The 72089-nt window shown below is 38.1% G+C and overlaps 2 protein-coding genes across 2 annotated transcripts; both read right to left on the minus strand.

Annotated features, from left to right (window-relative positions):
• Positions 1-15543: 15543 nt before the first annotated feature.
• Positions 15544-55723, minus strand: eng (endoglin). The gene is made up of 14 exons (XM_075456627.1): positions 55633-55723; positions 54562-54721; positions 40735-40868; positions 33636-33749; positions 30279-30459; positions 26830-27001; positions 26632-26734; positions 26206-26407; positions 25862-26028; positions 23922-24155; positions 23216-23276; positions 19019-19129; positions 18877-18924; positions 15544-18799 (listed from the first exon to the last, which is right to left on the minus strand). Exons 2-14 carry the CDS (start codon positions 54617-54619, stop codon positions 18678-18680), a joined length of 1707 nt encoding a protein of 568 aa, XP_075312742.1. The 5' UTR covers positions 54620-54721; positions 55633-55723; the 3' UTR covers positions 15544-18677.
• Positions 55724-64703: 8980 nt separating this feature from the next.
• On the minus strand, positions 64704-70452 carry ak1 (adenylate kinase 1). Its single transcript, XM_075455332.1, has 7 exons — positions 70343-70452; positions 66397-66434; positions 65716-65751; positions 65440-65603; positions 65160-65276; positions 64878-65069; positions 64704-64787 (listed from the first exon to the last, which is right to left on the minus strand). Exons 2-7 carry the CDS (start codon positions 66401-66403, stop codon positions 64719-64721), a joined length of 585 nt encoding a protein of 194 aa, XP_075311447.1. The 5' UTR covers positions 66404-66434; positions 70343-70452; the 3' UTR covers positions 64704-64718.
• Positions 70453-72089: the final 1637 nt, after the last annotated feature.

The raw sequence follows: 72089 nt of genomic DNA on the forward strand, positions 1-72089 counted from the left end.
TGTCTAACGTCATGCTCCTGGAGTATAAGCGCACTGGTGCTGGGGGTTGATGGGTGTTCTGGTGGGGGAGGATTGCTGGTCTGTCTGCTTCAAAACGGGCATAGAAGCGGTTCAGTTCCTCTGCCCGTGAGGCGTCAGTACTAGCGTCTGCCGGGTTTCTGCATCTGTAATTAGTGATATGATTTATTCCTTGCCACATCTTCCTGGGGTCATTTACAGCGAAGTGATCCTCTATCTTTGCTTTATAGTCCGCCTTTGCCTCCCTGATGCCTCTTTTCAGTTCAGCTCTAGCTGCGCTGTACAGGGCCCTGTCCCCCGATTTAAATGCGTTGTTACGGCTTTTTAATAGGGATTTGACTTTGCTGTTCATCCAGGGTTTCTGGTTTGGAAAAACTCTTATTTTTTTCTGGGTGGTAACCTGATCGATGCAGTTTTTAATGTAAGAGTGTACAGTATCAGTGTACTCCTGCAGGTTGTGGCTGGAAAATAAATCCCATATAGTCCGATCAAAACAGTCCTGAAGTTGTGTGAGGGCACCCTCAGGCCAGGTACGAATTATTTTCTGGTGTGGCTTTGTCTGTTTCAGGAGGGGGGTGTAGGTGGGGGTGAGGGACAAACAAAGATGGTCAGGTCCAGCAAGGTGGGGGAGGGGAGTGACTCTGTATGCATGTTTTATGTTTGAATAAACTTTGTCCAAAGTATTTTCCCCTCTGGTTGCACACTTCACGTACTGGACGAATTTAGGGAGCACAGACTTTAAGCACGCTTGGTTGAAGTCACCGGCAACAATACAGACGCCCTCCGGGTGAGCCAGCAGCTGTTTGTTTACAAGGTTTAGCAAGATGCTAAGGGCCGTGCTAACGTTAGCGTCGGGTGGTAAGTAAACAGCTATCACTGTGACTACTGTGAACTCCCTCGGTAGATAAAAAGGTCTGCATGAGACTACAAGAACCTCTAAATCAGGAGAACAGTGAGAGACAATAATCCTGCTGTTACTACACCATTCGCGGTTCGTACACACAAAGGCCCCCAGCTCTGCTTTTACCTGAGTCTCTGTTTCTGTCCTGCCGGTGTAGCGTGCGTCCTGTTAGCTCGACTGCAGCATCTGGGATCAGCGGGTGTAGCCATTTCTCTGTGATGCAAATAACGCTGCAGTTCCGCACAAAGCTGTTTGTCGCCATCTGTAGCTCCAGTTCGTCCATTTTATGAGTTAAAGATCTTGCGTTCGAGAGGAAGAGGCTCGGTAATGCAGGTCTATGAGGTTGTTTACGTAGCCTAGCAGCAGAGCCTGACCGGCATCCTCGCTTTTGTTTCCTATCACACCACCGTCTTTTCTGCTTGCTGGCCACGCTGGTTATCCATGGGGAGCCTGGCGGTCTCACTATCTCCTCCGGAATGTTATATTCCTGATGAAAGTCGCTGGTAACAGTCAGATTGTACCTCAGACCGATATCTATGAGGTTTTGATGACTCAGGTTATGGGTTGCCTTGCAAAACTCTAGAAATACTAGCACAAAAACACACAAAACTAAGCACCAATTTGGAGAGCAGAAAGCCGCTGCACCCTTGCGCGCCGCCATCATAGGAGATGAGATGGGAGATTCACCAAATATATGAAAGAAGATCTATACAGATTATTCTAGAACTGAACTATTTGGCCTGTGAGGAAAACAGTATATCTGGTGCAATCCCAGCACCTCTCATCACCCAAAGAACAACATCTCAACAGTGAAAAATGGTGGGCACAGCATCCTGATGCAGGGACGTTTTTTCATCAGTAGGGACTGGGAAACTGGTCAGAATAGAGTGAATTACAGGTGATGCGAAATACAAACCTATTACTGAGAAAAACCTGTGTCAGTCTTCCAGAAATTTGAGACTGAAACTAGGTTTCACTTTCCACCCAGTCGATGACCCTAGGCATACTGCTAAAAAAAGATTTGAGTGGTTTAAGAGGAAATGTGTTGAGATGACCAAGTTAAAGCTGAAGCCTCAATTAAACTCAAAATCATTGGTATGACTTAAAGATGGCCGTACACCAGCGCAATCCATCAAGCTTGAAGGAGCTGGAGCAGTTTTGTATTGAATGGTCAAAAGTCCCAGTGGTTGGATGTGACAAGGCCTAGAAATACCCTATGACACTTGGAGTTGTAATTACTACAAAAGGTGGCCTTACAAAGTATTGACTTTTGTGGGATGAATACATATGCATACACCACTCTTTTACTTTTTTATTTTGTAGAATTTTGAATTTTTTCTTTGTTTTTCTTCATATTACTTCAGCAATTTGAACTGTTTGTTGATGATTTTTGTAAATACAAAGCCCCCCCAAAAAATTTTGTAAAACACAAAGGCATTAAATCATTTTGCAAGCCACTTTATATGGCATACTGTATCGTCAAAAAATATACTTTGACCACGTTCAGTATTTTTTCAGTGCTGCACAGTTCATGTATGTTTAGGTTTACTGGTATCCATTCGGCTCATTCAGGTGTGACAGGCTGCGTCAGTGATTCAGACTAGTCTCTTCCAACCACGATTTCTCTTTACAAATCCATATTTTCTTGCAGATCTGCCGCAGTTGACATCATGTAAATTCTGTTATCTGCCCAATTTCAAAAATGCCTCACGCCAATATGTATGACTGTGCATTCGCCAGAAAAGGCTGTGTTCACTACTATCGACACATTTATAATTCATCATTAGAAGAGTACAAGGACACACAGATGGCATCAAAATCCTGGTGAGAAATCATTCCAAATTTTACTCAAATCCTGTGCCACATCTGTCCACTGAGCTTTGGATAGGAGGGGTATAAACTCCAGCTGAAGGCTATTCCATAGTGCTTTGCACACCTTAGGAGTAATCACTGACATGGTGCTATTACCCAATCTGTAACCAGCCACAATAATTTGAAGCAAATATCCTGCAGCTAAGAAGTGAAAAATCAAAGCCAACATTTCAGAAGCATCCATGGGGGGCCTGTGTGTTTTTCTGTGTTTGATGTGAGTAGCAGTGACCCTCACAATAATGCAGTAGTAATCTGTCTATGTAAATTTACCTCAGTAGAATGAACAGATTCTTGTTTCTGCATTCAAATTTTAAGATAGACTAGCATCATAAACCCCACAACATATTAAGAAAAACTAAAAATAATCATTCAATACAATATTAATTTATAAGCTACAGTGGAAATTAAACAAGAGACAACTGAGACAGAAAGACGCTCATAAAGTAAAATGCTCATATAACTTGACAAATCAGAAATGTTTAGCGTTACAAGCCCCACCCCAACCCAGCCCCGATTTCTACACAGATCATTGAATGAACAAGGACCTCCAAAAAAGATCATAGTGGCTAGAAGAGGTTCCAGTATGTGTGTATGTGAAAAAAAAAATTTTTTTTTTGATTTGATTTGAATCCACAACATGGATCATAAGATATACACTGCCAGGCCACACACTCTAATATTTTGTTGGACAATCTTTAGTTTTGATTACAGTACAAGTTTGTACTTGTACACTTTTTAACAAATCTTATGCAATGTTCCAACATTTTCGTCCAGAGTTGAATAAATGTTTTGCAATGATAATGTATTGACGATGGGAGAGGTGGACCATTGCGTAAACTCATCTTCAACACTTCCCTAAGATTCTTGGTGGAGTATAGATCTGGACTCTGTAGTGGGAAACCACTCTTTCACAATTCGAACCCAAAGAATCCTGGCAAGGGTTGCACAGCGGTGTGGTGGTTAGCTCCGTCACTTGGAATAGCATCAGTTATGGTTAAATAAAATTATGCCAGTTTAAACATATTAATCTCTGGTTTACTTTTCCAATGGAAAGTTTATTTGTAAAGTTCTTTTTCTTCTTTTTCCTTTTCCAGGCAGTGTATATTGTGGCTGTAGTTCAACATTATTCACAAAGGCATTAAAAAAAGTACTTGCACACTGACAGTTCAAATTCTACAGGCAAGAGACTACTCAAATGTGCACTATTCAAGCCATTACTGAGGCAGTATATCCCACAATATATGTCAAATGAAATATCCGTATATGTTCCCTTTTGCATTGTTTTGTTTTGATTATATGTGGATAAAGCCATGTTTGGACAATAGTGTGCGACTTTAAGAGCAGTCAAGAGTTGACCAATTATGAAAGTGTGACATGATGGATGTTTGGGGGCAGTGTTGTGGAAAACATGATTCCACCTCACACCTAATGGACTGGCAAGCTTTACCCCGGACTGCCAGAAATTCCAAAATAAGGGCCCAGACATTTGGCCAGGCTGACAACACTGCTTACATCAAATGAGGATTTTGTTTTCAATCTCCACTGGCACTGTAAGATAAAACATCCTAGCACATTGTATTATAAGCCTGTAACATGCTGCGATATTATCTTGATTGAGAAAATATTCTAATTGTAGGTGTGTATTTTCTAATTTGTATTACCCTTTAAGAAATCACAAAAGACCCTTAAAGAAGCAGCATTTCATGGTTTATCTCCATAAGCCTTACACACGTAGACATAACCATATGGACAGAGTAATTCTCATTGAAAGACAATGGAGGAAAGCACAGTGCTGCTTTTAACCTTTTCCTGAAGCTCTCCAACCCTGGGCATTTAGGAATCACAAACACGAAAGAGAGGGGTGGGCAAACAGGAAGGCTGCCCTGACCTCACTAGTAATGGGATGACTTTGATATTCCCTGAGCACACGACACAAGGTACTTGGATTAAAAGCCTTTTATTCACCATGACCTTTCCTTCGCTGTCTTTCCTCAGAGAAATCTTCCCTGCTTCTACTGCCATCACAGTGACAGGCCATCCCCACCAAAACAAAAGGCCAACTGGTAGGGTGACACAAAGTCAATATGGGAGACTTGTTGGTATAGGAACACATTAGAGTTTAACCTCTGTGTTATTGTTGTTTGTGTATTTAACTAACAAGGGACAGAATGCATTAAAGGTGCTTATCAATCACGGATTATATGTGAAATCTAATTAATATAAAGTTTTTAATTAACATTCATCACCTCTCAGTTTTGTTTTGTTAAAAGAGGCTTTTACTATTATATGATTGACAAGACTCAGACTGACACGAACCTGATTGGGGTCCGGTCTCCATTTTTATTTCAAACTTTGGTCATTATCACCTTCACTCTGACATGAGCACTAGCACTCAATATGTCATGTCTGTAAGTGCACATGCTACTGATGGATTCCTTAATCATGGGTTTTGACACTTTTTATTGCTTCCACAACTATCACAAAGTTTTAACAGCCTATCTATGTCAGAAGTGTTTGGAAGTATAGTTGTTCAATGCTGCAGGAAAAAAAACAATAATTGCAAAAAAAAAAAAAATGCTGGAGGTGAAGGTGTGAGAGTAATCAGTGTTATTGAAATGTGGAACTGTTTCTAAATAAAGTGTGGTGTCCGTACATTTTGAACATGTAATGATATCAGTCAATTCAATAGTGTGGCTCAAGGCATTTCAAGCTTTTGGAAAATGATCGCGCTCTGCTCAGAGGTAAATGCTTAATCAGACTTTGGGCGCAAAGACAATACCTCCCTTCTTAAAAAAATATATGATTCAATGTTTGAATAGCTTTGGTTTTACTCACAATAGTTACAAACTGCTTTTACTGTTGCTCAGCAATCACACTACAGGGAGCTTTATGTACCATATTCATGCACGTAATGAGGACTGACAAAAGGGAATTAGAATCTGAAAGTGGTGTTTCGGAAATGTGTATAGAGCAGAATTCTTTTTCATTTCACCTCATTGTTCATTCCTCAGGATAAATAACATCTTAGTACAGCGATATTTGAAAATGTGTCTCTCTAGAAAGTTTAGATTTGACAGATCATGATTCTTCTGGTTTCTCTTCAGCGCTTGGAAACCCCACTACAAGGGGTCACTTTCATTTTATAAAGTAGTTTGCTTTTCACTGGCATTAAAATTTATTCCAAACAACATTCCATTTACCAAGCTGTAATACATATGGAGAAGAGCCTCAGCGGGATGCAAATGCTAAAAATGATTCTGCAAAAACAAACACACAATTCACCCCCACAAACAGACAAAATTATATTTTGTCTCCCTAAAACACACACACTGATTCACTTTAGCTGTCCTTGGTGTAAAGAAGAAATATGGAATATGATCATAATAATTTGATTTGAATGGACATTAACATGTATGTTGTTCCCCTAAATTCATTACTGTCTTGGTTTTGGCTGGCGGCTCTATTTGTCATCATCCAATTGGTCCATGCCACCCGCTAGTAACTTTATCTCTCAGTCCAGCTTTCCATCCACCATGGCCAAGTCCTCTCTCCCTTCACCAAAAAAAAAACTGTCCTCTTTGCACAAGGCCCTCTCATTCATTCTAATTAAGCCAACTGAAACTAAATAGCAGACGCTTTGTTTACAAGGGGTTAGCTGTGCTCAGCATTCTGTGCACGATGGTCCTTGCCTTTGCAGCCAGTCAGGGGTTTATCTAAAGCTACACTTACTGCTTTCACTAATTTACATTTGTGTTTCCTTGCCACTTATTTCCATATCTGCCACTGTGGGGCTACGTTGCCTTCACAGTAAATGTATCTATCACATTTAAGCTACAGGCTGTTCCGGCAGCATAAAAAGATGGGCATGCACTCAGTTTTCAAAAACTTAATGAATGCCGCATGAGCTCTTTAAAGGAAAAGAAGATTGGTAAGTGAAGTCAAATGCAAAAGTTAGCTCCTGTATAAATTGTCAAACAGAATTACTTTAGAAAAAAAACTAAATAAAAAAACACTCCCAAACACATCCCAAAATTCTCCAACCTCATATGGCTGATAATGAGTCAAACACTCAACAGTCATACAGTGTCTTCTGTGCAAATTTCTTAATAGAATTATGGGTTACAAAACATCAAAGATAGATGAGAAAGAATATAAACATTAATTCTCATCATTCAAGAATAAAAACACTACAGATGGTCTTTATCTTTGTGGTTGAATTATGCTTATGCTCATGACTCTCAACATCGTTTTAATAAGACAAGATCAATTAAACGATGTAACAAAATGTTTTGATGTCCAAAAGTTGATTTAGCAACAATTCTGTTTGGCAATTAGATGAATCGTCTTAGTGAAGGAGGCTGTGAAAGGATGGAAAGGAATGGCATATGCAAGGAAAGCTAGAGGTTGGAAAAGAGAGATGAGAGCCTGTCGTGAGGCTTTGCCTCTCAAAGGCAAGGGGAGAAAAGGATGAGCTTAAGAAAAGACTCAAAACAATCTCAAGCTATATGCTGACTTACCACTGGTCAAGGTCTCAAAGATTTAGGCAGGGTGAAGATTGAGATTATGAAGATTGAATTTGGCTGAATGTTAAAGGACTGAGCTCCAGACAACCAGCAGCCAAAATAATGAAGAAGAGGAAGAAATACCATGCAAGGATGCAGTCTTAGCAGCACCTGACCTACATGAATGCTGTCTAGATTCTGACCGCTCTTGATTAAAATTATTAATGATATTTTGTTCAGGTTTGTCGAAAATTATTTGAATGATTAACTAATGAACCATTGAATTGGGGATGTATGATAAGATCAGGATTGAAGATTGAGGAGGATTAAGGAGTTCGATTCACATCTCACTTATAAACAGAGGGGTATACACTAATATTGCATCGAATTAGGCACAAAAAAGATATACATTGTGTTTAGAACTGTAGCTGACGAGATGAAGAATTTGACACCTGAGCTACCATTCACTTGAATACCTGAGTCAGGATTGGGAATGTGGAGCTTTAAAATAATAATTGATGCAACAAAAAAAAAAAAAAATTAAAGCACAAAGATCTTTGCATGTTACTAATAATAGATGCCTTAGTCTACACGAAAGTATAGCAGGGGACAGCTCTGACCCAAATTACGTTACAGTACAAAACATAAGAGAGAGCAGAATGAGAAGGTTAAGAAAGCTAAGATGGACAGCTTGCCACATACTGATAGTAACCCCTCCAAAATTTGTAATGACACAGAGGAGAATCAAATGACACGACAATATGTGATGATTAATCATTAATTGACTTAATGAACATTTTAGTAAAGAATTCTTCCATCCAAAGGCTGCTTATGGAGCAGCCTTTGGATTTAAACATGCTGGCAGGAATAGTCAACCTGATGCACCAAGTACATTTGTAGGACAATCATGACCTCTGGAAACTGACCAGAAAAGGGCTGGCACTTACAAAAATACTAGTTGGTGACTGAACCACCAAGCTATAACCAACAAGACACAATGTGCCAGTCATTGAATTGTATACACCACAGAAGATGACAGGATGGGATGCTGGATTCACAGAATTTCTTTCTTTCTTTCTTGTTTGTTTGTTTCTTTTCTTTTTCCTCAGTTAATTTGATCTACCAGCATCTATTGGAACTTACTAGCTGCAGCTTTGAGTCAGTTACAAACTGCAGATGCCAGGATGGCATATATCGTATATACACAGAACATATCCTTCTGACGTGGCAATAATTGTCCCAGTCTTGATCCTGGAAGCAAATGCTGATTTTTTTTTTTTTTTTTTTGACTGACAGTCAGCATTCGGATAAAGAAGCAATCAAGGAGAAATAATTGGACTTTTGCTTTGGCAACCTGGGTCTGACGGGACTCTTGTGTGAGGTCTATGTTGTTTGCCATCAAACCTTTATTCATCTATTCATTTATTTGTTAATTTCTTAACAATTAGTTGCAAACTTAGGTTTAGGCACAAAACATTGAAAGTGAGATCTATGCCACTTTGCATATTGTTAAAAAAGATAATAATGACTCTATGATACCCTAATTATAACCTAGAGAACCTACTTAACAAACATAATCACCCCTGCTAATCACTTTTCTATTTCGACAGAGATAGAAGGTTGATGCCTCCAAGGGTTAGTTGGAGACATATTTTATCTTGACATTTCTCTTGATGAAACTGGGCATAGAGAAACATCAGCCCAAATCCCCTTGGGCTGTCTTTATTCCTCTCATGTGGATCATTGTGATTCTTTGTATGTTCTGTGAAGACCAGTGTTGCATAACTAAGAAGATTTTCGATGATAAATGACGTGTTTGAACTGCAAGTCGTCCTTGTTTTTCCTGTGCTATAAGTGTCGCTGAACGCCCTACGATACTTTAAGGTTTTACATCAGTGAATACATTGCTGCTTGCTGGAAACTCCACATTTGGAGTTTGAAAGGGTTTGGGAGTGATGCTGACAACCTAACTGTCAAATGGGACTTTCAAGATCAAGTCTTGACCACTAGAGTGTTCAATTAGCTTTATGAATTGTTGTTTTTGCATTTAGTTTTGCTCACAATGCCGTTGTCACAAACACTTCTTAGTTAAGATTAGGTATTAAAAATGAGATGGTTAATGGTTTGCATTAAAATGTACCTTGTAATAATAAATCACATCAAAGAATCATTTTCCTGGGTTACCGGCTACCGAGTCCTACCCCCTTAGCAAAGCACACATCCTTTTGAAATAGTTTGCATTACTTAGAAAGTCGTGCTGGAAACCACACACAAAGCACATCTTTTTTTTTAATGTTTTTTTATTGCTGAATTTGTTTGCATCATCACAAATTCATGGTATTCTGTCACAGTGACTATGTATTTGTGACTATGTGACCATTTTTTTTTTCATGCTAATGAGTCTCTGCAAAGCAATAAGGAGCAGGAGGATTTCTAGATTTTTTTTCCTCTGTCTACAGGACTTACACAGAACTACGGAGAACAGGTATACCAACCTTATTTTATTTCATGTGGCATAGAAAGATTTATCAGCTTAAAGGGTTTGAAGTGAGGCCTCACTTCATCTTAGTTTTGGATTAAGATTTTGCTACTTTTGTGAATCACCCTTTGGTTTTCTACAATCATACACTGCAACTTTAACAATTGTTTGTTTGGTTTGTTTTCTTTTCTAGTTTTCTTTATTTAATCTCCTTGATCCACTACATTTTGGAGCATTTTCTTTCAGGCAGCCACTACCTTTATGTATCCCACACATACAGAGTGACAACCAAATGTGTAAAGAAATGAAATAATAATGCTGTTGTATATAGTTGCTATAACTTTTTTTGGCTGTTTTATGATAATTCACCCTGTTCACACCCATGTACATATATTGATATTACTGTATTTGAATTTTGACTTTGTAACTTTTTATGTTCATGATATTGTTGGGTCTGAGCCACCTCCATCATTCCTCCACCCAACACCATCCAATGCGCAGTCAATGAGATAAACTAGAGAGTTTCGGTGGGGCCAGACCAAGTTTAGTTACATGAATGTCCAAATAACAAATAGAAAGGCCCCGGCAGTACACTTCACACAGGTCTTAGCAAGCTCAGGCCATTTTCAGTCTAAGTGGTAATCATGAAAAGTGCTTTCGAATAGATCGGCATTAGAAGTTAAAGAAGCACACAAACGGGATAAGAAAAACTGTAATCTGTTGTGGCAGTAAGCAAAGAGCCAAAGCAGAAGAGAAACAGAACCCAATACCTGTAACGCCCTTAGCTGTAGCCAATTACACATCACCTGGAACACCAGGCAAGAGGAGAAAATATCCAGCATCTTCTGCCTGACTCCAATAGTCAACTGTCATAGAAAAGACACTGTACAGGGAAATAAAGCCATTGAAAATAAGGTTGGGTTTTAGGTTTTTCTAGAAAACCTTAAGGAACAATATAGCATTTTCAGCAAAAAAAATCTCAAGTGTATACAAGTGCAACCTTTCCTCAGAATATACCTATTATTTATTGTTCTATTTCTAGAAAGGTAAAGTACAGGTTTCACTTAAAATTGACAAGAGATTAGGTAACCGGTGAGTTGTTGCCCAATTTGAATGATAATGACAACTTCTTTTCCCCTCGAAAAAAAAAATTCTCTGCAAGTTGTGAGACCAAACGATTTCCAGTCCAGCCACAATATTGACCCAATCAATACACTTAACAGTCAGGGCTGTGCTGTGTCTCATGAGGGTTTCTGTCAGACTTAGCTCCACAGCAGTTTGAAAACACATAGCTCGAAGCATTACTTCCAGGTATCTGATTTGAAAAAGTATTGAGTCGGCACATCCCTGGCAACCAAGCAATTGTGGCACCATTTGCAACTGTTTTTGATTGGAGTCAAAACATTTCTCTCCAACCCTGCCATTTGGAGTATTAATGAAGAAAAAACCCATCAACTCCAAGGCAATCTAACAAAATATGTATGAACCTACCTGGTTTGCATCCATTTTGCACTACAATGTTCACCCAGTTTATTTAATTACATAATGACAAGGTAATGGAACGGAATATATATATATGTGTGTGTGTGTGTGTGCAAGTGTGTGTGTGTAAACGATTAGTTGATCCCATAAATCCTATAATACCCCTTGTCCTCTGGGTTATTATCTTTACAGTGACTATTCAATTAGCAAAAAAATCCTGTTCTGTAAATTTCATCGATAATATTTATTTTTTTTATTTATTTGTTTGTTTGTTATTTTATTCATTCATTATTTCATTTATTTAAATGACATAACCAATAGTTATCTGCATGTAAAATAGGGGGTTGTGGAGCAAAAAAGCAAACAGAAAAGAAGAAAATTCTGTGCTGTATTGCCTCTGAGGTGTTTCAGCCAAACATCAGCTTCAGAGGTGTCTGCATTTTAAAGGAAAGGGATTTGCTGTGGGCGCACTGCCCTGCTTATAAGTTAGAGGATTATCCAGGACCAGGCTGTGGACAGTCGGGTAGGTGTGGGCAAATATGTGAATGCTTGCGAGTGAATGTCTTAGTGTAGATGAGAGATGAGCACGGAGGCAAAACCTGTGCACAGCCTTGAAGTGTGTAAACAATCTTGTGCACCGCAGCACCTCAGGGTGTGAAAGTCTGAGGCAGAGACTGTTTTACCAGGTATCCTCAGTTATGCTTAGATGAAGCTTCCTGAGCTCAATATGCCCGTAAGGCTTTATCGGCTACATGTCAGATTGAGTCACAAATTTTTTAACCAGAAATTGAACATAAGTACATCATAATATGAAATTCAAACATGTGTTTTAATACAGGTAAGCATAGAGTATTCAGTTCCTCCATAATACATTAAGTTATTACTCCTTTACTGATTTAAGTATTTCTTGAATTTGCATGTTTCTTAAATGTATTATTTGCGTAAGCAATACAATCTCTGCACTGAAAATGGAAAAAATTATTGCACCATCTGGTGGTGGCCAGTGGAAATCCATTCATCCATGTAATTAATAGGACTGGGAAAGTTCCCTGCAGCTACTCATTTTGCAATGCAAAACGCAAATGCAACACTATAAAGAAAGTTAGACTTGAATAGTTTTTTTTTTCAATTTCATCAAATTAGTCATCATGTCTTCACAAATGACAATTTGTTGAGAACTGAGGCAGTTCCTCGGGGCCATACAATTAAACACATGATCTTAATATCACCCCATCAGTTTAATTAGTAAACTTAGAAAATGTTAAGGCATCTTTTGCAAGTATTTCATCCTACTGTTTGATTTTTATAATTTGATAGTGCTTTTTTTTGTGTGTGTACTGTGTAAGTACTGTGCAAACTCTTTTTTAAAAGTGCTCTATAATCATAGTATGTCCCTTGTTAAATATCCAAGTGATATTCAATACAGAAATTTGCTAGATAATACAAATCTATTTGTTCATTGTTCTCGAAGACGCAACATAAATCCAAACAAGTGGGTGGAAAATTCTAATTTGTTAGATTTTAAATTCCAGTATAAGATGAAAGATGATAATAATCATATCAATGTTTTCATTAGTTTTGATCAGCATTAAAAACATAAACATTGTGTTTTCATTACCTCAGAATTTTTGTACAAATTCTTAATCATCCAGGTCATGGGAATCATAAGTGCTTAAACAAAAGGCAACTGAACTCCTCCTTGGTTTTTGAAGATGTTTCATCTCTCACCTGAAAGATATCTTCAGTTTTAACTGACCGATGGGGAATTTAAGACTTTTAAGTCATTGTTGGAACATTCTGATATTGAGGGGTGAATGTTCCATTAAGAACCAGCAATTTATGTTCAAAGATTCCATGGATTGTCATCCGCCCTATGATTCTACAGTGATCTGGAAGACAAGCCAAATATTTGTGCACGCCCTTTGTGTTTACAGCCACTGAAATTTCTCTTGCACGTTGGAATGGAACGGTAAGATGTCAGGTACTCAATTTGTTGTAATTGCTAGATGTCACTACATCCTACAGATGGTACTTTTAACAACTCATAGTTCTTTAAAAGGATCTTTTATTTCTTTCTATTTTCTGAGCAGGGATGTTTGAAGTACTTATGATCAGTCAGTGTCTTACCATAAGTAGACATTGGTCAGCGCACTCTCAGTTTGGAGAAATAGGTCTCCTGATGGATGAGCTAAACTAAAATCTGCCCAGATGAGGGCCATGAGAATAGCTAAAACTAGGAAAACTTTAAAAAAAAATGTCCTTGCACTTGCAAATGAAATATTGCGGATTTGTACACTACATCATTCTTGCACAGGATAGTAATACAGATTGTAATTGTGTGAAGGGGTTTGTGTTGCAACCAGGATCATGGACAGCTTTTGATTGAGAAGGCATACAGACTAAATACAGAACCTTCTGATGCAGAAATGAGATGTTTTAAATTAATTATATAGCTCTTATTTGAACTGCTGTGAAATTTGTGGGGTTGTTTTCAATTGCTTCACCCACTTCAGGTAACCTATAAGTACCACAAGCATGATGTAATTGAAACCAAACCAAACTAAATCAATTGAAATGGAATTACAAAATAGATGGCAAAATATAAAGATATTATTCTATTTTATTTTCAGCTGTTTAGCAAATCCATGTGACTATTTTAGGGAATGTTAGCAATGAAAAAACTACAGAATGCAGAGACACACAATGGCTACAGTAAGCCATTTTCCCAAGGTTTTGAGGAATGTGCTCACAGAGGAGAGGATGTTTATATTTTCTGTATCTTGCTTATTGATCAGATTTTACACTTCCTGCTATTAGGTAAAACCAAGACCATCAGGAATGACCGTTTACATTTAACAAATTAATTTTGATGAATGAACAAGAAAGATCTTTTCTTTTCCTTTTTTTTTTGATAGTCTCTTGGCAAACACTATTATGTCTCTGCTGCACTTGAGCCTTGTAACATACAACATGCATAACTGGGAACTAACTCCTTGGCAACAGTATTTTTTCTCCCTTTTTCCAGAAATACATCTTTTGAGCTTACAACCCATCACAACACTGATGTATGTTTCTTTATTTACATATGAACACAAATACTTCATGATTCTGTCAAGAGAAAAGGAAAATATTTCTCTCTTACCCACACACGCACCTTGATTTTACAGAAAAGAGCTATGACTACTGGTTGTGCCCTGAGGCAATTGTTTTATGCTTTATGCATAGCCTAGATAACACTTTTCACAGAGCATTGTTTTGCAGACAAGAACAGATTTTTTTCCTGACATGCAAACAAACCAGCACATGCAGGCATGCACACAGACACACACAACACAAAATATGTGCAATGCAAGGCCAAATACTTCCATGCTCATAGATGGAGATGAGGGCACTCCAAAAACAAGTATTGTGTGCCTTGGCTCCAGTCCTGAAAACACTGAATACATTTGTGAAAGGAATACTTGAAACCTGAGGGAAGGCCCCATATAAAGAAAATACCATTATTTCCATTATTTTCCTAGACAATAAAGGTTATGCATGGCTCATCATAACATCATTAGAGAATGATGTTTTCAAGTCTTTATGCTCATTGTTTTTCAGGTCAGTCTTAAGTCAAACTGTCCTGAGTCAGAAGAGAAAAGATTACCTTCCAGGTTTTAATCGTGTTTGTGGGAGTAGATGCAACACAGCTAACAACGTGCTTATGAGACATCATGGGGATTTAGTGTGTTCATTCTATGACAAATTGTGAGAGTCCTCTTTGATTAGGATTTAGTCAAACCATGCCACTATTTTTGGTTTGAAGAGTAATTGAAGTATGTGATCTTTCTAATATTGCAATGTCTCTACCTTATATCAGCACCAATGTAGATGTCTATCAAAGACTAAAATGCCTATAGGAGACTTTGACTTCAACACAAGCAAGACCAATGCCACAGTATCATACAAAATGTGTGAGATGAATACACATTTTCTTTTGGCTGTGTCTTATTGAACAATATATCTGTTAAACTTTGAGGGAAATACAGCTCAAATGCATCATATCCTTCACTGTTCCTCCGGTTTCAGTGATGTTATGAATATGTGTCGGAGTGTGGAGCACTGTTTGTCTGGCTCTTTATTCCATGTCACTGCTCTGCACAGTGTGCTGCTCTATCACTCTCTGATATTGCCTTTCCAGAGAAATCCGTGGTAAACTCCAGGGAGTTTGCAGTTTCAAACACTACAGTGCATAATGCTCTAGGTATATGCTATGAGGGTATGAGAAACACATCAAAGAATACAAAGAATGTCTGTCAAAATCATTTTATTAAATGTTTTTAGAAAAAAGGACACAAATCTGTTAGACAACATAGAATATGGCCTCAGTAGAGTGCTGTCTAAACAAACAGGTACATTTTAAATGGTAAAAGGCTGCCCACTGTAGCACAAAAATAACACTGCTTCCTATACTGCAGGCTTAACAAGGGAATTAATTGACAGCCTGTCTGAGTTCAGTGTTCAAACAGGCACAGGGCCTGCTTATAACATGCTGAACACAGAATGCTGGGCATACAGAATAAGAACATACCTACCAAATCTGAAACTTGAATAAAAAAAAACTTCTTATTATACGTTGCTGCATTTTCACAATTTTAAGGGTGGATGTATTTTTCTAAGAGAGTGCAAATCCTGGAATTCAGAATGGACTTCCCAATCACACCCACTGAAGATAATACAATAAACGCAACACAATGTAATAATATCAGTTCTCACAGATATGCTGTGTTTTTGGACTAAAGGGGAATTTTAAGGCAAAAGTCAACAAGGTTAAACCAATATATGAAATCTCCTGTCTTTAACATGTACTGTCTGTGATGACAGTGGAATCAAAACTCAAGACTATACACTATACAAAACAAATCCTGTGCCTTGATCAGGAATTGCCCCGGTGCTTCAAATACATTATGAACAAATTAGGTTATGAAATACTTCAAAGTAAGAATATCATAAAACACTTTAAAAAAAAAAGACATATAGACATTACATACAAGGTAACATCATCATATTGCACAGATACTCAAGTGGTAATTTGTACTGGCCCTCTTTGTTTTGTCTTGACAAAAATGCACAAAGAAAATCAGGCATGCACTGAAAAAAACTGTACACGCACATACATATTGAAAGATGGGGAATTTGCTACATATCTCATATACAATGAAGAGACATTTCACAAAAATGCAGATGATTTGGCTTATATTTGAAGGTAAATAAATTAGGCTATCTTAACAATCCAAATCTGAAAGTGAATAACTAATTGAACTGTGTATATAATTATATATATATATCTATATATCAGTAAAGTAGTTGGTCACATATTGAAGAAAAGTTTTAACATCACAGTGTTGGTGCTTGTGTCTTATGTGTTGTAGTTACAAACAGTCTTTTTCTGTTGCTTACTTACAGCACAAACATGATGGATGATGGGAATAATCTTATTCTTAAGAAAAAGATAAATAGATAAAACCAAGTGGCAAAAAAAATACATACATATACATATACACTGTCCAAGCTGATTGAAAGAAAGCTCAATAAGGAGATATTACATCTGGACAAAAGGACGGCACTTTATTGATGTACAAAGAATTAGAATATATTTCTGGTGATAAGACTCGGATGGAGCATCATGGCGGAGCATGATGGAGGAAAATTGAAGGGAATTTTAGGATAGGGATGCCCTGATTAGCTTAAAGAGTAGAAAACAAGACGACCACTGGACCACTGTGGTGACAAAAGAATTAATAGTGAAGAGAATCTGACAGCGTGGCAAATAGGAAGGTATAACAGAGAGAAAGCCCAAACGCCAAGGTGTAAGAGCAGATGAGAGCAGACAGATTTTTCTTACTGAACTATGACTTGCTTTTCTAGAGAAAAAAATTTGAATGTTGTGGTGATACATAACATCCATTAATGATGAAGAAATTCATGCCCACTCATCTATAATTATAAAGTAAAGTGGACCATTAGGGCCTGGTAACATTCTGGATGAAAATACATGAGGAAGTAAATATGAGGAAGCAGGACTTAGTGTCAAACATTGATCTTTAAATGTATGTAGCATACAAACTATATACTATACAATGTCTCGTCTGCCTGGTCTACCAGGTGATGATTAATCCTGCCTGAAAACATGAACATGCAATATATATTATGGTTGTTTTGTAAGTTTTCACAGGTCAGAATGGTTTACAGCAGATTGGTAAGTAATGGTGAGGACTTTAGATTGTCTCTGGTGAGAATGGATATCGTGCAGAGGAAAAGTACTGGAATTCAACCTTGAGACTGGTTATTTTGGGAGAAAGTCCACCCTGTGGACTGTATAAGTGTCTCTTATCTCTATGAATAAGTGTGATATCTTAAAAATTGTTTGGAACATCATTACTGGCACATTACTCAGCTGTGAATAAGGCAATACATCTCTGCAAGTGGCATTATACAATACAAAAGCTCATTTTAATAATTAATTTCTTCCATTTTTAGATTGTTTTTTTTGCGTTATACAGTATATTCATATAATAACCCCCCAAAAAACACTTGGCAAAAACAATAATATGACAGCACTAATACACCTACTGAAGAGCATGAAAATGGCACCATAACTTCATTTTGTGAGCTACCAATGACCCACAGGGTCACTCGAGAGTTAACATTTAAGTGGCAAATATTTAAAGACAATTAAAAAGGAACAAATAATCAATTCACCATTGAAATCTGGTTTTAAGTTCCAACTTAGCCCCAGACTTCTAATAATAAGAGGTAGCTGTAAGCATTAACCTTGAACTCCAATTAATACAAATACCCCTGGAAGTAAGCACTTCATTGACTGGTCAGAAATCTAAATATGAACATCTCTTTAGTCCCCATGATGTTCTTGATGAATTCATTTAACTGACCTAGCCAACAGCCCTTTTTTCAAAGTCTGTCTTTTGATCGGTTTGTCTCCTGTTTAACTGTTATTGTGCTGCCATCACACGCGCACAATTCACTGAAAGGAATGCGGTGAATTTCCTGTTAGCTCTTGCGGGATATGGTTTGTTTTTCCTGTTGCTGGAAGCCAATTCTTGTTTTTTTTTCTCTTGGCCTCTTTGACTTCCTGACAAAGAGTTTGACTTCACAGAGGCTGCAAAGGTGAGCATCGGAGGCTAAAGATTAGACTTTTGTTGCCCATCATCCAACCTTCCCCACCCACAGCTACAAACTCCCAGATCACATCCATTTCAGACGTGGTATGTCAAAGACATTTGTACTTTTAAAACAAGAATTTTAAGGGGCAAGTGGTTGAGAAATGCTTGTTGAGCATTAAGATAGAAAAACAAAGCACAAAACTCAAATAGATGACTTTGAAGGACCTTTGTTGGACCAGCTGGTAGAATGTACTTCAAACTCATGCCATGCTGCTGGTCGGTGTACTTTGGGTGCTTCCAATGCTAGCATTGGCGCTGCTGTTCTCAGAGGGAGATGGATTGGTAGAAACAGGTTGTCGCTTTGCTCTTGAGCAGGGACATCCTAAAGAAAAAAGATACAAACCAATAAGAACCTGACACCGAATAAAGAAAAATGAGAAGGAAAATTTAATTACCCACCAGGAAGACTGGCTGCAGTTGAGCTCATGTCCAGGCTAGATGGGTACCCTGCATAAAACAGAATGCGATATGTTTAAATCCAGACGATAATCAGGATAGATCTATATACAAGCAAAAATAATGTCCTTAGCCATACATTTACCTGTCTTAATGTTGATAAACCATAATGCTCCAATAAGTAATACTCCAATAAGGAACCCTCCAAAAGCAATTCCCAGAACACCAGATAGGTGAAAGTCAAAGCACGGTGTAGCTAAAATGCAAAAATAAAAGAACAATGCGTATAATTTATAGTGAAACAACAGCAACAAGTTTCATCCTAACACAGTGAAATTAATCTGCAGAAGATTGAAATATTGACATGTGATGTACGTTACATATTAGAATGAGCAGAAGAATGATGGTATAGCTTTCCAAGAGGATATAAACTATATCTTAGTTCAGTATAAGTCAGAGAAGAGGGATTTCTATTCTGAATTCATCTGAATTCAATATTTAAGGGAGGTGAGTCAGTTTCTTATATACAAACAAATAAAGGCCTGTTAATGATTCCCGATTTGAAATAAGAGCACTCAACTATGAAATCATTCATTGATTTCGATTTTAGCGCAATAGTGTAAAAATATACGAAAAAAACTAAAAACTAATTTTTATTGACCAATAAACTTAACTGTTTCATATGTTATTTGTATTGCAGACAAATCTAATTCAGCACACAAGAATTCTTTGACTTCCAGATAAATCTTCTTCACTTAAGATGCCAGACTGTAGCTGCTTTTCCTCCAACCCCATTTGTCCAACAATTAGATTTTTTCGAAACACAAAAGACCATCATTCTTTAAATGTCTGTACATTAAAAGCAGTTTGTGCAGGAAATCATGATCATTAGCCTGCAATTTTTGAGCTCAATAAAAATGTAATCCCAATCAACCCAGCAGTGTTCAAGAATGCAGAACAACCTAATTGAAAACGCTCCATTTATGTTTGCAAGTCTATTTCCTTAAATTATCTTAGATTTTTGTCAGGTGAATATCCAAACAAGCTTAATGCAAATACCTGTATTGTTTCTACGTCCAATTGTTTAGCAGGGGGGTGGATTTTTTTATGCTTTGGGTTTGTGTTGCAGTCAGTGGGATGAGGAATATGTGTTCCACAAGGTAATAACCCTAAAAATACCTTAACCCTTAAATGTCCTCCTCTACTGTTTGATAGAGCACATTTTTCACTGACTTTGCTGTATATTATAAGAAAATAAATTAATTTAAAGTAAGCCTGCCTGAATATTCCCTACCACTCCATCTTAAGTATGTAATGCTCAAAGTGAAAATATATTTGTAAGTCGCTTTGGATAAAAGCGTCTGCTAAATGAATAAACATAAACTGTCCATTCTCCAAACCCACTTCATCTTATTCAGAGTCGTGGGGCTGGAGCCTGTTCTATCAGCCATACGCAGGGCCAACACAGAAACAAACAATTGCTTCTACATCTACAGTCCATTTAAAATCACCAATCAACCTAACATGCAGGTTTTTGGTCTTTGAGATGAAGAATCCATATAGGCACGGTGAGGACATACAAACTTCACATAGCAAGGCCCCAGCGGGGATTTGAACGGGGAACCTTCTTTCTTTGAGGCAAGCATTTACAATCAGGTCATATCTCAACCATAAAAAAAGCACTGAATCCTATTATTCTTGCCACAATGATCTGAAAACATGCAAAATAACACTTTCCTACTCCTTTTTTCTGAGTGCAGACATTAAGGGATTAAAATCAATAGACATTACCTCATGAGGCTTAATATTTGGCTGAGGTCCTCACAGTCCCCTATCCTAGATAGAAAAAAAAATCTGTGGACAGACCTCCAAAGAACAGTGCATGCAAGACCGTCCGAGATTCTCACAGAACTAAAAGCCTTTTCCAGGAAGAATATAAATTAATTAAATATTCATATAATTAAATATTTTTTTATGAATATTACATAAAACTCTGAGCAAATGGTTAGAAAACTTTCTTTAAAAGCAGCTCTGTCTGAAAACATACAAATACTCAAACTCGCTGAACGCTCTGGCATTCTGTATTGTGGAGCAAGCACATTGTGCTGGCTTTGCAAGGCCAAGTTTTGCTCCATTCTGTGTGATCTGGCAAAGCAGGTAATGGATTTCTTTGACGCAGACATAATTCGAGGAACACTGTGGAATAGATCTTTTACAGTCTTCCCCTTTACTCGGATGTTACCTTTAGCTTCTGTGATACTTGGTTTTACAAATGAACAATTGAACTGTCAGATTTTTTTTTCCCACTTAGGAATCTACTCAATCTTTTTAAATTCTTGAAAAATTTTCCACCAAAAGGTTTCTAATGTGGTATGCTTTGTGTCTGGGTCAAATTGCCTGTCAAAAATTGTTTACTGACTTAGATTTCCCCAAAAAGATGAATGCAGTGTGGTCCTGCTGAGCTACAAAACATATGCGCACAACTTTGTTCAAAACCGTGAAAGCTGTCCCCAACAAAACGAAGTCAGTCAGAGCATATTGGGAATATTTCCATTCTCTCCTCCCTTTTCTGCCTGTAGAGATCCTTCCTCAAGCTTTCAGAATATTTGCAAGAAAGTAATCATCACCTGTGCGTGAGTTTCTCTCACCTGCCCCTGCTGCCTCCTGCCTCCTGGTGGAACAAGCTAAAGGATTGTACGCAGATTCATAAAATATAGCCCTACTCCCCCAAATTACAAGGGGCAGAAAACACTGATGTTTAGTAGAGACTTACCATTACTCTCCACATTGTATTCATTTGAATAATAGTATTGTATATGGTAATTCTAGATGCTATGAGAAGTTTCTAATATTAAATCACAAAATATTCCATTCAATATTTCAGTCCAATATTGTATATTGTCCATAGGTTTTATTTAAATTTTGAAATGAAACAGATTAAGACTACATCAGACACAGCCATGTTATTTGACTTAATAATAAAGAAATATCACCTGAAATAAGTCAACCAGAGCACCGAAACAGTGACATCTTGTGGGCATTCGTGCTGACTGCATTCCAGGCACCAAAAACTAGTTTGTTGATCTAACAGCGAGAAACATTCCTAAAGCCCGAATGGGACAGAAACATCCCAGTAACGTGCGCAGGCTTTCTCTAGAGACTTGTTCTCGCCAATCCGTTACTGTGTTGGTTTGCATAAGTGTGGCTTTGACAGCAAAGCTGAGTAAACAGGAGCAGGAAACAGAAGCTCCAATGCAGGTGGAGAGGACAAGAGAGACACCAGGCCTGTGACGTGACTCCCTACGCTCTGTATGAAAACTGCCAAACAGGAAGGAATATTGAATGGAGCGCTCAGTGCTGCCCAATAAAGGCTTGCAACAACATGTAGTCTGCTAGTCCTCCTTATATATATGTATATGTATATTATATACTAACCTTTGTGTCTCTGTTACTGGGAATTGAATTGAATCCTGTAAACAGGACTACCAACCGGTTAGTTACAGTAAAGGAGTCAGGAGAACATGGATGGGTATTTGAGTCGGCCTAAAGTACACCGCAACATTCATATTCCAGCCTTTGTCTTTCTTTTCTACAAAGAAAAGGAACACAAAGGAAGCTTAGGAAGCTTAGATCACAAACCCATCCATTGTCAGTTTTACAAAGCAACATTATGCATCTTCCCTGTTATACATCTGCTTCCTTGTGTCTCTTTACTCTGACGGTTTATCATCTAAAATTGCCTACGCATCAATTATCATGTGTGGAAACTACTCTTTCTTTTAGTAAAGACATCTTTCCTTATTTGACTCAAATATGTTGATTAGTATCACAATAGCACCAACCCCATCGGTAACTGTGTTTGGACAGCAGCATAGTCTGAGCTCTTGGAAACACAAAGGACTTCACCCCCCCACTCCTTCCCCTGAGGGCCATTATGTCTGATTGTGGCCACAAGGTCAGCGCACAGACCTTCCTAAAGAATTAGGCCCTGCCCTGCAACCGCTTATGGGCTTCACTGCATATCCTGAGTTTACTGCTATGACAACCGCCTGGGCAGCATTCGGTGTGCGCTGTAAGCAATAATAGGAATGGAAATTATAGCAGCAAGCAAATACTCTTTCACAAAACACTAGACTAGCAATTAAGTCCTGAAGGCATTAAAGTTATTTTAAAACTTTTAGTGATGTGACTGAAAGACCACAGAGTTTATTGTTAGAAATTTAATTACAAATCATTCATCTTCACTCAAAGAGTTTGTCGAAAACACATTTTAAATCATTCTAAACTCAGAGTCATTTTGAAAATGAACTGATTCATGTATTGGAGTTCAAACTAAACTTACTTGATGGTGGCAGACATGGCAGATCCAGCTTCCTCCTCACCTTCCCTCCATCTACACATTGCTAAAGTAAAAGATCAAAGAGAACATTTTATCAATACAACCAAAGGGTCATAACCACCCTTCTCCCCCTAACAAAAATTACACAACAGTAGTTATTCTAGCTATTTCAAAGTGGTTAATACACTATACGATGCTGCAGTACTTTATGATGAAGAAACCTGAAATGTAATTTCAAAGTTACTCAAAAGCTGTCTCATGGGCCACTCCGTAAAAGTATATTCATCAATTGACATTATAACGGGTCTGGGACTGATTTATAAGTTTTGCATTTGCATTTAAAAGAGGCTGCTGTGAACCAAAAAACATGCTGTCGATGGAGTGAAACAAAACCATCCTTAGGCTACAAAACAAAACAAATCCATTGCAGAGACAGCAGGAACTTTAGGAGTGGCCCAGTCAGTAGTCTGGTACATGATGAGAGAACTAATCCCCAAACCCTTTATCCAATTAACATATAAATGCCTTCAAATTGAAGCTGAAAGTCTGCAGTTTAAACCCATATTCAATGTAAAATCTTGAATGATTTTTTAAATATACATTTGCTACAATAACATAAAAAATGTCCCTGTTGAAATGTATCTAGGCATTATGGTATTGGAACTGCAAAATTAAACCAAATTGAAAAAAAATGCTCTGTTAATTCTACCTCACGACTGTAGCAAAGTTCGACATGACATTCCAGGTCCCATGTGGTGGATGTCAGCTCTTGGAGCTGATCTAAGGAAAAGCTGAGACGAGAGCTGTTGGGACAGGAGTTTAAGGTGCAAGTCTCTGGAATGAAGGGAAGCTCTTTCACTACATGGCATGAATCCTTGGAGAGCACCCTGCAGTTGGTCACCTTGATAGTCAGGGCAATACTCCCTAAAAAGTGCCCTGAAATCTAAAGGAAACAGAGAAGAAATTAAGCAAACAACAATTGAAACGAAAAAAGCAGAATAGTCTGTTAAATGGGCTTCAGTTGATTAAGGTTAGCTATTACAAGTGTTGGAAGAAAAAAAAACTGTAAAACATTTTTACCAGTAGAATATATTAAACAGAAAGCCTTTTGACTGCTGTAGGACAAGAATATTGAGACAGTATTTCAATATAAAATCCTTAAATATTTTATCTGCTGCCATTTACAATGTGCAAGTAGTTATGGAAGACTTTTTAAATCTAATCTATTGTGAACGGCCTACTTGATGGGAGTAGCTGGAGAGATGAGATAAGATGGTTTGGTTATCATCTTTTTGGCTTGCCTCATCACAGTATGTTAACAGGTAGACTGCAGGGACCAATGCTGTTATTATCCTCTATTATCCACTTATTATCTTCCATGTGGTCTGAATGACTCTGAGTACTCTGACTTCGGCTAGACAGAGAGGTTAGCAAACAAAGCTGTGATGCTGCATCTTATTAGGTACTTAGATAGCGTCTGATAAAACATTTCAGCAAAGAAGTGACAGCATTGTCCAAATATGACATCATTTTTTGTGAATTTTCAATTAAAACACCAACTCTGACCAAGGATTTCCATGGACATATGATCCTCCAGTCGTCCCCTCTTTTAAAACTCCTTTTTTTAGAATAGTAACATACAGTATTTCATTCACAAACTGTTTCTTATCTAATTCTGAAGACATAGCTAATTACATTCAGCTCTGGAGTGTACTCTGCTAATTGTACAGGAGACAGTACTGAGACTGAGCAAGTGCATCCGTGTGGAAAAAGAAAAAGGAGAAATCGCAATAAGATGGCAAAAACTTGGACGTAAATATGGTGATGTTGTTCACACAGCCAGCACTGGTTCAGTCAGACACTTGTACAAATGTGTGTTTTTTTGCTGTTTTTTTAAATACAACTGATTCATAATTTGTGAAATGGTAGCAATGAGATGACTTTGATACATAATACTAACACCTAAAAGTATAGCTTTTTGTCATACTTTCTTCATACATTCATGCCATTTATGTGTTTACATTGAAATTATACCTATGCATATGTGAGCGTTGCATGGCATGCAGCATGGCACGTGGGGAACTGCTTTAAAATATTAAAGTCTTGTATTTAAAGTCTTCCAAAATATCTTCGCAGACATTAAGGTTTAATTATAAGATGAACTTGCTTTAGAGTTGTATTTCTGTATGGAATATATACTGCATGTATATGAGTTTGATTTTAACTGTAAAAAATTGAATAGAACAAAATATCAAATACAAAGGCAGGGTTATCTAAACTAAGAACTGGAATATTTTTGATGGTCACCCAAGCACATTCAGACTGAATCAATTTTAACTGACAAGGACTTTTTTTTTCTAAAGCCTGCACGTGTTGTGTAACACTGGCTATTTAGCTCAGTACGCACCAAAGACATCCAGCCATTGGCCAGGGTATGTCTGAAAATGTTTCAGTTTGACACTATTTCCTAACCCTGATATCTACTGCAAGGTCGGTGGTTATATAGACTTGTTTGCTGTGTGAATTGGTGAATAGTGTAAAGCAAAAGCAGTCGAACGAGACCGATCAGAGCACTTGTTAAATGTGAACAAATTTCAATTTGATTCAGATTTCAATTAAATGCAAACACAATTGTAAACAGATTCTTACCTCTGCATAGATTCTCTTGTCACGCTGCACTTTGGTGTTGGCGTCCAGGGGTGAACTGTAGTCTGGTGAGGTGTATAGCTGCATCAGCAGAGGCATCTGATGAGAGGATTCAGTTGTCATGGGAATGACTGGTTTTGGTACTGTTTCCGTAACTGAAGGAAAAGTCTCTAAAATCAATTAAAAATAATAATGTTAATGGCTGATATCACTTTTGCCGATATCCCAGAACATTCATAGCTTTATGTACCATGCATTATGTGTGGGTTGAGGGATTTTTTGCAGTCCTCAATGTATTTATTTTAGTTTTATTTGTTTAAGTTAAAAAAAGGAAGATGTGTACTTACCTCCAAAGTTATACAGTGTTCCAAGAACCAGGTAAATATCTGAGTCCTTTGGTTTGATTTCAGTGTAGCTGGTGAATGTATGCGCTTTAAAATGTTCTAAAGCCATCCTTTGTACCACCTCTGCTTTATCACCTTTCAGTGGACCTTTATATGTAGGTGGGATTCTTTGTCGAAAGAAAGTTAGCATCATGTCATTGTTGGACTGCAGACAAAAGAATAAATAAATAAATTAGTTGTCATGTAGAGCGAGTATTTGATAATAAGCATCATTCTACAAACATAGGAAAGCTTGTTTTGTGCAAAAAAGAATAATGACCAAATTGTTTTATTGAGCTAGAGATGTCACTTTGACAGCAATGTGATGACAATAAGCAAAGTTCTGTTAGGCATATTTATTGGACTACTGGAGTTTACATATATACATACACCAAATTTTCCAGATAGGGTATTGAGGAGGGTCCACGTGGTGCCCTGAGGGCCTCTAAGGAACACAGTGGTGTCATTTCTGTCGATGAGCAGGGATACATTGCTGGATATAAAGAATAATAAAGAGAAAGTTTGTCAACAAAAAGAGCAAAAAAATGAAAACACAAAATGCTATTTCTTATAAAAATCCATTTTTACCAATTGCCGAAATTCTCTGGGATGTTGATGATGTGAAGCTCAGGTTTAACGGGGTTCTGTTGCTGCGGGGTGCAAGATTTTAACAAGGAATCTCCTTCAATCTTAAAAAAGCTCTTCTTCAACAAATCTTCATTTTCAAGTGAACATTTTGAAATGTTCATTGAATTGGTTCCTGTAAAACATACATTTTTCCATCAGTCACCATTCATTTTAAGTCGTACAATGAGCCTATTTCACTGGCTCATTTCCAAATTGTGAAAATTGTGCAATAAGTCACATCTATTTAACGTTGATATCTCAGTGAGACTGATGCTGAGAGAAACTGTTTTGCTGCTAACAGAGCAGATATTTCAGTGTACAATGTTTTGTTGGCCAACACTGCAGAGCTAAGCTGACACAATAAATGATCGGTCACACAAAACCATCTGGGAAGTCTTCACGGAAAACTATTTGGAAAGAGACCGACAGTTACCAAAAAAAATACTTGGCAGGTGATCGAATGAACAGTCTGTCACTGTCTATCACCAGCTTCACAAAGTAAATAGGATGCCATAGCCCGGACTAAACTGTAAAGAAAAGTGTGGCAGAAACATTAATAACCTCTTTCTTAATGTGAAAGGTGCTTGAAAAGTGAAAACACCGTGCATTTCCCTCAGTGCCTTATGATATCATACCAAAAAAGCCAAGCAAAGAGACCTTACTGAAAAACACAACAGCATATGGAATCTCAACTCGTCAGTGTAGTAGTGCAGGGTAGTCATTCTAATTAATGCAAGTCGTTTCCTGCTTGTATCTGGGTAACCATAATTTAAAAATAACTTATCGAATATTGTCTTTTGCACAATTAAAAGATTTAAATTAGTTTGAAATCTCACTGCTCAGCAAACCTCCAGCTAAACAACACACTGTTGTGTGCCAGTGCAAACATTAGACACAGACTGAAAATCATCAGTAGTTTGAATGGTCTTTTAAATAGGACAGCCACGACATTTTACTGAGAGACAGGACTGTTCAGTATTTATCTATCACATTCTGACTTGGGGAAGGACATAAAATTGCAACAAATCAAACTAAAAAAGAAACAACCAAGAAAGGGAAAATAGTAAAACAATGGGACGGTGGACATGAAATCATCCATCACAATCACTTTTTTTCAGCATTACCACTGTTAATTTCTTTTAAAGCCTATGCCAAAGCTCTGGTTTGGCTCATGCTGCACTGAACATCTCACTGCTTTTCCTGATAGCTGTAACATCTCATGATATCCTTAATGTCCACATTTTACTCAGCCATGACTGTTCTCTTTAAATCATAATGACTTTGTGCCTTCATCCTCAGCATCAGTGGCCAATTGTCCATGGCTTCCCTTTCCAAATGTTCTCTCATATGCTATGACATCTCATTAACAGGAAAGTTCTGAATACATATATATACATATAAGTGTCTGTGTGTACATGTGTGTGTGTGTAATTTTTGTTTTTGTTTTTGTCTGTTTGTGCTCTATAAACATCTAGATTGTTTTTGGAGATATTGGGTATAGTAAATATTTTTCTTTGTTTGGCGCAATTGATAGTGCTCAAAATGCAAAAAAAAAAGAAAAATGTTTAGAACGTTGACAAATTTTGTTGTCTGTCAGTTGCATGACTGCACAGAGGAAGGTGTATACATTCATGACCGCCAGGCTTGTGCTCATGAGAGCATTGCAGAGTGTAAACAATAATGGTTTCCTCTTTGGCTAAATTCTAACTTTAGCTTTAAACTTATTTCCATGAGCTATCTCTGTCTGTCAGGCTATGAGGAAGACGAGCTGCTTTCCTCTCTGTCAACAGAAATCCATGGAAGACTCGTTCAATCCAAAAATGACTCACATGCTCAACTCCCACTTTCTTTTCACTCGTTTTGTACTTGTTCTCTGTCCTTTTGACTAAATATAAATCTAAGACCCTGAAAACCATCTCGCTAAAACCTTACTCACCAGAACTAAAGGACAAAGAGAATTGCAACAGATGGATGCAGTAAGAGCTGAGACAGTTACCAGACGGGACTGCCACACCTGCAACCAGACCTGAGCAAGTGGAAGCTGGTGTCGATTTTGCTAAAAATGCTGCCGAAATGAGACTTCATAATGGCACGTGTAAATGTTTTTGACTTTTGAGGTAATGTATACATTTTAATAAGTGTTTCCATAGACATAATGAATCACAGAGACTGCCCTGACGTCATCAATTCCTGAGTTCTTAACATTTGTTTCCGTGTTAGAAAAGATTTTTAAGAAAGAAGACAAAGACCTGCAGAACCAAATGGCCAAATATCTACTGAGCAAATGGTTTTACTGTTACATTAGTTAGCTATTTTACACTTCAATTTATGTTAGAGAAACCACTTAATTCTATCTTTGTTGAATGAAGATAAGTTAGTTCACATTTTAGTGAACTTCCCATTTTGAGTGCTTCATGTTACAAGCATTCAGGCTTCTCTCTGTGCAGCGATGATATTGTCATTTTTGTTCATTTGAAAATAGCTCCTAGATCAATTTTTTTAAAGGACAAGGTTTATGGATTTTCCTGAGTGACTGGGTCATGATTTCTGGAAAATTTGAGATAGTGCTGACATAGCAGCCTCAGAAGCAAAGTGCCTTGAAGTCCCATTATATTCAGGTGAGAAGCAGCCAATATATACAATTTACTGCAGCTCACAAAAAATAGAAAAGAAAAAATCATGACAGAACAACAAACAAATTATAGACAAACGTTTAACTTTTGGGCGAACTTTCTCTTCAACAGTGGACATGTTGAACTGAGTGAACAACCTAAAATTATACTGGCTTGTCAGGGTAAATGTATTAGGTTTTTAGTGCTCTGACGTGTGATCCTTAAATGCACAGATGCATACAAGAAATCAAAGCAGTGATGATGTTCAGCGACAGGAATATTGTCAATGAAAATGTAATTGTAAGAAAAAATTTTATTTGGTTTGCTGATGGCTAAATAATTGTGCAGTAGTTTGTCAGTGGGTTCATCAAAAAAGGATTACATAGGCACTTCAGATAAGAGAAGGTTAGCAGTCATGAATGTTATCACGAGTGCTCTGGAAACAGCACTGCAGCCATCCTTGATTACCACACTGCAGACTCTCAGTTATGTAAGCCTGAGCTGCATGATGTGCCGATGGTAATTACATTGTTCTTTTCAGCAGCAAACATACTGTTTCAGACCAAACAGAGATGCAGATAGCATATCGGAGATAAAAAGCATTGTGTTTTAGGCAGACAAAAACTTCTTTACGGTTCTGCTGTGTCGTCTGTTGGTATTATTTGATACTGTCTACCATGCATCTTTATTTCATATGAACGATATCTGAACCAAAGATTAGAATCAATGTTATCTGCCAAATAGAAACAAGTATTAAGTCTATGGAAATAGATTCCAGGTTACACATATATGTCTCACCTTGAATTCCTGTCAGTGAGATTTTCCTCGGATTTCGAATTGTTGTGAATGAAGTCACACCACCAAATTTCTCTTCCGCCCACTTGACCAGCTTCTCATTTTGACTGGGGAAGTCCTCCTTGTGGATGTAATTTTGGTTTTCATCATTATTCGTTACAGTAATTGAGGAGTTAATGTTAATCTGAAAAGTAAAGCACAAACAAATCGCTTTGATTAAGCACAACTCCAAGAAACAACAGCGTCTGAATCAGGTAGTAAAAGGCCTGAGTATGTATTTTCCACATTACTGAAATAACACAGAGTTGTCTCTGCTTCGTAAATTTTTTGCTTTTACCTGGTATCTGTTTAAAAATTGCATTTTCTCCTCAATGTGTCTGCCCATCTATCTCAGTCTCCCCTACTACATTTTTTTTAACTCTCCACCCAACTCTCTCTCTATTCTCTGAGCAGGGCTCTGTTAAAAAGAACTGTTTATTATGGTTAAGTATCCATGAGCCCAGTTGCACAACCCTGTTGGAGCCAAGGTCTTTCCTTTGCTTCCTGAGTGGGGCCAGGAAATGGGACCTTTTTTAGCTTTGTGCGTCACCGCAGTCGACTGGAATCTGGCTCCATACAAGGTATAAATATATACATCCATCCCATCGACTAGACACTGCTTTTTCCTTGTCTGGGCCAATGACAAATAGTGGAGTTTACGTTCAGGCTGGCATGAATAAGAAGGAGAGGACATTATAGGAACAGAGAAAGATGGCTGTCTACATTAAGCTTCGACACAGATAGACATACTATGTAAAATTGTGCTCAACAAAAAAAACAGTTAAAGAAAGAGAGTAAGTGCTCCAGTTTCATCTTACACTCAGCCTCGGATTATGTTTTTTTTTTCTTATCGAGGCAATATAAGGCAGAAATTCATTCTTCTCTCCTAGTAAGAAAATGCATTTTCTTTGTAAGTACTACACCAATCTTATCTAATATTGTAAACACTTCTTAATTCTCCTGAAAAAAGAGGGCAACTTTTCAATAATTGTTGTGAACATTCTTTTTGTGCTTGCTTTTAATTATGCAATATATTTGCTAAGTGATACACCTAGATATTTGTACAAAAGGGAAACACGTGCTACAAATGTTTACATCATATTGCATATCACTGAAATAACGTGAAAATGAAAAAGTTTATTTATTTATTTTATTTTTTTTAAAGACCCTGTATTTTCTTTAAATAATCCTGTTAGTAGTAATAAAGTGTCAGGGATGTCTGAATAACAGAAATGCGTCTTCCGGCCTTGTCAATGCGAATTTGTGTGCATGCCTTTTGCGTCACAAAGCAGAAAAAATGGTGAAAGCCAAGCACGCCTGAGGGAGTCATCGGTCCTTTGCATGAATATTTGATTGACATGGAATCAGAAATAGTGTGAAGGGGAGCTACGAACATAAAAGAAGGAAAGGCAGTCGCAACAGAAATACGTGGACAGGGAAGGCCTCAAAAAAAAGATGGGAAGAAAAAGGTAAATAACAATGGCAATAATTCCATCAAGTACAGTTGGAATTAACTCTTAGAATTGGTAAATCAGTTTGATATTCTGCAGGCTAAAAATAATGTTAAAGGAATCGACTTTAGGAAGAAAAGAGCACGTCTGCCTGCTAGGGATAACAGAAAGGTCTGATTTCTCATATATTTCCCATCAGTCACTGCTGGTGTATAACTCCAGCACCAGGTCCAGATACTAGCCACCATCAATTATCTGAACATATTCTGTAACAGTGGATTTACTGAATATATAGATATGTAAGTGTAAGCACATTTCACACGGGGTGCAAAATGTGTATAAACCAACCAGCAAGCTGCCACATAACATACAGAATAATATGAATACTTGCAAGACTTAATGGACACAAATGTTGCTGTTTCTTTAAACCAACCTCGTGTACTCATGTCAGCCTTGGGAAGCTGACAAGAGCTGTGACACTGAGCCAAGCTGTCAAGCTGGTGACGTACTTTCTCAGATGCTGAACAGATGTTGATTCTCTTGCACTGCAATCTCCAGCAAAGCACTATTATCCCCCAGTGATACAGCTCATCCCACAAAAACATCCTGCAGTCACAGGCAATGTTGTCCTGGCTCTCGACAGGACATGATACAGGATGTGGTACCACACTGCTGTCAGCATATCAGTAATTGTTAACACGCCTGCAAACATGTCATCACACTGATTGGTCGACCGGGATTTTATTTCACTTGTTTATTTTTTCGTGTTTGGGCTTGTTCACTACATAGGCAAATTATTTACAATACTGAGGGTCATTTCTCCCGCTTATCACAATGTCTTGCCTTATTAAAAACATACGGTTTTTAATGAGGCAAATAAGTCAGAATCTCTGACGGGACTGTCAGAACTCTATCAGGAGATAAGACATCCATGGGGATTCCTCCATTCCAAAGTTTCATATCTCTGTTTATTGTCCTAAAAGAACTGAAGATGTTTTAGTTTTAGTTTAATGTTGGTTTAACCATCCAAGAGGACAAGTGGCCTTATCCACAGATTAAAGTGTGTTAAACTGACCCTTGTTTCATTGTAAACATAATGTTTCATCAGCTACATTTGGAAATAACAGACCAATGTTAAGAAATGTCATGTATTCAAATATCTTGATTATCAGTATCGTTTCAATTATTCTTCTAAAATTAGCCGCTTCTAAACTTGAAACGTTTTCTTAGCAGTATACTGCTTCTATTTAAACACACAGTTGATTAAATGTTTTGTGGCCTTCCTGGGTCCAATTCACATATATCATCTGTGAACAGTGCATAAAAGTCAGAATCTCCAGTTTCATTGGAACATTAATTTTACAGCCAATACCATCAGCCCCCCTCGTTATTGGCCACTCTGAAGCATCTCTTGCCATTTTTATAGTGCGGATAGTAAAAAAAAAAAACACTAAAACAAAAACTGCCCCTTACAAAGAGACCTTGAGGGATATCCAGTTAGACAACATGGTCTTCTGTCTCTCCAAACTGGCCCAAAGAGCTGCACAGCTGTGTCATTTTGATAGTGCTGAATTTAAAACAGCTGGCACTAGACATGAGCACTGGAGAAAAACTGAACTGCATAACTGAAAAACCAAAAACTTAACATTTATCATGGTGAGTTAGAACATGTTTAATTGGCTCTTGTAACAATAGCAAGTAGAGGAATGTAGTTAAGAAATATGCAAAGTAATAAATGAGCTTATGGGTTAGCATTTAATTTCTATTAATAAGAAGTACTTTGTACGCAGATCCTCTTTTATGCATTAAGAGAACTAAGTGGTGTAGCACTGCATTAAAGCTAATATAGAAATACAGAGACACTACTCACATAAACTTTTACTTCCTTGCTGACATTGCAAAAGGCATAATTCCTTTCTGAAGATGTGAGGATAAGGATCATTGGCTTTGCATTGGTCATCTCCAGACCAAACAGCTTCCCAACCTAGGAGGGAGAAAAATGACACATTTAAACTCTGCTCGGTCATAGATATACAGTATTTATAAGTTCAAACTGTGCATTTGCATATTTACAGTCTGACTATTACAGTGCATATTCAACTTTGCTTGAGTCTAAAAGTGGAGCTGCAGACAAAGAAAGTCTGGAGATGGTGTCCTCATCCTGGTGAAACATTGGGGCTGATTAGGAAGAAAAAACTATCAAGCGTTATTGATATTCACTCACACTATAAGCCCACTTGGGAGACGCTGGGCTGTCTCTAATGGGTTTTTGGTAACATGGCGTTTGTGTTGTATTCTAAAAAGCATTCAAATCAAAATGCAGAAAAGTGTCTGAAACATTTAAGTACGCTTATTTTCAATCAGTTTAATCAAAGAGAAAAAAGCATAGAGAAGAAAAGTGAACGCACAAAAGCTATCATATTTCTGTCTAAGGCAAGCAGCACTAAAACGTTATACTTTACTGACATTCAAACTTGACAGTTGAGATTATTCATCGAAAACTACATGAACATGTGATGTAGGAATTTTATTCACTGTGGCATCAAGTATGAAACCCCATTTATCACAAATAAACATAGAATTATGAAAAACAATAGTCATTTTTTATATTTTTCCACAGAATCAAAGTCCTCCTTTCTGTGTGGGTGTAAAGTTGCTCTCTGATTTGCAAACCTCCAAATCTGTTATTAAAATGCCAGACCTCAAGTTGACAGTGCTAGGATATTCTGCTAGCAGCACCAAGTTTAAAAATAGTTCTGTAGTTTAATTCAGTAAAAGTTTGATTCCCTTTCTTTCCCATAGCAAAAATCAGTCAATGTGACAATGACTCCTTTTTTTTTTTTGGTAAGGAAATGTCAGCACAAGCAATTGTTCAAAAAAAGCAGTGCCAGTCATTTGAGGAGGGCTGTCTTTGCCGACTGCCTATGCATTGACAAAGTCATGAGTAATGACTAATGTAAAGTAATGAGGTAAAGCAGCTTTGCTTCATTATTATACCTCTGTGCAGTTCAAGTGGAAAAATGTCAATTACTGACCTACTGTACGACAAGCTGCAAATTCAAGTTGGATTTGTTTGTAGGGGATATGGGGGAAAAAAGCCTTTTTTCTTATGGGTCTGAAATCACTATCAACTCAGAAAAACACAATCATGGCACTTTGGGGCCCCCTAGGTTTGAAAATATGTCATTCTCAAAATTCTTCAGATGTGCAAAAGATTACTATGTTACACGCTCAGAGTAGAATTATATAGCTTCCCCATTTTTATTTCCACCCAACTTCTGATCATGCCGCATCCCCACCTCCAAGGGAAATTCTAACTCTTTTGCTACTGCTTTTTGATTTTCTATTGACAGCGAATTCTCACGAGATGTTACCTCCAGAAACAAATCAGCTAATAATGTTTTATCAGTACTTTGTCAAATGTTTCATAACCCAAATAGCAATATGACTTTCGTACTAGCATTTCTTAATTTTTTCCTCGTCATATTTTGGAAATTCCAGCCTTCCTTCTGTCATTGAATGTACCTGCTGTGGCACAACACCACCCATTCATTTAAAAAAAGCAAATACTTAGGACAGTTAAGGGTTTATGAAGCCAATATGCATCAGAGGAACTACAGCATGGTTTTTATCTGGTGCAATAACCAATTAAAAATGAACTGGTCATTAAGTTACTCTATCTGTGGCCCAATTTTTAGCAGCCAAAGTTTTTTTAAAACGTGACTCACAATGTGATTGTGCTTAAAAGAGGGATCAGTACCTGCTGCCTGCAGTCTGTTTCTGAATTTTGATGGTAAAACTGTCAGTCAAGTAATTTCCTGTCAGTTTGCCGTGTGTGCTAGTGTGGTATACATGGCAAGCTCATGTATGCTCTCGTACAGTAATAACATATGTCATATTTTACTTAGTGAAACTGCCTGAACTTAGCTATGTTGGGAGGAGGAGGCTGTGCAGATCTCTAATGAGGCACACCCCTATGGAGCTCAGTAGATCAGACCCTAAAACCAGAAACTACCACCATTACCGCCTCTATGAGATGCAGCATGAGGAGAAACCTGTAGTATTTGTATCAATATTCTATGTATTTCTTATAAATTTTAAAGTGTTGTCTCACATTATACTAATCTTATCGTACCATACAATATATAAAGCCATTAACGCAATTTATCATTTAATGTAACTTCTCATCAACTACTTTGTAACACAGTACTGATTTTATTTGCCAATCAAAAACACATTCGCTCCATGAATCCATTTTAATTACTATGCTCCACGTGTGTGTGGGTTGAAGCTGGAACCCCCGAGTTTTATGGATGCAAATGGTTGTGAGTGGCGGTGTAATGACTCTCAGTTTAGAGATGTTTATTTACAATCTAACTTAACAGCAATAAATCCTAGCACTAATTACTCCTTCTTTTTTAATAGCTCAAAGACTATTGGTTTTCGGAAAAAATAATAGTCATGGATTTGCAGTCAGTAGCCTACTGAAACTCGAGGAGGGGGGATAAATAAAAAACTCTTTAGTGTGAGGATTTTCTGAGAAGAAAGTTTCATAAATATGCATTCCGGCTTTCATCGATTTTGCATGCTTTTTAAAGCCAAATGCTTTATTTTGTGCTGGCATGTTCATTGAAGGTGAACTGTATTCAGACCAGGCCTGTTGGGGAGTAAATGAGCATGCTGAGGACACAGTGTGAATCCCTAATATTCCATTCATTTACTTACAACCTGGTATTGCCAGAGTGGGTTGTGAGCTTAAGCCTGAGTTATGGAGATTTTCAAACTCGTACAGAACAAATTAGGTCTAAGGAGACTGTAGACAAATTGCTAGCGAGTCGAGAACAGATGCATCTGAAGGAGATGTTTGTATGCTGAGTGGAACAGACAGAGGGATGCGTCATCACACACAGATGCAAAATAGACACACTCTAACGGTGCCTTGTGCATTGAGGGTCTTTTATAATGACCTCATGTCATAAATGTGTCCAGTTCCTACTTTGAAATAGAGTGACTAAAGAGGGCACTGCAAGTCCAGCTGTGAAGATGTTGATCTTCGTGACTGAATGGACAAGTAGTCTGATCAAATGTGAAAATGATGTGTATTCACTGTTACTTTTTTCTCTAAGCATGAAAAGAACTTGCAATAAGGATCAGAAGGAAATACGATGCAGAGAGCTGATACATACTCTAAATGCTCTGCTCTGTCCATCATCATTATATGGCACTCATATTTGGTGCATTTTTTATTTATTTATTTTTTTTTTTACAGAAAGATGGACCCAATCCTACATTAATTAATCTGGGTATCTTCAAATGTTGTGGAAACCAGAAACAGAATAATTCAATGGGGGAAAGAGAAGGATGTGAAATTATATCACAGATAGTAAAAAAAAGAGAAAAAGGGTGTTGAAAAATGATGTGTTGACGGATCAGAGTTTTATGCATGTTGCCTTAGGCATTAGAGATGAACAATAAATATTACATACTGATGTATATATTTCTCATGTGCCTCTACCTATGTATATATAATCTGTTGATACTGTGTGAATGTAGCAAGGGGAGTCACAGGTAATAACATTTTGATAAGAGGCTTGCTTTCCAACTTTAGAGCAGATTATTTATTATAAAAAAGAAGATGGATAAATTGCCCTGAGGACTGACAAAGTTGTTAAAAAAAGAATCTCTACCAAGGTCTTGATTTTCATTACCACAGCAACCGCACAGAAATACCTCTAAAGATTTAATGGTGTTACATCTACAAAACAAATGAATGAATGGCATTTCCTGAGACACCTCAGCGGCATTTTCCTTAAATACTCCTTTCTAATCAGCCTCATTGTTTCACTGTCTATTTTTCTGACTTTCATTCTTTTATGCTTGAACTCTGACCCTGATCACTCACCTTTGCTTCTTTTGTTCCTGCGCTTTCAAGATACAATTGTTTTCCTTTTCAGACTTTTTTTTTCTGAATCATTTTTTTTTTGAAGGGCCTTTGCTGATGCAGTTTCCAGTTATTCTTTTGACTCACTCCCTTAAGTTGAATTGGCTCCGTTGGTCTAGTCTCGGCCTTGTGCCAAGACCCTGACTATATACCCAAGCCAGAGTGTGACATCAATGGGTCTTGCACAAGCAGCCCCTCCCAATGATTTCTCCTGGCCTGTGCAGCCCCTTGATGCTCTAGCTATAATTCTCTGTGTGGTCAAACTGTGAGAGTCAAACATGCCTGGCAGGCTGTAAATCAGTATGAAAATAAAGGGATGGGTTAGAAGGTGATAAGAAAGTTTAAAGGACAAAGAAAGGGATACGCAAGAGCAAATCTCCCTCCTGACTGGACTGTTTATACCCCCTCCTTTGTATTTACAATATTTTTCTAAAGAACAGATAAGGGGTCTGTGCAAGGACTTCATATATGCGCTTTCTTTTTTTCTTGTTTGATGTAACAAAATATCCACTCCAAATCTCACAAGAGAAAACAATATGCTAACTCTGCACTATGTTAATCCCAATTTATAATGAAATCCTTCAAACCTTTCACTGAGTTCAAATATTGTAAAAGTGAAGTTTCAGCAATGAAATTGTCATTTTCTCCCACAGAACATAATGTGTCTGCCGTTTTTCTTCCCTCCAGAACTTATAAAATGAATGAGAGGATAAATTCTTTCCTAATATGATTTAAATCTGTTTAGTCATCAAACTGCATTTTCCACCGATTCACAGTCTATTAAATAAGACTAAAGACTTGGCGCACGAGTTCAGCCACATTTGTGCCAGTAATCCACTCTCTGAGGCAAAAGCAATCTGCTTGCACAATATGGGCAGTCTTACTTCAAACAAAAGTAAGTTGGGAAATACACTTCTTACAGAATGGGTTATCAACAAGCTACATTAGTGTGTTTGTGTAGCATAGAAATTGAAGAAGATACATTTAAGCATCCCAATATGCTTTACAAAAAATATATGACAGATAAGTCTGGCTTTCCTAGAAGATGCTGGAAGAAATTTCACTGGAAGCTCATTTTCATTTAAAGAAAGAAAAAATGGTGGATGGGTGGGCAGGTGCTGTATTGTAGCATCCAATGTCACATCCAGACTGAACACGTTTGCTTCCCTCCTAATCATCACCATCAAGTGAGGAAGACATATCAGCGTAGCGAAAAAAAAAAAAAACAGATAGGAAATGAAAAAAACCAGCTGCTACACAAAAGTTTTGTGGAAGTAGTACACATAGAAGAAACAGAAGATGCAAACAGGGACAACAAGCTGATAAAGTAATGACTAATGTGAGCTGACCGAAAGTGTTGGGCAGTGAAGAATGGTGTTTAACACAACAATCACAGCATATAGATAAAAAGTTTTCTCAAGCTAGTTTTTGTGTCATTCCCAAGAGAAAAGTTCAGAAATCAAAATGACCTAATATACTATCTGCACTTACGCTGTGTGTTTAGCCGAAAAAGAAATGCTTAAAAAACAGACAAATTTGGAGAACTGTCTGTTATAGAGGCCTGAAACAACTGACATGCTGATAAATCCTCGTAGTATCATGTCCGGTGTCTGTTAAATGTCTTTGCAAGTTATCTGGCTGACAAAGCTGGAGATGAAGTGTCTGTGTGTTTATGTTTCATGGTGTGGGAGAATGGTTTGGAGGGCTTATTTCACCATCAGTGTGAAAGTGTGCATACTGTAAGTCTAACTTGAATAGAGTAAAAATATCTTGATAACATCATATTTTATATAAATTCCACCTTAATTACTCACTGGAAGACAACATAGTACGTTCTAAAAAATGCTACTAAAGCTCTTGTATACTAATAAGGGGGGAACCAGATAGTGAGCCAGATCAGACCTATCAGATTATTGTTTGTAAAAGTTACTGAAAAAAAGATGGTTGAACATTTTCCACAAAATCTACTCCCTCCAAGTAGACCAGTTCTACCAAAATGTGAGTACGCTCATTCCTCAAAGTCATTTGTCAGAGTTAGCAAATACAACTGATCTATTTTAACACAAATTCCTATGAAAACCTGTATTATGGCCAGACAATTATCAAATTGCCATTGTTGAGAGCCTGTACTTAGGGAGTACCACAAGGCATTGCACTGGGACCTGTAGTTTGTACATCAATGATTTCCTATCTGTGCCATGGAGTCTGTGATGTATGCAGATGACACAGCAGTATACACTCATACTAAAAGCACCTTACAAGGTTCCAAAATATCTATAAAAAAAGTATATTAATATGTATAAAAATGGTAGTAAAAAGTAGGTGGTGTTTCAATTCTAACTCAAAGTCATAGACTTAAAACATCATTATGTTAAGAAATTGCTAATACTTACTGTACAATTTATGTATCCAAGGTATATCTGAATAAAGCAACCATGATATCATCAGTTTAGTATGTATAAAAAGATTAACCTTTGCATATCAATTTTTTAGATATCACATATTTGTCGCAGTATCAAGCAACTCTCAGTACCATATAAAGGTATAAAATCCGAGGTGAACATGTGCGCTCTGCTTCTGTCTTTACAGCATGACTGGACTTGACATACTATCCTGTCAACTAAAACGTATGATGAATGAACATAAAGTATGTAATAATCATGTCACAAAATGGCAGTTAGGGATTTAAATGATAAGCAAGGTACACCTGACAGATAGTAGAAGCACTTATTTTTTTTATTTTTTTTACTTTTCAACTTTAAAAATTCAAATCAATCAAGAAAAATAATGTGTTTCAAAAAGCCCTGAATTTTTAGAACAGCCAATTTTTACCTGATTTCTGAGGTGCTTTCAGCTGGCTGAATTCTAATGCTATTACACTAATTAAGTAAGTTTTATGTGAGAATATATTCCTTATTTTGATAATGGAATAATCTCTACATTGTCTCCCAGTCAAGAAGATGGTTCGCTTGTTCATTTTTGCAGTTAATTGCTCATCATCTCAATTGTACAACTTGGACATGCTTACCGAGTCCAGATTAAGGATGTGGACTTCTGCCTTGTCTTCTCTGACAAAATTGGTCCAACAGCCAATTGCCATCTCCCTCGTGTACATCAATGAGTTGTCCTTAGCATCCTTTGGATCACAAGTCTGGCTTGTGGCTGAAAGAAATCAAGTGCAAATGGTTAAGCAATGTCAGCAGAATGGTCACGTTATAAAGAATATTCTCTTGACTTCAGCATTATTACAAAATTTCCTGTGTTCTCCAGTCTAATATGACAAATGCCAAGTAACGCAAGATTTAATCATATCTGTAAAAATCTGCATATGGTGACATAAACAACCAGCAAATGAAAACCTGGATGTGTAAAAGCCAGAAAGCCGTCATTTAAGTGACCCTGCAATATTACAGATCCTTTGTCGGCAGAGGGCAACATTTGTTATTAATCATATTGAAAGCTTCCCCTCAATTCAGAGTATTAATGTTAAATGTGAGGGTAGAACTATATTGTTTAAAAGCAGACCCGCCGCTGCACGTTTATCAGACGTGTCAGGACACTGGGCTGCAGTCATCCATCAAACCTGCTCACTTGGCTCTCTGCTATGAGGCTGCTGTTTAACCTAGGGATCCATGTCTCTGGAGGCTGAATTAATCAAGCCGAGGCTGTGCGGTCATGGGTGAAGTTGGTTAGAAATGCCTGCTGTTTGACCTGGGTGATGTGAGTGTGGATGTGTGTCTATGTTCTATTGTGTTAGATTTGAGTGAGTCTCCAAAATCCCAGAGGCAAAATATTCACCTGTGAAGTTCCTCTTTTCTTAAGAATAATTGTAAAAAAACAGAGTATAGTGTAATAAGACTGAAAAAAGTTGTTGTCTTTTTTTCCCACTCAGAGGTCACTTTAAAGAAACTGACTGGAGCATTAAGGTAGGTATGGGGTATCAGAGCCTAAACAGCCAAGCTTGAGATTATTTCTTACCTGGATTTCGACCTCACAATAAAGCCCACCTTGACCTAGCTTTGCAATGCTAAGAGGTTTCATGCTATCAGTCTGAACTGTCATCCACCTCAAAATTACATAAGCATATCAGGAGTAAGATGAGTATCAGCAATAAATTCCTGATGCAGGCCTAAATCAGCCCAAAATCTGCTGGTGTTGAAGTGTGATACCATAACTGAAACGGCTAATTTAGTACGCAAATGCTGCATGACACACCGCTCCACTGACTTTTATGATGTATTTGATCTGTTTACCCAAAGGCCGCCATCCATCAGAGAGAGGAGATGTGGTGTAAAGCAGAGGAAAGGGTTAATGGGACATTTCAAAGATTGGAACGCTAACCGGATGCCCCATATTTAGAAGCAGCACTATTGAAAGGCCTTGGTTAAGGCTATGTCATAAGTACTGCTGGGGGAGAGTGGACGTAGATGAAGATAAAATAGAATAGAAAAAGAAGAATGCAGTGAACAGCAAAACAGAGGGAGCCAGAATTTGTTACATAAGGAGCACTTACATTCTATTTTTTTTTCATTATTTTTCCCCCACTATGAAACTATCCAAGTATTTTGGACTTTGAGTAAATTATTTGTTCGCAACATCTGTGACTCACAGTATAACCTGTGGAAACAAGCTTTTAATATGAGCCGTTACATCATCTTTGTTTGTCACACTTTATTCTCTTAAATGCTACTTATTAGTTAATTAATTAATACTAATTAATATTTCAGAAGGTATGTATCTTTTGTATGTGCCTTGTTAAGCCTATTTTTCCTATTCCAAGGGAGAAAAACTTCTCATGTTTGTGGTCAAACTAATGACATATTTCCCACTAATTAGTAGACTGATGGGGGGGTGGGTTATTTGTGGAACTATGCTCCACCATTTATAACGGCAGATTTCTTTTCAATCAAGATGGAGAATCATCCATGCTGCTTTGCCCTTTCTTTCCCCATTTTTGCCTCAGAGGTCAAGGCTGGCTTCCTGTTATTCTGGCCTCCAGTTCGTTGTCCGTTGCTAAATATCCACATCCATTAAGTTATTTCTCTCCTGTTCTATTGTGACAGAGTCAACGGTCCATGACTGTCACGCAAGAGGTCTTGGCATAAATCACACTGGATGTAGATGCATGTGTCATGAGTCTCCTTTAATGAGTCACCATAGGATATGAAGAACATTCATTTTGCCCCTTTGACCCCGGAAATGCCAATGACTCCACTAAGTAGTTTGCTGGTAAATGAGGTATAGAAGAGTCATTCTATCCTCTGTCATCTTTATCTACTCATATCAGTCCCCTCCATTTCCCATTCCATGAGAAGATGCATTTATGGATGTCAGGGATTTCCATTTAAACATTAAGTATTGGGGGTCGATGTGAGTAAAAAAGCATTTGGGAGGACAGAAAATGGGCTCAATTCATGGGAATAAAAACTGGATCTAAGGATTGCTTTAACTCTTTAGGCAACTACATTTTCACTAGTTGCTATAATAACTGCAGACTAAATTAAAATGCTTGCAGCAAACTGATTGAAATCTTATTAGAAGAAGACAAGGGGTCTTGGTATGCAGCCAAAATCAATACAAATCAATTAGATGATTGTAAAATACAGCTTTTAGTGAAACCCGATTTTTGCAAGAAAGAATGACACTTATCTGAGGAACTGTGAACCAATAAATCAAATGAGAGGGGAAACAAATTCCCATCTGGTTCCCTAATGTTACCAGGATTTGTCCTTTTTTGCTTTTGTAACCTCCAATGCATTCCAGAAGAAGATAGAAGGTTGATTCACCAAATGACAGACATCCGTTTCCCTCATGTCTTCAATTGTGCATAAGACCATTAAGCTACCACCGCAACTGTGGCCATTTTAAGACATCTCAGGATCAACTCATATTAACTTTGTTTTGTTTGTTTCTGTCTGTAAGCCTACTCTGTTATCTTTGGTTCAAAGTGCTGCATTTGATGTTGTCATACTTACTTAGTCAAATGAATGGCATGGATGGACATAGAAAAAAAGCCTCACAAAGCAGAGCTCAAAAGACTTCCAAAAAACATTCCATTAGAGATTTCAGCCTGTGATTTATGTGACATTTTATCATTTTTGTAATATTTATGTTCATTTCTATATTCTTTAGGCTACCAGTCATACCAACTGCACCCCATTAACAGCTTTTCCATTAAGGAATCAAAGTGTTATCACCATTGTTTTCAGATGTAAATACACTTCATGAGAATGGAATTCATGATGCCAATCTGAACCTCTTAAGTGAAGTTTCACAGTCTGGGAGAGACCCACATATTTATGAAGATAGTAGTGCAGATTAACTGAGGGCTAGCAGACCTGCTTCTGGTATACTTTGGGGTGATTAATCCTTAAAGGGAAAGTTTGTTTTTTTTAAACCTGGACCTTATTTCTTGCATAAAATAGAAAGTGTGTGTAGAAAGCCCCCGATAGCCCCCAATAACAACAACACGGCAGCTCTGAACTAACAGTGCAATAGTACGCGTTCATTCATTCATTCGTCTTAAAGTATTGGTGACATAAAGACAGATAATGCCTTATTTAGAGGCTGTATTGTCAATGCCCTGTTCACTCCCGTTATATGGATATACGAGGATCTTGAGTGATCTAAATAGCATCCGATGGACGCCGACATTCACCAAATCGTTATCCGTGAGTAGATGAACGTATTTTATGACAGAAATAAGGTACAGGTTTGAATAAACCGAACTTCCCCTTTAAAAAGAAAAAAAAGTTGTCCTGCTAAAATCCATAACTTAAACTAATTTACCATAAAAAAGTTTGGGAGAACCACCCCACCAAACAGACTTTGTGAATGCACAAGAAATGTAGATTAATTGGAATTTTGTTGCAATTAATGCTTCAGGATGTGTGTTTTTTTTTTATAATTTATACACCAATGGCAGTTTTATAAGCCTAGTAGAAATTTTCCCACAGGCTTTATTTCATGCTAACAACCCACGAAAACACTCTTGGCATAAATGGGCAACAGTCAACAGATGCAAGAAACAAGCCTCTTGTGGTTTGGAGCTAACTGAACAAAGGAAAACGTTTTTGTTGCTCTATTCCATTTACATACTAGCAGACCTACGTTTCAAGACTTTGTGTTTAAGCAATTTTCAAATTATGATATTTGATTTAATATGGTCATCCCAATCAATATTTTCCCATCCCTCTTCATTCCATCATCAGCCAGTCTATTCTATGGTACAGCCTAAGATAGTGCGAAAGCTCTCACGCTTACTGAAAATGTACATCATGGCTCCTAACTGTCCACCAGCTCAAGAAAACAAATGAAAAAGGGGAAGAAAATGCAGAAGTGTCTCCACAAAATAGCTCAGTTACATTTTTATGTACTTTTTGTTTTGAACACATTCAAGTGTGTCAGCATCTTAACGATAAGCAGGCTTCTGCTGAATTTTTAATTGACTGAACTATAGTAAACTGCTGTGATAGGGATTGTAACCTGAAAACAGTCAGAAACCTGTCTTCATACAAATACACCAAGTCACTTCATGGAAAAATGGCATTTTGTTACTCTTTAACACTGATTCTTTTTTGGCAAAGAATCTTTTTTCTTTGGCCACCACAGCTATATCTGATTTGTAAATGTATTATATTTTAGGTAAAGGCTTGTTGTCTGTAAAATTACAATTTCACAAGGGTCAGTCTGCTTGAATGTAACACTGTTGTCGGCCATGCTGAGCATCGACTGTCAAACGCAAGCCGCTGAATTTAAACTTTCTATCACCCTTTAACCAAATGTCAATTTAGATTCAATGGATCGACTTCTTGCAACTCAATGACTAGCTCAGTGAGCTTTTACTCATCTCGGGAGAAGTAAGTGGGCAGGTTTCATTTTATGCCCTGTTTTTCATGTCCCCCTCTAATTGTAAGTCAAAGTTGAAAATAGAATCAGCCACTTGTCAAGAGTTCAGATGGAAAATGATGGAAAACTTGAGACAATTGCATCTGGATGGCAGCTTTTCAAAGTGAGAGAGGGGGAAGAAAAAAAGAAGGGGAAACCCTGGCAGCAAACAACGTCAAGACCAACTGTCTCCCATGGTCCCTTGGGATAGAGTAAACTGTTTGTGTCCAGGGTCGGGCGACAGAGTCATGATTGGGAAGGCGGAGGGAGGGTCACAGTCCTATCGGAGTTAGCCGGAGAGGGAAAGGGGAGCTTCAAGGCATGCTAAAGTTTCTCTCTTGACTCCACGTACACACACACATACACACACACCTATTGTCCCGGCGTTTCCGCGACTGTAGATTGAGGCCTGACCATCCACAGGAAGGTAAACAAACTCTTATCAGTGCTCTGCAGGGGCCTGCACTGTCCCCTGGCCTCTCACCCCTGCATACTACACATTACACACTCCATGCAACACACAGGCTTCCTGACCATCTCACCTCCATCTTCTCAGACCTGAAATGCTATCAAAAACTTGAAAAAAATGCAGATTAGTCTTGTCAGATTAATAGCTTAAACATTTTGTCTGTGGGCCAAGTCTTGCTTCCAGTGTTTGCTGGAAAGGAACTGAGGATGTGATAGCTGGTCTGGAGACAGCCTGTCTTCACACTAGCTATGTTTACACCTCTGGGAGCCATTCGTCCGTCGTCTCATCGTTGTCGGCGGCCAGAGGAACAGCAACTCCAACAGCTGCATTGTTCACCGGCCGACGTTATGCCTTGTCTGCTGCTAGTATTTAGTCATTCCAAATTCTTTGTTTCCCTCTGCCAAAAAAAGGTACAGCCTACATATACATATGTGTGTGTATATATATATATATATATATATGCGATTTTCTCATGTTATCTATAATATTTTATGCACCACCAGTTACTACTTTATTCACTTATGTGGTTACATTTTCCACCAGTATACTGAGGGAACAGTAACAAAACACAATTTATCATCTGAGAGTTAATTGGTAGATAGACAGACTAATTTAGCCAGTTCCGTGTAAACCGTGCTCAACCAAAGCAGACTGAGGCCTTCAGAGATTCAGCGCACAGTGGCTGCTCCCAATCATTTAAGATTGATGTAGCTTTTGCAAAACATATGCTTCATGTAGAGCCAACAGAGATTAGCTTGTTTTTCATGACTGATTTTTGCCAGTAAATATTAATGCTTTCCGACATGAATGCAGCATAGTAATGAAGGCTGTCGTATTTTCTAAACATATTTATGGAAAGTGAAGGTTCCATCTGAGGCTAAAAAACCTCCAATGAGTACCACACAGTTTATTCTGGCACTAAGAACAGAAAGGTTTTGTATTATCTTACAGAGAGATCGATGGGACAGCTTCAACTTTATGATTCCGTTTTTATTGTTTAACTAATAGACATGTCTGTACAAGAGGGAGAGCTTTTCGACGACTGTGAATTTATTCCTTACAGCATCTGTGATAAGATGATGAAGTATCCAGACTTCGATTGTGGGATATGTTGTAGTTATAGGGTTTGAGCTGAGATTAAAATGATGTGTCAAGGCTCTTTCTTTGGTTCCAATATTCTGCTTACTGATATATCGCAGGAATGCCAGCAAATGAAAAATCCAGAGTCTAAATCCACTGAATATGTTCCCGTCACACTAGTCTTACACACACAAACACAGACATCAGAGACATTTCAGCTCTGTAAATACAGACTGACCAGTGTTGCATTTGAATCAACAGGAAAACTACCCACCTAACACAACTCTGCCATTATACAACACGGCTGCACTTTCTGCCGCCCTGACCATACGCAAATTCAGTCTGTCTATCAGTGGCAGGTGAAGCATGAAATTGTGAAGCCAAAGCAGCTAGGAGCATATGGGACCCTGCTTCTTGTAATAAAATGTTTAAAAAATGCTGACTTATGTTGAATTTGGAAATAAATACACATGAAATTTTGCTTTCAGGGTCCCCAATCAAAAAGGTTCTCTCTTACAAGGTAATAGATGGGAAAGGGTCCATTGTTACTACACCATCATCTTTTCCTAAAGCTAGCCAAGTAGTTTAAGGGCTTAAACCAAAATAGTAAGTCAACGAGGACTAAAAACAAAAGACTGTCCTGGTCCCAAATATGACCCCAGATATAATTTGCTTATTTAATTTAACCCTCTGGGGTCTGAGCCATAATGACATCATGCGATCTGATCACACCAGCGTAATCATAGACCTCAGAGGGTTAAAAACCTTTATTGTAACTGCAAGCATGACCCTCCCCCAATAATTTATTTAGGTAATATTCCCCCCACCTGCTGTTTGTGGGGGTGGTGGAACTTTTAATGGTAGGAATTGTCAAGATTTAGACCGGGACCTACTAGGTTGGAGCCACTTGTCCAATACAAGCTGTTTCTTCCACAGATTTTGTTTATCCTTTGACTAAAAGGATATTAAAGAAAATATAAAGAAAATTCTGAAGGCAAACTGCTTCAACCAGGGACTTCAACTTATGAAGAACAGCACTGACTGATAATATGTAGGGAGAATCTTTACTGGCTGCTGGATGACCATCTACCCTCACGCTTCGACAACACTTTTTCTAATAGCTCAGAGAATGTGAGGATTGAAGATTTTAAAAGCTACAACCCTATCCCCTTCCATTTAGAAGTCCTGAGTTTTGCATTTCTGCAATGACTTTTTCAGATTTTTTTAAACCTGGTGTCAGCAGGGAGCATTGGATCTGACCAAGAGAAAGGAAGTAATGATCTTCTACATCTGCTTAAACGTAAGTCATCTCTGATGTCTATTTCGAAAGAAAATCTTCTGTTCTGGGAAAGTTGTCAAGTACTCAGAACAAATGTTAGCACATTTTATAAAATAATAATCTCTGATTCCACAAATTAGTTTTCTCGGGATTTCATTTAGGTCAAAAGAAAATACAGAGATTGTGCCCTTTGTTCGTGCAAAAGCTTGACTCGAAGTATTTTAGAACATTTCATCTGAGAACATTTTATTCATATTCTGACATTTAAAATGGGTCTGGTTCTGCCCTGCATAATGATGAAATAAAGCCACAAGTGAATTAAGTTTTAGTGAAATTAAAGAGATATAATGTAAAATACTTAGGCCTTCCCAGAAGTTCCCTTCACCCTGTTCTGGTTGAGCACCTTTGACTCAAAGGCATAGGTGAGTTAGCAGAGCCACGGATAGTCTTCCTTCGACATTCCATCCTCGTAAACAGGAACATTTACTGTTTCTACATAGACCCCAGGTTTGAACAGGGCAGACAGACCTTCAGATAAGAATATATAACGCCATGCCTTATCTTTGCAGACAGCAGATATGTTGACATGGGCACAAGTGGTCTCCATGCTGACGAGGTATTTATCTCACCCACCACTAATGAGCCATTACTGCGCATGCAGCAGAATAATGAAAATCACTGGACCCCGAGGGTGCAAGACCTTTACTGTAACCTCGTAATGAAGTCCAGGTGAACTCAGAGAAAGGCTGAGTTTCAGTAGATTAATGTTGTTATTTATTTCATATTATACGATAAACAGTTATGAAGTACTAAACTTTTCCAAGTTTGACTGGAAAAGAAAAACTGGTGAATAAAACAAGATAGCTGAAATGAAGGACAGAAATAACAGTTTTGCTTTTCTTATTCTTTCTTTCTTTTTTGGGGGGGGGGGGGGTTTGAATCCCCCACACTTTAGAACATTTAAAACATAGGGGGTATATCTCTGTTCAGATCCCACAAAAAGCATCGCTAATATGCCAAACTGCTTTGATAACCGGTCAAACAGTGAACAGTAAAGAACAGAAAAAAAATCATGTGGGAAAAACAGTGGAGAGGAACATAGTGTTAGTGAGGCTCCCCCACACTGCTTTCTGTATTCAAACAGAGGAAAAGCAAGGCAGTCAGAAATGGATTGTTATTTGGGAGGGGCATCACATTGTAGGAGATTGAAATCGGTCTGAGGCAGCGACAAGTGGTCGCGTCTCCCTGCCACCCAGTCTGACTGCAGGCAGAGCTGGCTCACTACAGTAAAACAGGGGAAGTGGACTGTTTTGACTCTCAAAGCCATTTATAACATTACGTTTTTTTCTTCTCTTCCTCTTTTTTTTTTTTTTTACTACAGAATGACTTCTGAGAAACCTCAGTCATCTTTTTGTCATTTTTTTCTTTCTTTTGAAATTCGTCACACCCCATTTCCGACAGCGAACAAATTCTTATTTGCGTCAGTGTTCTTTTTACTGTCTCATTTAATTGCACTTTGATTTTTGCACTTTTTCTGTCTTATAACTTCACTCGGGCCCCATTTCTCTCGCTCTTATCACTTGTCCTGTTTCTTATATTTCAAGGTTTTTTTCTACTCCTCTTCTCCCAAATCTTTCCTCTGAACCACTTATCTGCTCTTTGACAGTCGCACAGATTTGACCCCCCACTCCCTCACTGTCTCCATGAATCAGCCTTTATGAATTCTGTTATCTCTGTTTGTGTATCCGTCTGTCTGGCTTGGTGTCCCTCTTTAAGATTCATTTTCAGACGCCTCTCCCTCTTTCTCCGGCAGCTCGCTAATCACTTTTGTTCTTTTCCCTCAGCCCGTGGCGGGAGACTCGGGGGTTGGAAAACGTGCAGCAGGAGGTCTGGCTGTTAACATCATGAAGCCTGAATCCCACTGGGAAGGCTGTTGCAGCAGGGGGCATATTCAACACTATTTCCCTGCCAGGAAATTCCACACACACACAGTGGATAAAAATCACAAAGACTTCAGTCAGACACGTAGATAATTGTTAATGTGTCCAACTGCCACAGCTTATGTGATAGCGATTATTGTGCTTGGTCTGAAAAACATAATCTGAAAATCGACTTCTAAGGAGGTAGCATACGACTGCCTCCCACGGAATAAGCAGCTGGTTAGACAGATATACGTAATACCCGGCAATGTTACCAAGAAGAAAATATGTTCCGTTTAAATGCTTTATTTTAAAAGTCTTGAAGGGCAATTGCACTGACGTTACAGACAAAGCATGGGGTTGATATTTCACCCAACAAACTAACTGGGTATAAGCACTTCTGCTTACATTTAGAATAGTCCCTTTTTATTCCCTAAGGCTACAAAAGAACCATGTTAATCGGGAAAGGTACTCCATCGTCCTGACTAAATGCTTCAAAACTACTCAGTTGCTATTCAGATGTTTGCCTTTCCTTGCTGTGTCACATAATCTTTGGAGTATGTATAGTTTTGAGACCTTTCTGCAAGCACAAAGGCCACACTAAAGTGAGTTATTATATGTAGAGGTTCTGAACTGTCTGAGATGCCACACTTTAGTCAAGTCTTTTCTTTCTTGATTTGGTGCCATCACCATGCAACATATTTGAATAACATCTATCCAGTGGCTTAAATGGCACCCCTCAAAATGAAGAATGGACACCTGCATTCTCTTTGCTATTTCTGACTAATCAATTGCCTGGTCTGATTATACTGGGACTTTCGGCAGAGAGGCCTTAAAGAGACGAAAAAACGGTACAGTTGAGTCAGAACAAAAGGGTAACAAAAGGGACTGTAGCAATGTAGATTATGAGAATAAAATTAGGCATTTATTCAAGATTATAACATTTTAATCCTTCCTTGTATGTCCTAAAAAAAACAATTATGATAATTATTATTATGTACTCTTAAACATGCATAAAATAGGCTCTTTAAAAGGAAGGATTCAACTGGACCAACATGAAGCAGGAATAAATTCCACCAATGAATGGTCTTATCTTTACAAACAAATATCTCCAGTTAAATGGCTGAAGACAATCAGATAAACTGTGGCACCACTGGCGCTCAGAGATAGGCTGACCTGTAGGCTGGACCATGTAAGACCATCAAAAAAAAACAGCAACATTTTTAACACAACTGACAGCACAGGGAGGCAGCATTGTGAAACTAAGACCTGCCTGGTGTTGTCTGTTTCATTGGAGCCTGACAGAAGTCTGCACAGAGAATTCATATGAGCTGCAAACCAGAGAGAAAGGCCCGAATGATCCAAGCACAAAGAGACTTTCAGTAATCACGGTGTAAAATGAAAGACAGGTTGATGTTTTATAGGTTTTAAAGACATAGGCTGGGGTTTATTTATAGATAACCCAGAGCTGATGAAAACAAGAACTCACTACCAAATGTATCAGTTTGACAAATTGTAGTGTTGGAATAAATTTGTTCTGGGATTCCTTTGCCCATAGCTGAAGAAAGGCAAACAGAAAGCCAGTGTTAAAACGACAGAACTACAGTCTACTTTGTTGAACAAGATAGACACACTTACATTGTTTTACCCAAATACATTTTTAGCCATCCAGCAAATCAGATCAACTATAGACTCTACCAATTTTGGTAATTGATAATCAAATACATTTTTGGAATTGAAACAACTCAACAGTGAATTGATAAGCTGATAAGGACAGCTCCATTCTGTTCTGTCTTAATGTAAATCAATGCTTTATAACAGTATTTCGAACTCCGATTATAATTCTCAGACTTAGACGTCATCATGGGTCACTTGTTATATATCTGTTATGTATGCAAATTATGAATCTTTTAGATCCACTAGCTATGCAACAAATCTGTCAATGGAGCATTTGGGAAATTTTCAGTGCGAGTTTAATGGTTCAAGGACATTCAAACCAAAGATTTTAGAAGTCTGATGTCAACGAGCTGCTGACACACACAAAAAAAAAAGTAAAAGCTTAGAAAAAAATGAAAAAATGATTAGAAAAGCAGGACTGAACTCAAGCAAAACGCAATATACCACTGCTTTGGCCAAGTGTGTCATGGGATTTGTGTTGGCCTGGAGGCTATTTTTGATTTACTGTTACTTTTTCTGTGCTTACTTTCTTTGAGAAGCTTTCACATCATGTCTCCTCCTACAGTCGCTTGCAGGTGACCAGGAATCCATCGAATAAACAGACCTCAAACAACATTAGGTATTTTTTTTCATCATCTCCATATTCGGCATCAATCTGGAAATGTGCAAATTAGTTTCCTTAAAGAGCATTCTGTGTGCTGTAGTATGTCACACCTCATGCCTGTGCCTAACTTATTCAAAGAAATGTAGACCTCAGCCCGAGAAACAATGTCAGAGAAAATGGCAAATCATATTTAACAATATCTGACTGTAAAATGACTATTACACAGTAAGATAAAAAAAAAACAACAACTTGTTGTTTAGGTTAATGCTTCAAACACTCTGCATACAGGGTCAGTGTGTGCTGCAATCTAAGAACAGTGTCACAGCTCCCTCTGGATCTTCGCCTGAAGCTGCTGTTGCAGATGCACAACTAAGAAGAGAAAACAAGAATCCTTGGAGCCTCGTTTAAGAAAGACAAAAAACTGATAGTACGGTATATACAGAACTATGTCTCACAGAGGCAATTAAGGCTGAGCTAAACAGCTCCTTGCAGACTCCACCAGCAGAAAAAAAAAGACAATTTTCTACAGGTCTGCCAGTTGGCCAAAATATACCTCTGTATCCCTGCCATCAGCACCGCTGCTGAGAAGATGCTTAGTACTTCAGGCAATATTGTGATTTATCAAAGAGTAGGTCAGTAATGAAGCCTGATTTGGTAAACAGGCTTGTTTTTCTGGCACAATATCTTAACAGCGGTGTATGCTTGCCAGGGCCATTAAGCCTTTTTCAAAAATGCAAGTTGAAAATGCCACTTTATTTTTTCCGGTGCATGTTTGCAGACCTTGAGTGTAGAAGAAAATGGTATTTGGAGCTGAGGCGATTGTTTCACCTTCAAGCAAAGCCGGTAAAAATGAAGGCAGGCAAGTTCATTTTGGTGACAGTAAATGTTAAACATTTTACACGTTTTACATTTGCAACCAGCTTGCATGTAACAGAAAGAGGATGCAGTTATTCACTCATTCGACATGTCAGAATTTAGCACAGTGCAGTTTGTCTAAGCTAAATAATGTAACACTGGCAGTTTTGAAAACGACAGTTAATCCCTCAAACTACTTCTTATATAAATATAACCTGGCAGGGGGTATTTCTAACTAACGTACTGAAACTGATGTTTCTGAGATCAGATCGGTGGATCTAAAACGGAACAACCAATACATGTGTGTAAAATACAGACAAATCCCTTTTTTTCAAGTCCTGTTTTATTAACTGAATAACATGAGGCCACATGGACTCAACGCATGCCATGGTGCTGCAGAAAGTGGGCTTGCAAACACCCTGTAGCAGCACTGCAGAGCACTGGTGAGAGTGTGGCTGGATCGTGGCCGGGGGGACAGGGAGGGTTTCTGATCCGTTTACCACCTTGTAGGGATTAAAGGTTTAAATCTGTTACGGGCAGCCAGCCACATGTAGCAAATGGGCAGGGGGCAACAGAGGGGCAGTCACATGAATTTTAGCAGCATCCACATCTTTTCTTGTTTCTTGCACCTAAGTTCAAATAAAATGTTCTTTAACCACCAAAACATGACAAAAACTACACAAACAGATGCTTCCCCAGCTGATTTGATGTCTCAGGAGCCGAGCCTTGCTTATTTTGAACTTGCAATCTCATGATAATTTTTCTATTGCACATAAGTATTGCGAATACATAATCTTTCAGTTTAAAACAATTACTCTGAGATTTCAATGATTCTGTGCATAACCTCTCTGCAGATACAAGAACATCCATGGGAGCACCTTATGCTCTTTTTATGTCTTGGGAATGAATCATATCTACCTTTGAACTTTAGCTTGACAGAACTGTCCCCTGGAGTTTCGAAATCTTCTAAATCCTTTGGCCTGTGGTCTGTAGTCTGAGGTTATACACTTTCAATAAATGCACACTTTAGCCGGTAAGCGACTAACTTCAGATCTAAAACAATTCACAAGAAGTGATAGACTTACCCGAGGCTGCAATGGTGATGCACAAAAGCAGGGCAGACCGTGTCACGTAACCCTCCATCTCCTAAAGTTTTCTGGTAAAAGCTGAACCTCAGTCTCTGGGGGGGTGGAGATGCTTGTAGAGTGGTTGAAGTGGTCTTGTTTGGTGGCAGATCGGCAATGACTGCGGCAGCGAGAGAGCAGACAAGTTCAGTTTTAAAAGATGGAAAGGTCAGGAGAAAAAAAAAACAGGATCCAGTGAGGAAACGTGAAGGATGATAAGGATCAGACCAGATGTTCTATTGTGTCAAAACTGTCATGGAAGAGTTACAACCCAAATATAGCCCATTCTCTCCTGCTAGTCGACCACAAATAGTGGTTAATGTGCACAATGAACGATGATTGTAAGATTTTCAAAATGGCTTTTCATGTAAAAAAAAAAATTCTCCATTTAGCTTCACAAGAAAGAAACCACGCAGGCCATTCACAGAGCAAGTTAACCGTTTACTCATGAGACAATCTCCCAATATTTCAGTCCGTATTTCATGCTACATGATCGGAACCCAGAGGTTATCTGGTGGTCACTAAACTTCGGGTTGACTGTTTTCAGGAAGCACAACTGCATCGCTTTCCTTAAATAATTTCACAATGCCGGGATCAGATAAGAAGGAGACTGCTCTCGTTATATAATTCATATAGAGGGAAAGGAAGAGCCTGTGTAAACTGTTTACGTATTCTAAAGGAAAACAGAACGTCTCGTTGTTTCCTTGGACACTGCACTGGAGGAGAAAATGAACATTCAAAGTGCGCTTTGATTGTGAGAGAGCAACACGAGTCTGATTGGACAATTATGGATTTTTTTTTTAGCTGCAGAAGGATTGCAGGTAGATATCCCTTTCAGTCCGCAGTTCTTTGCTTTCTTAATCTAACGTCCTCAGGGCATAATCTGCCGTTATTTGACCCCGACTAATCGCTTTGAAAAAGACATTAAACAGACCGGTCAAAAGTCAAGGAAAAATATCGGCTGCCGCCTTCGAGGCATTCAGGGAAGACACCACACCGAGAACTGAATCAAAAGTCTCTGTCAAAACTTACTTTTTAGGTAGATGCCTGCCTTGAATGATAGAGCGAGGCTGTGTAATCCACGTTGAGGATGTGGCTGCATTCAGCAAAGTGACTATGCGTGGACTTTCCAAACTTTTTCATATGTCTGGGCGGTGCAGATTGACTTTTGTACCCCTCCCACTGAACTTTTTTTTCTTTTTTTTGTCTTCAGTGTTATAACTGCTGTTCTGGTCACGGCGTGTCCAATCCGTGGAAATAAATCACGACACAAAGCAAATCTCATATGCGGGAAGCAGTGACACACATGGATTTAAACCTTATTCACTTGTTAAAGAGTAGAGTTTTTAGACTGGGAATTTCTACAGAGGACATAGACTCATGTCCTTGAGTCACAACATTTGTATTTGGCAATATCAGAACTTCAGTCATCTGTATTAGTAATATCCTTACACTGTTATCGCAAATATCTCATCAGATTCCTATTTGGATCAATGAAAAGTCAGAACCTTTACCTGTAATAAAGTGCCATATGGTACTTATTTCTAAAGTACATGTGGGAGAAGTCTGTTTTTTGTTTTTTATTTTCTTATACATTTTAGTTGGATTAGTTCCATATTAAAACAAAAAAACAATATCAATCAAATGAGTTGGAGTGAGTGGATTATGTTTCAGGCGCGGTTTCATTAGCACATATTGCGGAGCTCTTTGGAATGATTAAAACCACATACTTATTGAGTTTATGTTGAGTCTGTGTAATGATGCCCTCCTGTTGTGACCTCATATGTTGCATTGTAAGAAGAGTAAAAAAACGGGTTCAGGTTTTTTTTCCAGGTCCTCAACTAAAGTCAGCCCTGAGCTGATACTATGACTTCATTATGCTTGAACTTGAGCTAATCTTAGTGTTTGTTCATGGATCATCTGTGTTCCATCGTATCTCTTCTCAAACACACTATAGTGCCCATATCCCATAAAATCTTGTCATTTGCAAATTAGTTTTCCGAAGCATTTTCAGTGTCATTACAATGCTATTACAGGAAATTACACACCTATTAGTGGTTAAAGGTCTTTACTATCCATTGTATATACTTACACAACTGATGCCTATTTCAAAGATAATAGCTAGTCCATTTGTGAAAATTAGTTGCCAGGTATTGCAGGTGCTATTTCCATGTGTGCAATTTTCTACAACGGCCTCACAATTCTGTGGCTTTCCTTTTAGAGAAAAGAAAAACTAAGCCAAGATAACTATTTTTCAATGTTACTTCCAACAGTGAGGAAAGTACAAACTAATTGAAGAAAAAAATATGTCTGAATTCATATGCGTCGCACACAGAGAAATGAGAAAATAAGAATTGGTTTAGAACATGGATCTATTAAATTCAAAAGACAGATAGGTGTAGAACTGGAGTGAACACATTTTGATTTTACAATAATAATAACACGGGTAACATGGAAAATCATTTTACTCTTTTCAAGAGTCCCAGTAAGGCATGATGGTGCGGCAGTCATTTTCCCTGCACACATTCAAACACAATTCCCTACTGCAGTACATGAATAGTAAAGGTATAGATCCTAACCGTATATATTTTATACCCCCATCCATATATTAAACCAAACCTAGTGATTTAAAGTCAAATCTTATCCTAACCATGCATTCTTAACTACTAACTCTAACTATTCATGAGTGACATGTAGGTAGGAATGTGAGGAATCACGAGAGAGGGGGAACAGGGGAAGAAAAATAAAAGGATTGTTTGAAAAGGAGGGTTGGTTTTTTGAGGTGCTGGTGTAAGCATTTGCGACTGAGTAAACAAACCTGGACGTTGAAAGCTAAATGTGGAACGTGGACATGATGTTGTATGTCAGTGATGAACTTTATCGTGTAGCAAGACACATCAAGACATGAGTTGCCTCTCTGTGTGGAAATAAGTAAAGAAAATCAATTTTTGAGAATCATTTTGAAAATGCAACGTTTTTGTCCAATGGACCAACATAGCTATATCATAGTCTATCATGAGATTGGATTGGAAAAGACCAATGTATTCTAATAGAGATTGGATCGTGAATAAGAACTTAAAGTACTCTTGCTTCAGGAATTACATTACAATTTAGGGGGTGAAATCTAATTGAATACATTAATAGAACCATGAACGCGATTTTCAGCTGTAATATTTTTGCAAACAATCCCTTGCACACAATAACTAACTGATGTCTGGAATCATGGGCATCACAAAAGAATGGGTTTCCTCCTGTGTGATGCTTTGCCAGCTCTTTACGTCAGTTGTTTGTTTCTGGTTCTTTCAGAATTTAGCTTTCTCTCTTCAACAAGAGTAAGGCAGTTCAGCCATGCTGAGATCAGACATCTGACTCGGCTTTTCAGAATGTTCCACTTAACCTTCAAGAGCTTAAGGGTTTCCTTTCCATCATGTTTGGGGTCACTATCTATCTGTACTCTGAAGTGTCATCCAATCAGCTTTGCTGTGTTTGACTCTGTGTTTAGAATGCAAGCAGACAGTGTATGCACTTGAGAAATCATACCGCTGTGTGTGTCGTATCATCAATAAATAATAGCATCCCAGTGCCATTGGAACCCATGCAATTCAGCTGTGTGACAGATGATGACAGATGATGCTTCAGATCATGAAGAGTTACATCTTTCGCTCTTATTTTCATCTGTCCAAAGAGTGCTGTTTCAGAACCGGTCTTTAGCTTTTAAGGGTTTTAGGTAGTCTAATCTAGGCTTTCTGTTCTTGGATGGATGGCAAATGGTTTGCATGATTTGTGCTTTGAAGTGATTTATCCTCTCCTAAAGCCCCTTCTTGCTCTGATTGACTTGTTTTGTTTTTGCAGACAAGAGCAAGGATGACTTCTTTTTATATCAAAGTGATGACTCCTTTGGCCATGTTTGCATTAAGACACAAAGTTTTTTGTGTCTTTTTTCAAATTTAGTAAATAACACTAATTATTTATTGTTTTCATCTGTCGTGTCTCAAAAAATGTCTTCATAAAGTAGAGTTATCACACAACTGAGTTGTTAACTGAGACTGTTAACTGAGAGTCCTGGTGAAGGTCGAAAAAGCTTCACGCAAATTGTACTTGCATCTATTTAATCCATTCATTTAATTTTATATTAAATATTTAAATAGCTTGTTATCAATTGCCTAATTTATCTTGGTAAAACCCAAAACTGAGAGAAGCTTGAGGTTCCCATGGAACATCGTTTTTTCTCTGGCTGCTGCACCATCACAAAGAAAGAGTCGCAGAGTAGACAAAACATCCTTTCTATAGCAAACAGACTCAGAGGAGTCATCCTCCCTTTAACTCTCCACACAAAGCCTATTGGGCAGAGGAGAAAATCCAAGGAAAAGACAAACAGACACACTTCAACAATGCAACAAAAGTATATAAATAAGTACAGCATCTGGCAGCTATGTTTTTCTCTGTCTTCCTCCTCTCTGCTTTGGCTCCACTTGCGTGTTGAGTGTTTGAAGTGTCAGTGGTAGCACACTTAACAGAAGTAAATCAGTATTTTTATTCAAATATATTACTATTCTAATATGTATCGCCTTTTCCATACACATGCTTATACATAAGCAATGCAAGGAACATGCTAACTTCCACCTTGGAGGAAATACTTGCTGTTGGAGGACAAAGAAAATCAATTACAGCTGATTATAATTAGTACATGTCCTGAAGGTTACATTTTCGGCCTGCAAATCAACCGTGAAGGTTTTGATTTGAACTAGGTTGTCCTTCAACACACAAATCAGTTTTTATTAGTGTCAGAAATGTATTATTAAAAGGTCATTATCCATTTGAATGTATTTACGTTTGAGTTCAAATTTTACATGTGTAAGATGGTGTCAACTCAAGCTCATCTATAGCCCTTTACATATGTCTAGTTCGAGGTGGGACAGACTCTGTTGCACCTCAACATTCTATTTTTAAAGCAAGGAAGCGGAAAGGGGCCTTCAAAGTCGATGCATCTCTCAGAGCTATACTTACCAGTAATAAATAACTTAATAGTGTGTAAGGGAGAGCGAGCATGGTCAAAGACACCACTTTTGGTCAGTTCATTTCTATGGTTTCAGTTCACAATGAAAATCCTCTCTGGGCACTTTACAAAGAGAGTAAACAAGTTTGATGCCCCAGACAATGAAGCTGTCAACACTCCTCTGATTTCACGACACCAAAATGCTTCTTGAAAGCACAAGCTGATAACCACCTCTGTTAGGCCAGTACTAGCGTGTGAAGAGGTGTTACTTCTTTATTGAGTTGTAGCATGATCATATGAAAAGGGCACATGACTGCAGATCAAGTTTTAGGTGACAAATTGGACTCTGTGCTAAAAAAAAGCTGAAGTTAAGTTGAGATTAATGTATACTTCTATAGACTATTATTTAGTAGATAAGGAATATGTTGCAGTTGGTATTGACATCCACACTAGCCATGAGCGGAGCAGTTCAGGATGCAAGATGCAAGATTATTGTTTTTTTTCTTATGTTGTAGTTGGCATACACATCAGTGGTTACCCAAGACATGCTTCTACCGTGGCACTCTGCTTCAGTAGCATTCCTTTTTACTGGTGCCTGCCCCCCCAACTTTCCGCCCCCTCACAGTGAGTAGTTTTTCAATAACAGGAAACAATCGGCCATCGTCTTTCATCACAAGTTGACGTTAGTTCCCGCACGGTGCCACTGGGTCTCTTTGCTGCCAGCCAGCCAGCCAGCCAGCCAGTCAGCATGCTGCAGTCCATAGCGAAGTAGAGACTGCATAAAGTGTATGTGTCGGCTTCCTCATTTCCTTATCGTCCTCCAAGGGGGGATCTGGCACTAGGCCTTGGTGATATTGTAGACTGATACAAGATGAACAGAAACCTATGATCATTACAAAGTCGTTTAATGCACATCTTCAGTCCTCTCAGGGAGGGAAATGACAAGGCTCTCATGATATAATAGTCTCATTTGCAAAGTCCTATCTCATTTTGAATGTAATTCAAGACTCTTTTCAAGATTCAAGTGGACCTAGGTTTCAGTTAATTGACTGATCCCAATTCATTCTAGTCATAAAATCACAAGTAACTGTCTTTCACATTCTACTCCCAGATTATTCTTGTGGTTATGACTGACTGATTATCCAGATGACTCCCCTGAGACAATGAATGTCCACATCACTAACTATCTCAACTAAGCCAAAAGATGTAAATTCATGGTGGGGAAAGGAGCTATGTTGCACTGTATTTCTGTTATTTTGACCAAAGAATGTCACATACATTTCATACAGAACTTAAGAAATTGTGTTATCTTGTGAAAAAAAGACCATAATATGTCTTCTTTAACTGGTATGAAAGTAACTGTTAAGCTCTCATTTATGGTAATAAACAGTTCTGAGTTTATCAGTTCTTTCAATTGCCCTTATCTTCCTTTACGTTTCATGAAGAATTCAGAAACATGCTGTATGCTCAGTTTCTCAAACTGTTTGCATACTTTTCATTTTGTCAATGCTGATTGTGGGTTTTTTGTCACCATTGTGTGAATGCTGAATCAGGATTCACACTTTTGTAATCCTGTTTCTTTTTATTGTGTGAATGCAGATTCAGCAGTATATATCTACCAATTTCAACATTTCAATTCTTCTTCTTCTACTACACATCTATGTTTGCTGCAAAAACAAAATGCCACAATGCAGTCTCAATCCCAAAATCTCCCATTCCTGAGATGGTTAGTGATACAATAGTGTTACTCTATTAAAAATCCCACATAGCATGTTATTGGAAGTATAAACTGATTGTTCCTCTTAGAATTATTTATAAGCAGGCTGCTTATCTATGGGTGAAAATGATCTCAATTATTTAGGTGTTTTGTGACACTCTGAAATTCATCATCTTTATTATCTGTTTGATAAAAGTAAAAATCTACTGAGACGATGAACTTCTATTAATTGTCACTCATCTTCACCTTCTCTATACGACCTGTAAGTCTCGTTTCATTGTTTTGTGTGGTTCTTATTTATTTGGGTAGTTTTAATTTTATGGCCACATTTAAGTTTATATCTAAGTTGATCTAAGCCAATCTCTTGCAATCAACAAACAAACTAAGTTTGACTCTAGTGGACCATTACTTGATGAAAGTGTCAATTTTTATTGTCCTAATTGAAAATTGGATTTTAGGACATGAAGTATACCCACTATGATGTCACCATGTTGGTTGGCAGCTGAAAGAAATCTTAGATTTTTGGAGTCTATTGGATAATTTACATGCGCACAAACTACCCTGCACATACTGAGGTAGAATTTTAAGTTTTGATATCACTCAAAAGGAATAATTGAACCTTTTTTACACAACTGAAAAAAAACCTACTAACATTTGGCTTTTTAAGTGTGATGGAGAAAGTATTCAATCAGTATTCAGTCACATGTCAAATGACTCAGTAGTTATCAAGGGTATTTATCACCTTAGATTTAGTTCAGCATTTGTGAGAACGCAACAACCAAGTGCAATTTTCCCCTAAGGATACTTTTCTCGGGGCTGCTAGAGTGACCACAGCCAGTTTCTCTTTGTAGTTATACACGTTTAACAACTGGAACATCTTATAAGGAAGCTCTGAAGCAAACAGTTAAAACTCATGAACAGTTGAACTGTTGATTAGAAGATGATGTGGTTTCACACTCCCACTTTGGCATTTTCTGGTGAAAAAAAATAGAAATATAACATGTTCCTTGGTATTAATGGTATCATCCCTTTTTAAACCAAATCTTATTACTTACTTATTCTGTGCATGACCTACATGGTGCTTTGCCTTTTTAACTGGCTGTGTTGGCAGTAAAATGCTAGTGTGGAATGACAAGTCACTGCTTCTCTAACAGTGTATTTTATTTTTGATTTCATTTTATTTTGCTCTGTTGTCTTTTTGTTTTAATGTCTCGTTTTTGCTTGTTCCTTTGTAAAGCGTCTTTGAGCATTCGGAAAAGTGCTATATAAAACTTATATATTATTATTATTATTATTATTATTATTATTATTATTATTATTATTATTAAATCAGCTCTTCACACTGTGGTGTTAAATGAAACATGAAAAGCTGAAAATGCATAGACAATACACAGGATGTCTTTTGGGTGATGTGCCATTTGTATGCGTCCGATGGCCATGATATCTAAGCTTATCTCGACAAATCAACCATTAGTTCTGTAGTAGGTGAAAAGACAAACAAATGTGTTGATAACCTGTTGACAGATCCTACATGTTGAGCAAGTCATAACGTGTGAGGATTGCTTAGATTATCTTTCCTTACACTAACAATAGTTCAAGAAGAGGCACTCTGACTTAATTCATAAAGGTTTATCTTTGGTTTCCGACCTGCAGGTAAATTTGCACGCGTGGACACACATAAGGCGTAATAGTTCTCTCTCTCGCTAACCAAGACACAAGGCTCTTTTTCTCTCTGTGCCGTACGTGATAAATTACACAGCAACCTCCACACGTCCCCTTTGTTTTGCACCTTTTAGTAAGAACGGCATTCCTAGCATTCAAGCAGCATCCTCAATGACTTTATGAAAGTGCTTAGAGACGCCTTCTCCTGATTGACTTTCCGAAAGACGCATCCTGTCCACCTTCAGCGTCTTTTTCCCCTTCCTCATCCCCACAGAGCAAAGTCATGATCTGGGCTGTCCGTGGAGAGAAGTCCGGATACCTGCTGTAATGTTTGCTTGGCCAGCTGGAAATACATGTGTTTGTTTGAAAGAAAGAGGAGGAAGGTGAGAGGCAGAGGAAGGCCAGTTGGTCACCAAGGCCTCAAAGGAAAAATTATAATAACATTGGTGAACTATTGCTAAAGCAGGCTGTCCTGTATCCTGTTGTGTCTACATTCTCCAATGTCTTCACCATGATTAATGAATAGAAAAGCATTTGCCCCGTTGTCACCCTTTCTGTGTGTGTTTGGTCCAGGATCAGTGTCAATTTGTGTACAGATAAACTATACAGAAATAGATTTGATGGAACTGGAAAGTGCAGTTAAATGTTCAAAGACAGTAACCACCTCAGAGTTATTATCAAATAATATCAGTTCTTCATTATATAATCTTTAATTTTTTTTTTTTTTTACACATACCATTTTATAGATACCTCTGTTACATGTGTACATAGTTATGAATAGAAAAGGAACATATCTGTTCTTCAGATATATTTGAAAAAGCATGTTTGCAGTCCATGACAGTGGAAAACAGGATAAAGTTTTGTCTGTGTGCAGGTAATGTACATGTACACGTTTCCACACTTTGTCCACAGGGCGAGATGTCAATGCCACAGGAGTCATGAGGCAACAACAGAGATATCGTGTTGTGTTTTTTAGAGTCCTTCCACCTTTTTGTGTTCTTACAAAAGTCTTCACCAAAGGGAGTCATTTTCTCCCACAGAAGACACTTTTCCTGAGCATCCAGAGGAGTCTCATTTGTTGCTTGGCCTTTTCTCGCATATCTTATCAACATCACCATCTTGAAAATTTGCATAATCCCTGTCCAGTGGGGCTGACTTGGCACAACTAAGACAAAAAAATAAGCAACCAGTGCTACCTCACACTTCTCATCAATCACCTGACCAACCAAAGGAGATGAGGCGTTCTGAGATGAGTGGAGGCATTGCAGGATTAGCCATATGAAAAATATAATGTGCTCTCTGTAGATCTGTTCTAACAAACTGCCAAAAGAAAAAATTATAAAAATTTTAGCGTTATTTAAGCAAATTATGGACGTACTTTTGAGTTGTAGATACATCCACATTCATATTCTGCACAGAATTGGAGCAAGACATTTATACTACAAATGAGCCTATATACATGGAAAATAAGGGTATCTAGATGCTGAGGATTATACTTCAAGTTGATTAATTGCTTTGTTGCTTTAAACTCTGATTCTAATTGCTGGATTTGGATTAGATCTAAGGCATCCTTGATCCTCAATGATCATCTTTTCTTTCTCTCTTTTTTTTTTTAAAGCAGGTTACTCGGGACGTATATTATTATTTTTTTCTTTTTAGCAATGTTAAGGTCTTACAAAATTCACACAGAGAAAAATTCCCAAAAAGACAACAACAAGACGCAGCTCATCTAGTTATGTTGTTTTACTTCAGTGCATCAATAGCCTTGGCGACTTGACCAAAGACCTCATCCACGGGCAGCTCAGAGTCAACCTATGGATTAAAAAAAAGATAACAGAGATTTGTCACATTTAACAAACATTTCACTATTTTGTTTGACGGCAGAATAGCAGTTATACACACCTTCCTCACAATACCACGGCCTTCATAGAAGGCGATGACCGGCTCAGTTGCTTTATAATACAAGTCTAGGCGCTTCTTGATAGTCTCTTCATTATCATCAGAACGGCCGCTGGTCTCACCGCGTTTCAAGAGCCTCTTGACCATGGTTTCTCCTTTTGCGTCAACGTACAGCAGCAGGCATGGTTTGCCAATCTGAGATCAAAGAGAGTTTGATAATTGAAGCTTATGGTATTGGGAGCTGCAGGGACAATTTTTCCTCCAACATGCTGTCAATGCTCCTACCTTCTTCTCAAACTCCTCTCCCTGCTTCACCTCACGGGGGTAGCCATCAATGAGGAAGCCCTTGGAGACATCAGCCTTGGCGATCATGGCATCCTTAATCATGTCTAAGACTGTGTCCTGCAAGAAGCCACCAAACTTTCTGATCAACCTTCACTGTGATACAGCTTTTCAGACAGAATTTTTTTTTTATCTGTTTACGCTCAGGTAAAAACAGTATACGTTGTAAAAGATCAAAAGCAATTTTTCAAATGATTTGATAAATCCTAGATGTCTCTCTTACCAGGGGTACAAGTTCTCCCTTCTGCATGATGGCCTGGAGCTGCTTGCCCCTCTCAGAGCCAGAAGACACCTCGGCACGGAGCAGATCACCCGAAGACAGGTGGGTGTAGCCATACTTAGCAACTATCTTCTCGCACTGGGTGCCCTTTCCAGAGCCGGGCCCACCTAAATAAAAGAAAACAAAAAAATCAAAATTGTGTTATCAAAGAAATCGTTGCTTTTATTTGCAGTTAAATGTGCTACAGGGAAAGCATTAAGAGCAGCTCGGAGTACTCACCCACGACAAAGATGATCTTGGCATCTTTAATTTTATCTGAAATCAGCATAAACAAGAAAGGTTAGGAATCCATGCAAATGGGTGTTTTCTCCACACCAAAAAGAGATTTTTGCAACAAACCATCTTGAATGTCTTGTGAGTTGGATGTTGATGCATTTTCCATTTTTGGTAACAGACCAAACTTGGTCCAGTGGGCTCTTTTGACAGTGCTTGCTTTGGTGTAGGTTTGTATTATCACTTAAACAATGTTGACATGGCAACTGTTGCTACCTAATAATGTTATGTAGCCAGGGGTTCATAGGGAACCACAGGAGAGGATGCATGCCTAAACAATGTGCAAGAAATGAAAAACAGGGCTTATTAGATGTGTCATATCAATTTTACATGAGTATAGCATTATATAACAGAATTTGTGTTGTCACATCAGAGTGATTTAGTTCTGTATTATAATGAAATACTGTATGTAAGTGGAGGGTTCCTGTACGTGGAAAGTTGGGATTTTTAATGCATTATCAAAGCATACCAGAAGAGGGCAGTAGAGTCCATGAAAAAAACTAAAAATGCCCTCTGCTTTACTGACATTTCATTAGTTTAATTATCAAAATAAATATCAACAGGTTCCACTGCGATAATCATCAGCAATAAAGCGGTGATAACTTCTCTGAAGCATGTGTTAATTACCTGCCATTGTGTTGCGTCTGTAGAGTGTCTTTCTTCAACTGGAGGACAGAAAAGGACACAGAAAACTAGATAAATTCACACCTTCAAGACATGGGTTCATGTTGCAGTCACAAGAAAAAACAATATTTGTCCATGTTTTTTGTAATTTGGTAGTTTATCAAATCAACCTTGGATAAGTCATTATCAATGCAATACTGCCCCCTTGTAAAGTTTTACATAAATGTTCTATTCATTCTGATTCACCAATTTTGCTCTATTGAAAACATTCTTTATTTCTTATTATACCTGTATAATGAATATCTTTAAATCATGAATGTTATGTAACACTAAAATATGAACAGAATAATTTCATTCTGTCAAAGTAATCTGTGCATACTTCAGTTTGTGACTCATGGTGCGCTTTTCATCCCCCTCACACATCCATAAAAACATCAATGGAGATACCTTTAATGTGCATGTATAACTCAGGAAAAATTGTGGGGGGCAGTGATTGATCAGCGCTCCATTCCAAGTCGCAGCTGATGTGCCCTTGAGCAAGGCACCCAAATCCTAGAGTTACTTCCAGGGATGCTGCAACTATAGTTGTGTACTGCTCTGACTGTGTGTGCACTTTTTTGCAGCCTTTGTACTGTAATTGCTCTGTACTCCTACAGTGTGTTCACAGTTTACAGATTAGTTACAGATGGGAGTGTCAGACTTATAAACAGTAGCTGGGACATTGTGAGTAGTTAAGGTCATATGAGAGTCATTGGGATCACGTGAGTCACTGACCCACTTGCCCCACTCTGCAGGATAATAAGAGCAAAATCTGAATGTTGCGGTAGATGTACTCGAGGGCTCCTCTGGTCAAGACTCAGCGCTTAACTTGTACCCCATGGAGAGGGATAACCTTTTAAGATAGTGGTGCACACATCCTGGACAGCAAAGACAGATGGTTTGAGAGATGAGTTTAAGAGGCATTTAAATTGAATGTGAAAACTCCCCTAATGCCCCAGTTACAGTTAATGAGTCTGGATCTCCCCAGCGGTTGGTCAGAAAAGAACAAAAAAAAAAAAAAGGGGTGAAAATTCTTCAAAAACCAAAAAAGTGAAGTCCAGTCACCTTTATTCAAACTCTCGGGATTAACAGAGACTGCAACGCAACTCTGTGAGTATTTTCAGCATACCAACACTAATGCTAATAGTCCCTTAAGTACAATGTTGGCTATTGTTTTTGTTTTTAAAATGTATGTCAAGCCTCGTCAAGCCTCGACTGCTGAAAGCCAAAAACTCCCAGTGGGTACAAAGAATGTAACCTGAGCCTCAACACTTGTAAAAGATAGCCCTATTTTGTTCTCCTTTAGTGTTTAAGTGAATTCAAATATTAATCATTTGAATATACTGAAAAAATAAGCACAACCTGTTACGTTCCGGTGTCCTGGAAATAAAGAGGAGAGGCTTCTATTTGCAGCAAGTGTGGTTCGTTAATGCCTCCAACTCAGAGTGAACAACTACAGCGATTCTAGTCTCACAACAGCTGATTGGCACAGGACCGCCTATTCATTTTGTATAAATAGGACTAAAGAAAGAACATTACAACTAAATAACTTCCTGTTTACTCTTTTCTTTTCGCTAACTTAAAGACAGCAGACAGAAGAATGAGGAAGAAGGTTGGGCGTGTGCGTCCTTTGTGTGAATAGATATCTTCAAGTACCAGCTTGCCAGTGTCCCATCCTTCAAGTTGAAAAGAGCTCGGATAGTTGCTGTCATTTCATGTGGGGATTAAACATATTGGGCTATACAGCTGTTGTCCACTGATTCTTGTCAAAATGCTACATATATTCACCGTATATGGAGCAGTTAACATCAGTATCTACTATCATCTTACGGTTTTTCTTTTGGCAGTTGTGCTTGTCTCTAGATTATAGGATATACACATTACATGTGTACTGGTTGTGGTTGTCAAGTAATCTGAGCAGTTTCTGGTACGTGAAGCATTATGTGTCATGGGGCAGAAGGAGGTTTTATCAAATTACTTCCAAATGTCTTGGAATAGTCTCCAAGAAGGACCGAACATACTGAGTCCAGAAAAACATGATGATTCTTTAGGATTAGCTTTTAAAATCTTGAGTGTGATAATACAGAATAATGAAAGATGAAAATAGTAATCATTCATGAACGGGATTCTTAAAAGCTGTTTGAATTTCGTTTGTCTAAAAAGCCATTTTGTTGTTTTATTTTGGTTTGTTTCGTGATAATTCCATACCACACTTTTACCATTGCCCAGCTTTAGAAAAATTCAATAGCGGGGCTGACTTTAGATTAGATTGAACAAACCTTTGACAATGTGGCTGTTACAAAGGTGATGCAAGTTGTTTCAACATAGCTACCCTGATGAAGAGAGAAAAATAACACTTACACATTTAAGTATACACCAAAGCTGCATTCACTGCTAGTTTGTTTTCTGATTCCCATTAGCAACACGCCTCAGTTAGTGTTGGTGCTGTGTTTCAGGTGTCCAGTTTTATGTCAGCGGCCATTAACCCCATGGCCACTGTAAATGTCACTCGGAGGCAGGCATCTGAGTCAGCACGGAGCCTCTTTGGGAATCCCACTCAGGCCTATTATGGTGCTATCTTTTGGTACCATTGCTTCTTTGGCATTTCTGACATGTCAAATAAGGTGCAACTAAGACTATATGGTTTCGTGTTCCTTGGAATTACGGAAGGGATGCCAAATGTGGCATTCCTGCAGCATAAAAGTTTTAAGACGATTCCAAAGTTAATCAAATTATAGATCAGGCATGATTTGAACTGGACTTTATCCCGTGAGGATCAAATTTTCAAGACCTTTATCCACATGGCCCCCTTTAAATGTTTGAATATCATACTAAGATAATGCAACAGCCTGCAATTAGGTACAGAATGTGAAAAATATTTTAGAGAACCTGAATTATCAGTGAAGGTGCATTTAGATTAGTGAATTCAGGAATTCTTATTTTTCTCCAAAAATGCTGGACTAACCACGACTCCCACCCACCATCAGACCACCTCACATGTCCCACCCACAAGTGTTATTAAAGTTTGTTAACATGCGGCCCAGCTAAAAAAAGACCCGGTCAGTCTGCAGCTGTTAAAGGACGTCGTGTCAACCATTCTCAAAAAGCACATGGACACCAGGGCCTGTCTGATTGCTGCTGAAAGCAACTGGAGTGAAAATATAGTATTAAGTAAATTATCTGTTAGTACATTCACTCTGTATACCAAAATTACTGCGGTTACTATGGTAATCTGCAGTTTAATTTAGAGCGCTGCCCCTTTAAGAGAAAACAGGGGACGCTTTGACATCAGTGCAGTTGGAAATATTCTGTTATTTTTGTGAAATGATGGAGCATGAGAAATTTTGTTGCTAGTCACAACTCTGTGACTGTGTTGCAAAGTGGTCACTGCAATGTGCAGCATGTGCACATAAGAATCAATAACACTCGGTGATCAGCTGTTAATGACCATTATGGGGGGCTAGAAGCATTGCAATGGATTTAAATGGCTACAGAGGCTTGTGTGAAAATGACCTTTAATGTCTGGAGGTTTAATGAATAGAATGTTGAGTTTTAGTTGAAGTCGATGCAAAAAATCCGCAGTGAAATGTCACAGCAAAATGATAATTATATAATCCATTGAGCACATCACTTGAATGACACTCAAGACCACAAGCCTGTGCATTACACAGACACGTCTGATCCTCTGGAGGTGTTAACCGCTTTAAACGGTGACTCACCGTTGCCTCCAGAAACCAGAGGACAGTTTGATATTTATGCGCCGCTTATTATTCCCACTTTCCCTCCCATTAAACAACCATGCCTATTCTCCCTGTCTGCAGTCTCTCTCTGTCTGATATTCCCCTGTTCGTCACTTCCTCTAACAAAGCGAGACATAGTCACAGCCTGTTCTGCCTTCTCTTGTACTGACCTCTCTTCCAAAGTGTGGCTTTAGATCCCAGTGCAAGGGGCTGCTGTCCCTGGATCCCCGTGTTTGTGTCTGCACAGTTCCTGCTGTACGGCAGCCCTCCCTCCCCCATCCTGCGCCTTTTTATAGCACAGCTGAGCCTGCTCAGCTCGTGGTGCATTCTGGGTAAGAGGGAGGAAGAGCTGAGAAGGAGAGAGAGGGAGGTCAAGTGTGATGGATAGGGGGAAGCGGGTGTAGAAATTAGAGGCAAGGGACAGGAGGGGGGGCTCTGTGGCAGAAAAGGTCGGCAGCTGTACGGGTACGTCTGTGCAGCCTTGTATTATCCAGCTCATTTTGTTGTTGCTAGATTTTTGGAGTATCTGTTAAAAACAGGAGGATATGTGTAACTATGCTCAAAAGGAAGTAAGTTTATAAAAGGAGGAATTAACTGCCAACAACACATGATCAAGCTAACACAAGCTGAATGTGATAAAGAGTAATGTCACTTAATAAAGAGTCAAAATCACTTTGGGTGTCCTGTGTAGTTATTGGCACTATTGAATCTCGTACTCCAACTGCTCCCATGACACATTTAGGGGACAGTATCGTGCTTTATGAAAACGCTTTCCATTCCTACACAACCTTGGTTACGTAACTGTAGTTGCCGTTGGTCAACAACTTTGGACAGCTCTTTCTGTGTTGCTTCACCCAAGATTACAGTTTGAGAAATCCAGTTCTATTCAATGGATCGTGTGACTCTCTCAGATAGCGGAATCATTTCCCAGGCTGAATGCGTTGGCATGCATGTGACAGAGGTGCGTGGCACTCGTGTAGTTTTCTGCAGGTGTGAGAAAGCGTTTGTAAAAGCAGCCCAGTTGAAAACTAAACAGAACCAAAACATTTTTATTAAAAGGGGAACACTTTCATGTCCTCAAAGGAAACATAAATACAAAAGATATTTCTATGTACAAATTATGGCAAAAACAATTTGAAGCGTACCAGGTACTTTCTAAGTTAATTCACAAAAAGACAGGTAATGAATACATCAACTGCAGCTCCCAATGTGTTGATTATCAGAGAAATTAATGAAAAGTTACGACATAATCCATCTGGGTTCACAAATCAATATCTTTAAGATTCAAATAAGCTTTGAGGTACAAATATGAGGTATGGACTGCTTATGAATAAAAAGTATGCCTCAAGTTAAAGTAAAATATTTTCAGTACCATATCATTTCCACAAAAAATATTTTCTATTTTTCAAGCAAATCGGTTTCAAGTCATTGACCTGTTTTAGCTTCCTATCTGTAGTTTGTACCTCTCTCGTTAATTGCTCAACTTTGACAGCAACAAAAAGGGCCGAAGATTTCACTTGGCTGTATCTGATTTTGATAAAGCACATAAAAATATGAAAGTTCGCAAAAAAACCTCCACGTATACAGTACAAATGATCAAAACCAGAAGAATGGTTCTGAGCCGTCACACTTGGAACACGATGTCCTTATTGACATCTGAGAGCGGGCATTGATTCTCCCAACAGACTGCGTCCTGTATTTCACAGAGGTAATAAAAGTTCTGACCACAGAGAGGCAGCATACTAAGCAACACACGTTTGAGGCTCCAAAAAAATACAACACACAGCCGTCTCACTGCACTGCTTCCGTGTCTGTAACAAGTGAAAAAAAAAAAAAATGGCAGTAAGCAGTAAGAAAAGCGGAAAGCATCACTTTGAAAGCCAGGCAGAAATGTTAAATCGAGCTTAAATTACCACA

Source organism: Odontesthes bonariensis, chromosome 22, assembly GCF_027942865.1.
Source record: "Odontesthes bonariensis isolate fOdoBon6 chromosome 22, fOdoBon6.hap1, whole genome shotgun sequence".
In the NCBI taxonomy this organism is placed as follows: domain Eukaryota; kingdom Metazoa; phylum Chordata; class Actinopteri; order Atheriniformes; family Atherinopsidae; genus Odontesthes; species Odontesthes bonariensis.

Excerpts from the sequence above, each read along its gene's own strand:
- eng (XM_075456627.1), bottom strand. The coding sequence starts at position 54,619 with ATGGAGGGTTACGTGACACGGTCTGCCCTGCTTTTGTGCATCACCATT. Across the intron at positions 24,156-25,861 it reads ACAAGAGAATCTATGCAGAG|ATTTCAGGGCACTTTTTAGG; the intron begins GTAAGAATCTGT and ends TGTTTCCTTTAG. Across the intron at positions 18,925-19,018 it reads GTTTATCAACATTAAGACAG|GGTACCCATCTAGCCTGGAC; the intron begins GTAAATGTATGG and ends TGTTTTATGCAG.
- ak1 (XM_075455332.1), bottom strand. Across the intron at positions 65,277-65,439 it reads AGGGAGAACTTGTACCCCTG|GACACAGTCTTAGACATGAT; the intron begins GTAAGAGAGACA and ends GGCTTCTTGCAG. Across the intron at positions 65,070-65,159 it reads GAGAGGAGTTTGAGAAGAAG|ATTGGCAAACCATGCCTGCT; the intron begins GTAGGAGCATTG and ends CTTTGATCTCAG.